This window comes from Malania oleifera, chromosome 8 (genome assembly GCF_029873635.1).
Source record: "Malania oleifera isolate guangnan ecotype guangnan chromosome 8, ASM2987363v1, whole genome shotgun sequence".
In the NCBI taxonomy this organism is placed as follows: domain Eukaryota; kingdom Viridiplantae; phylum Streptophyta; class Magnoliopsida; order Santalales; family Ximeniaceae; genus Malania; species Malania oleifera.
The window spans coordinates 23,715,191-23,787,279 of NC_080424.1; the positions used below are offsets into that span (position 1 = coordinate 23,715,191).

Sequence of the window (72,089 nt, forward strand, 5' to 3'; positions counted from 1 at the left end):
CTAAACCATGTAAAACTACACAAACGAATCAAACCAACAAGTTGGTCACTAGTTATAAAGTTGGATAAATATTAAGCACATTCGCACTTACATTGATCAACTTCAACATAAAGTGGAATTTTCACAGACCAACAACGACTTAATTAATTAAGGTCCTCCAAAATTACTCTACCTCAAACCACAAATTCAAGTCACCTTACTTTAATAATTGCTCCAAATTTGACATTAAAAATTCATTAAAAAATGGATATAATGAAAAAATTGGTATTAAAAAACTAATATCAATGAGTGAATGAACTAAACAAATAATTTTGCAGAGCATAAAATTATGAATCATGGTTTTACTAAAATTAGCTAGTGAACAAGTGAATATTCACCACCTATCTAAGGTCTTTCATTGCGGCAAGACTCCAATAAAATATATATTATTGAAATTTTAAATTAATATATGGGGCCATGTATTGGACATGCTCACTTACTGCCTGCATTAGTGATTTTTCTAGTTGAATAAAATGACAAATTGGTCTTATCTAGCCTTGAAAGTACAAAAACCAACAAAATAATCCATAGAAAGCTTAAAATAAACAAGTGATTTGATCACAAATACAATCACAAGAGAGCATATTTGGAAAAATAAAATTAAAAAAAAAAAAACCAACTAATTAGCAGTTTTGAACACAAACCTGAATAAAATAAAAGTTTTTATATGAGCCACAAAAAACAACAATAAAACACTATATAAATCAAAAAAAAAAAATTCCAAACCTTTAATATAATAATCTAGGAGAAATTTTTTTTAAAAAAATTATTAATTAAAATTATTAATCAATTAATTAGTTAAACATTATTAAATTAATGTATTAAATAAACATATAAAAAGAAATAATATGAAAAAAATAAAACTAATTATTAATTAATTAATTAAACATTATTGAAATAAATAAATAAATAAATAAATAAAAAGTAATAGTAAAAAATATTGAAATAAAGATATATATATATATATATATATATATATAAGGTTATTATATTATATAAGTTGAAGTATATATATATATATATATATATATATATAATATTAAAATAATATATATTAAATGTAATAGGATGCTGATCTCTACATCTCTCACAAACTTCCACTCTCCGTCTCCTCCTCTCTCTCTTCGATTTCGTCAACCTAACGAGCGTCGATCGGAAAATGAAAGGTGCCGTTGGATTCTTAGCTCCATCACCGACATTTCTACAAGAACGAATTTGTCGTGGGAGTGGCGTAGGCACCATTCCTGGGATAAGGCAACATTCCTTTAATTTCTCAATTTCTCATTAAATCTTCTGTTAAATTGACGATCAGGCACCACCACGGGGTCCTAGTCATGATCGTCGTCATTTTAACATGAGTAAATTTTTAATTGGGGTTTTCTTAACCTCACTCCAAAGTGAGAGTGGAATTGGAAATTTTGGTAAATTGGCCATATTTAAGGGTATAATTATTTATTTAAAATTTATGGGTCTAGAAAATATTAAAATAATATTTTATTTAGGATTAATTTAGTGAAATTATAATTTTTTATTCAGGAGTCGAGTGAGCGCCGCAGGTATTTTTCAAGATCCCTATTGGTGTAGTTCAAGAAACCAGGTAAGAGGAAATTATATGTTAAAGCAGATTTTATGAAATTAAAGGTAATAAATTAGGTTATAATATATGTGTTGAATGAGGTGTAATCCCAAGAGGGGGTGAATTGGGTATTTAAAAATTCTTTGACACTTATTTACCGCTTAAACCCTTCTTATATATTTACCAATGAATTCTTGTAACTCAATTACTTATGTATAAGGATATCCAACCTATGCATGCAATGTACACAATTTAAATGCAGTGCTGAAAATAAAGAGTAAAGAGAAGAGAGAAGACAAACACAGTTTTACGAGGTTCAACCAACTTGGCCTACGTCCTCGCCTTAAGCAACCACTCAAGGATTCTCCAAATCCCTGCAGCTTCCCTTACAATCCGCTGCTTGCAAGAGGCACAGCTCCCTCCTACTCTACTGCTTATAAGAGATACAACTCTCTCCTCACACACCGGTTCACACACCGAAACGTGTATACAATATAATCTAAAAAGTAACACTCAAAAATGCTTCTAACAAAAGCATGTGAGTACAAATCAAATTCCTAATACATTAACATATGATCTAACTTGAAGCTCATGAATGTATGAAAAACGATGCAGTCGTTTTAATGTATGATATGCTTCAACACACAAATCCCTATTTAACCAAAAACTCTCAAGTAAAGATATATTTAAAATGTTTTGGAGTATACTAAGGTTCTTGGTTCACTTTGCAAAAGGCACAAATATATTTGAAGTGAACTTGTTAACAAAAACTTTGTCTTGAATATTAAATCAATCAAAAACACAAAGTTTTTCTTTCAAGTATTCAATCACAAACTGAGTATATTATTTTTTAGAAATTATCCCTCAATAGAATATATAGTTATAACTACCAAGGATATTTAATCAAGCATTAATATATCTAAAATATAGATCATTTATCAAACGCATACTTGAATCAAAAACTTTCAATCAATCACACATCCTAAATCAAGTAATGATCTTGTTTAGAATAACTATATATATGTATAGGCACTTTGAAGATCAATCATTTAATCAAAATAAGTTTTTCAATAATAAGCTCTATGAACGATATATATGTATATTAATATACTCTTGAATCAAAAATCAATCAACCAAGCTAAACAAGCTTTCTCAAGTAATGATCTTTTCAAAAATCAATTTTTATACGAATATGCACGCTCAAGATCAAAACTTTTCTAATGATGTTCAAGAATACGTAATGAGATGAGAAGTTCTTAAGAATGATAACTTGAAAGATCAAACCTCAATCCTAGATTGAAGCACAGTTGAATGAATGAATGTCTTTTGATATTCGGAATAGATTTACCCAAAGACGATGAAAGTAGAATGAAGTGCAGACAATCAGCTCAAGTTTCTCTACAATCTTGCAATACGATGTGTCCTTCTCTTGTTGTGTGTCTTAGCCTTGTTCTAGGGTTTAGATATTCAATATATATAGTGTCTTACCCTTAGGATTGATCTCAGCCATTGGATCAATGAAATAACTCGCGAGTTCTTTTAATAAAAATCTGATTTTTAAACTTTCCCGTGACTTCAGGCAATCGAAGTGGGGTTTAGGCTCCTGAAGTGGCAAGTTCAGGCGCCTGAGGTCCTCAATTCAAGCGACTGAAGTGCCTCTGCCAGGTTCTGTGTTTCCCATTAATTCTTCATGCTACCGAACTTAATCTTCATGCAACCGAAGAAATTCTTTAGGTAACTGAAGTTGAGTTCAGCCTAGCGAAGTCCCCTTTTTCTATTATTCATTCCCAATTTAAAATTCTGTTTTGCTTCTTTTCTTGGGTCTTTTATAAAACATATTTTTCATGATTTAAAAACATTTCTAAGTCCATGAATGTCCCCTAAAGATATATATATATATATATATATATATATATATATATATATATATATATGAAATGCATGAATCCTAAAGTTTTTCTAAGTTATGTTGAGCCTCAAATTAAATCATATGAAAATGTAAGTACATGAGTTCTAAATACCCATTCCCAAGATGTTTTTGAACTTTGCCGCTTGCATCTTGATTCTTGTATTCTTGAGTTCCATGTATCTTACCAAGATTTGTTAGCTTTACTTGAAGGCTTACATGACTCGTTGTCTTTCCATGCATGTTTAATATAGTTCTTGTAGTTCCTATTCACAAGCTCTATGCACAGATCAAATACCAAGTGATTTTTCAGTATCAAAAACGGATGGGACTCGTAGAGTAAACAATATGTATGTTTTGGTGTGAATTATAAAATGCCAACCATGTAAAACTATTATCTCTGAGCCTAAGACCACTTATTTAGTTATCTATATGTAGAAATGAACTGATGAAAATGAAAAGTGATTTTTGAGGAATTATGTAAGAAATGAAATGTATTTTTACCATATAAATGTAAAATGTGGGTTAGCCTATTTTACAGGAATATGTATGAATTTTACTGTTAAATTGTGTGACATGAGATTCTATGCAAATATATTTAAATGTATGAGATGTAGGCTAAGTAAGTGAACTATTGAGAATAAAATATGTTATGGACTACATTGCTTGTGTATGCTAAATGCACCCATGTAAATGTAAAATAGCTGAAAAATAGCCATGTTAGCATATTCTAGCACACTTTTGTGTAGACTAACTGATGACACCTGAAATGAGCTGTAGACTAACTAATGATGTCTAAAGACTAGCTGTAGTGTGAAGGAAAGAAATGAAAATGCAATGTAATGGCAATGAAATGATAAAAGAATGAAATGACAAATGTGAACGATGTAATGTTGATGATTATATAAAGTAAAATGCAATGCAATGTTTAAGCTATGAATATGAACAAATGTGTATGATTGAATAATGACAGAAAGAATAATGTATTATGATATTAGAAGTATTTATATATATTAAACATGTTACATTTGGGCGGGGTGCACTCTTCGCCTGAGGGCTTGTTGAGTAAGGCGAGTGCACTAGTAGTTTCAGATGTGGTAGTAACTACATTACGTACTAGGGTAGAGGGAACCTACTTATATGGGCGAGTAGATTTCCCTATCCTTAGGGCCTTTGTCGGTAAGCTATTATTGAACGGTGTTAGTACAAGATCAATCTAACACTTGAGGGCTTACTAAGTAAAGTGAGTGCTTTGGTATGCTTTAGTAGTGACCTTAATATTACCTAAATATCAGAGCAGAGGGGTGCTACTTGTATGGGCAGGTAATCACCCCTATCCTTAGGTAATCTCGTGGGTTAAATCTTTGCATGTGATTGATTAGGTTAAGAGAATGATTTTAGTGTTATGTTGATGATTTGAAAAATGTTATTAAAATGATATTTATATACCTCATATTAGCCACACGCTGTTTTAATATATCGTTTCTTCCCTTACTGAGATGTGTTTCACCCAAATATGAATTTATCTTTTCAGGATTTCCTCGAGATCAAGCTTAGAAAGTTTCAGGTTTTATAGCATTTTTGGGAAATAGAAAGAGAAAAGGGTTTTTTTTAATGTTAATTTTGAGATGTATATTTTATATTTTATGTATTGAAGTCTTGAGATAGATATTATGAATGGTTGTGAAACATACTGGTATTATGAATACTGAATATTTTTGGGAGATATGTGTAAATATGGGAATACAGGTGGATGCATGGTTTATTATGGTGTGAAGATAGATTTAGAAAACTCTGGTATTATATTTATTGGAAGATTATAATTATGTTTTCCGCTGCGTACATGATATTAGAATGTAGATTATCAAGTAAATGAATGGATTAGTAGTACTCTAGTCCCACGTAAAGGGTCGAGGCATTACAGATGGTATCAGAGTAATATCTAGTCGGAAGTGTGATTAATTTCACATCGTCTGGATATGGAAATATTAGAGTGTTAGGTTAGGAATGATTTATAACAGAGTATAGGATTGAGTTGCGATAAGGATAGGAATAGGTAGATTAAGATACCATTAGGAATTCTGAATTGTATTTCGTAAGCTTGGGGGCAGAAATCCCTTGATAGTCTTTTGTGTTTTTCTGAAGAAGTAGCTAGCTTTAGAAAATCATGGTAAATCCATCGATGGTGATGTTTCTGAGCAGAGAAATTAGAACTTGGAATTTGAACTCGAAGGTTAGGTTGGTTAATGTATTAAATAAACAAATAAAAAGAAATAATATAAAAAAATAAAACAAATTATTAATTAATTGCATCTCTCACAAACTTCCACTCTCCATCTCACTTCTCCGTCCTCCTCCTCTCTCTCTTCGATTTCGTCGGTCTAACGAGCATCGATCGAAAAACAAAAGGTGTCGTTGAATTCCTAACTCTGCTACCAACATTTCTACTGGAGCGGATTTGTTATGGGAGTGGCGTAGGCACCATTCCAGGGGTAAGGCAACATTCCCCTAATTTTTCAGTTTCTCATTAAATTTGCTGTTAAATCGACGATCAAGCACAACCACAGAGTCCTAGTCGTGATCGTCGTCATTTTGACATGAGTAATTGGGGTTTTCTTGGCCTCACTTCAAAGTGAGAGTGGGATTTGAAAATTTTGGTAAATTGATTATATTTAAGGGTATAAATATTTATATGAAATTTATAGGCCTAGAAAATATTAAAATAATATTTTATTTAGGTTTAATTTAATGAAATTAGGATTTTTGATTTAGGACTCGGGTGAGCGCTGCATGTATTTTTCAGGGTCCCTATTGGCGTAGTTCAAGAAAATAGGTAAGGGGACATTATAGATTAAAGTAGATTTTATGAAATTAAAGATAATAAATTATGTTATAATATATGTATGTTTTGGTGTGAATTATAAAATGTCAACCATGTAAAACTATGATTTTTGAGCTTAGGACCACTTATTTAGTTATGTATATGTGGAAATGAACAGATGAAAGTGAAAAGTGAATTCTGAAGAATTATGTAAGAAATGAAATGTATTTTTAGCATATAAATATTAAATGTGGGTTGGCCTATTTTACAGGAATATGTATGAATTTTACTATTAAATTGTGTGACATGAAATTATGTGCAAATATATGTTAAATGTATGAGATGTAGGCTAAGTAAGTGAAGTATTGAGAATAAAATATGTTATGGACTATGTTGCTTGTGTATGCTAAATGCAACCATGTAAATGCAAGACAACTGAAAGATAGTCATGTTAGCAGATTCTAGCACACTCTTGTGTAGACTAACTGATGACAGCTAAAAGGAGTTATAGACTAACTGATGATGCCTAAAGACTAGATTATTATTCACAGCTGAAATTTATACGTTTATCAAGAATGTTTAATATGTTTTAAATTACTGTGTGGCTTGAGAATGTAGATATAGTACAGAAACATGTTTTACAGTATTTTCAGAGTTATGTTATACAGAATATACGGAGAGTGAATATGTTTTATAACATTTTCAGAATACCACGATTATACAGTTTTACAGTATCATGACATATAGATTTACAGTTAATCTCAGAAACACAGTTGATATAAATATAGTATACTACAGCGTCATGGTTAATACTGTTATTACAAAATCATGGTAAAACTAATAGTTGTATATAAAGATGTATTATATAGTATTAGACCCTGATGGACCATTACAGATACAGTTTACAGAGCACGATACCGTTGCTATATACAGAATAGAGTGCAACCACCTATTTAGATAATATGTGGTAGGTAGGTCGATTGAGCCCATGTGTGGACAGACTCCCCATCCGATATGGGTTGAGGAGCGCTAATCAGACTGACAGAGTATAGTGGTTTATCCTGGTAGGCCAGTCAGTGATAGATCCCGCCTACGGGCCGCACAACCCTGTCATGAGGGATTAAATCATGACATACAGTTATCCATCCAAGAAAGTTTTCAGTTATTATTATGTATGTACAGTTTCACAGAAATAGGGAATATACTTATATATATATATATATATATATATATATATATATATATTAAAAGTATTTTGAATAGAAATCTAAAATACAGATGTGTTAAGCAAAATGTTAAAAGGTGGTGGGTTATATTACTTGTACTGTATTTATAGATTCAGTTATACATGATTACATGGAAACATATTTTCATAGTATTGTACTCAATTGTCAAACACTAGTAATAGCATATTTCGTCTTGCTGAGCGTCATCTCATCCCATTAAATTAATATTTTTTAGGTGATCCAGCCAGGCGAGCAGATCAGGCTCGCAAGTAGTGGGGTACTAGTGGGGCTTCAATACCGCCCTATCAGTAGAGTGAGTATTTTTGGGAGTATTTCTGTATAGCCCTAACCCAGTTAAGGGTATTTTGGAAAATAGTCATATATGTATAGCTTGGGAACATTGTAGCTCTCTGGTATTGTACATATTTATATATGGTGGTATTGTATTTCACGATTGGGAGGCAACCTAGGTAAGTCCTTCGGAACTATATACATATGAGAATTCCCTCACTACTAGGATATTCTTACGCTTCAGTTCTTCATTTGGTGCTTCCTTTATACTTGCTAGGTTCCCCTGACATCCATCCAAGAGTAACCTTTTTTCTTGAATAACAGACAATATTTGTGGTGGGGAACGCACGCACGACCCAACAAATTTGTACTCATGCTCCACAGGAGGTTTGAATACTACCTCTTTCTTGTAATAGTCTATACTAGCATAGTTGGAGGCCAACCAGTCCATCCCCAGAGTTACAGCAAATCCATGCATATCAAATACTATTAAATTTGTAGGTAGCATCCTTCCCCAAATACTAATTGGATAATCTTTAAGTACCTTTCTACATACCACAAAGGTTCCCGTCGATGTGACCATAGATAATGGGTGAGTTCCTACCCCCACATATTATAATATATTCTAGAGATATAAATGAATAAGTTGTTCTAGAATTAAATAAGACTATTTCTTGCTTCGAAAATATAAACATGTTACCTATCACCACGTTACCAGCATTTTTTGCCTCTCCCGAGGTAAGAGAATAAACACGCGCTTGGGCGGTGCTCCTCTGATAACTACCTCGGGGTGCCCGATTGTTTCCCCAGTATTGATTAGGAGTGGGTGCATTATTTCGTTGCCTGCAACAGTCTCAAGTAATGTGGTCAGGCCTACCGCACTAATAACAGATAATACCACCAACCCGACACTCACTCCAATGCCTCTTATAACATCTAGAACAAGGTGGGCGTGACGACTCACCCTGATAAGCTCGATTCCCCACTACTCGCCTCTGGCCACCTTATCTCTATTTCCCTTCCATGCATCCTGACTTGTACTAGCCTGAAAACTTGGAGGCATGGGTCTCTTCCTCTGGTTCAATACCTTTGTAGTTTTTTTTGTAGGTCTTTCTCCAATATTGTTGCTCTATCCACTAACTCAGAGAAGTTCTAGACTTGAAATACCACCACCTGCTAGTAGATCCTCAGACTCAAACCTTTCTCAAAGCTCTGAGCCTTCTTAGATTCATGTGGAACCATATCCAAGGCAAATCGAGACAACACAATAAACTTAGCCGCATATTACCAAATGGTCAAGTTCCCCAAGGTTAAATTGGTAAATTCCTCCACCTTGGCATCTTTGGTGGAAGAGGGAAAGTATTGATCATAGAAGATTTCCTTAAAACAGTTCCATGTCAGGGTTTCTGGTTTTGGCCTTTTTTCTTCGACTAACTTCATGGAAATCAACCAACGTTTGGCCTCCCCCAGTCATTTTAAAAACGGCATACAGAAACTTCTGCTCGTCTACGCAGCGAAGACTTGCCAATAACTCCTCGATCTCCTAAATCCAGTCCTCCACAATGATTGGATCAGCTCCTCCCATTAAAGTTGGGGAGTTTATGCGGGTGAATTGCTCAACAATGTAACCCTGGTCAGGGGGCGAGCAATTCTTTCCCCTAAAATTCTGTATAATCTCTACCATAACCCGCTGGGTTTGCCCACGTAGCAATGAAGTAGAATCGCCACCTTCTTCATTGAAAGCCCCCAAATTTTTACTTCCTCCAGCATCCACGTTCTTATCTCTAGGATCCATCCTGAAGATAGGACAAACAACTAATTTAGAATCCTAATGCCGTAACATGATCGATACAAATATTTCACTAGGAATTTATAAATTACTCAACACACTATACAAGATTACATAGACTTTCCTTCGGGGACTTCTTCCCAAAAAGCAATCAACTTCACATTCAAGTTCAAATTTTACATTTCAGTCTCTCTGCCCCAAAACAAAATCATCGATGGTTTTATGTGGCTTTTCTAAAACCGTCGATTGCTTTAGAAAAATCACAGAAATCCTTTGATGGATTTATGCTTCCAGACTGCGAGACAAAAGTCCAAAATTCCAATTTCCTATACCTAATCAACCTTACAACACCTAGTCTACCCATTCCTACCCTCATCATAACCTATACTCTAGTAAAAATCATCCATACAGTCTACAGAACCTATTAACCTAGGCTCTATCTGATACCACAATTGTGACGCCCCAAACCCAAAACTGGGGTCCAAAGTGCCACATAGGAATAAATACACTCTCTGATACCATAACTAATATGCCCCGAACCCAGTGGGGTCTAGGGTAGGACTTCCCAAAAATCAACTCAATGCAAACAACAAAAATAATTTAAACTCAAATACTATACTAGAGTACTAAACCACCACAAACATATAGGTATCTCCAAGTAACAATATTACAACCCAAGGAGTAAAAATAAAACATATGTATAATTCAGTATCTTATAAACACTTACTATAAACTATAATATCTAACCCCTTCCCAAAGCTCGTAGCTTGACTACCTGCAGGTCCTGAAAAGTTAAAATATTTATTGGAGTGAGACACCTCTCAACAAGATAAAATAGATTATTATCAGTTTGTGACAAAAATGAGTTTTTATGTAAGCAAAAATACATCCATTAATTTAACTTTGAATAAAAATGGTATTTGTAAAATGTAACTCACACCTATATAGTAAAAATACTTATTTTCCTTCAGTTAATAACTTCGGCTCAATAATAGCCTCAATTACATAAATCTACAACTTTGTATAAAAGAACCTCTCATTATGGACTAACGACATGTTTAACCCCCATGATGGGTTGTGCAATCCAAAGACTGGACTTAACCTTGGCTAGCCTACCACCGAGTTAAGTCAAAATACATCGTCTGTAAATATGATTTGCCTACTGCAACTTGGTCCGGACTCTAGGAGGGTACACAACCCTTCTCTGGTCAAATAGAGTTTTCATCCACCAACTCTCTCAAAACTAGTGTGGTTGCACTGATTCTTGTCTGTAGCCACGATACCGAGTTTCTACTGGTCCATCAAGGTTCTTAAAACATATAATGCAATATACATAATATAAAAGATAGTATGATCTCAATTCTCAACATGGAGTTCACAACAGTACCTTTCCACAATTTTTCCAACATCCACATGATCAGTATTAAACCGTCAATTTCACAATATCCACAATATTACCAATCATTCAAGAAAGCAGTATAATATCACAACTTTCATCATATAATACCATATAAATTCCAACAAATTTAAGTATAAAATAAAAACAAATTAGTCTCATGCCACATAATTTGAATGTTAATAATTATAATTTCATAAATTTCCTAGGAAATTCTTATAAATATAAACATGCAGGTATGATCAATTTCACCTATTAATTTAATTCCAGTACATTCCCAAAAAACTGATTTAATCAAATCACTGCAGTTTAATTTAACTCAAATATATTCTCAAAAATCCGATTTGATCAAATCCTTATAATTTAATTTAACCTAGGCATATGGAAATAATTAAAATAAAAATAATCAATTTAAATCAGACATATTTTAAAATTAAGTCTGACATAATCTATTCCTATTACCTTAGCTCTGGAGTGGTGCCTACAACGTCCAAACGACGAAATCTCTCTGGCTAAAACGTTGAGGACCGGAGCTAGGACCCAAAAATGATGTTTGTTTTTCAATTTGACCGAGAAATGTAGGAGAAATGAAGGGAGAGAAAAAGAGAGAGAGAGAGAGAGAATTGAAGGTAACCACTAACATATATATATATATATATATATATTATAATACTATATTATTATATTATATTATTTAATTAATAATTATTAATAATTAATTAATTAATTATAATTTAATTTAATTTTTTTATTTTTTATTTTTTTTTAGGATCACTATAGTTATGACTCCGGTTGGCAACAAAAGCTGGTAATCTTGGACTAGAGATGAGTTAAAGGAAAGATTGGGGAGATGGAGAGGGAATATGGTGAGGGAGATGGTGAAGGACGATGGAGAGGGGAGATGAAGAGATGATGCATAGTGCCATCATTCGAATTGGGTTTGGGGGAAATAGGGCTTGGAAATGAAAAAATGACGTTGTTTTAAACTCGCTAGATTAAAAACTTTTAGTGGCAAATAAATCTTATCGTAAAAAGCCTCTACACTCATCGCTAACTACCCCTCAAACCACAAAAATGAGATACATTTCCCACTTAATCTTTAGCGACGACATTACAAATAGTCATCACTAAAGGAAAACTTGCCAATCTCCAAATTGAGCTTGATCTTATCTTCATTCACAACATCATCCTAAGCTTCATCATTATCAAGGTTTAAATCCTTGTTCAAACACGTGCTATGATATTCTTCATATTTAACCAAATAATAATCCTTCTCCTCCATACTGTCATCCACCACTATCGAATCTTCGTGATGTTGGTTGATGGTGTACTCAATATTTTTGTCTTCTTCTATGCAAGTCGACCAATACATTAATCATTTGCATGATCTTCATAGTCGATAGTCTCTGGGAAAAGATTGTGCTGCCTTCCCATGCTGCCTAGTCTGGCTGAAATCATTATGAATGATACGACCATATGGCCATTGTGCTATAGAATTCTCCCCTCCACATCCTTTTACAAAAGAATATGTTGGTTGAATCCATCATTGCAACTATAGGCAATGGTTCAACCATGCCCATAGGAGAACCATGGGCAAATAGCAACAGATGCTTCCATGCAAGGTGTTCCTATTATCAATTTTGAACTGCCAAACATATCTCTTTGCATGCTCTCCATCTAAGATCTCATCTCAATTTTTAAATCACCTGGAAAATTTTTCATTGTAGCTGTCACCTAATGAGAAGTGTGACTTACCACTCAAAACACTTTCAATGGCTAATTGTTGTTGAATCAATTGCCAAGTTGGCATTGATAAGTCTGATTGGCTTCCGCAACATAATGGTCTTAACTTACACCTTTAGTAACTGATGGTATATATAAAGGATCTCACATGAACATGCCAAAAAGATATTTTTTAAGAACCTAAACCGTAATATGTGGATTAAATATTCGAAAGAAGGGTAAAGTGGTAATTTGAGCAAGCTTCGTCGATGAAGCCAGAGTTCATCGACGAAGTCCCTTTTATTCTCGGCGACGAAATTCAGTGTCTCATCGACGAAGAGATCCCAAGGGTTTTTGGAAAATTTGGAACCTCGGGCTTGTCGACGAGGCCACCATCTCATCGACAAAGGTAATGGCGAACTTGTTGATGATGAAGCCAATTTGTCAACGAATCTACCCAAGTCAAAGGGTTATAAATATCCAAATGAGTTGCTTCCAAGGTAAGTTAGCTTAATATCTTATCTCTCTCTCTCTCTCTCTCTCTCTCTCTCTCTCTCTTGATTTCTTCGCCATTCATCGCCTGATTTATAAATTTGATGCTACTGCAAGGATCAGGGAAGGATTCTTTATGTTTCTAGTGGATCAGAATCTTATTTCGAGTAGTTTCGGGTTTCAGGCCAAAAACGAGGTAAGGCTCGATTTTCCTTTTTGATTTGAAATATGTGTAGTAGTATGAGTTGTAAGCAAGTATTGTATTGTGATTTATAGGTTTTGGAGTCTCGATTCGTAGTTTTAGGGACCTTAGAGTTCATAGTTGGAATTCGGGTTAAGGTAAGGGGATTCAGTTTATATCAGTTACTTTTTGAAATCGAGACCAGTAAGCTTGTAGGCTACGATCGTATGTATGTTTTGGTAACTTATTTGGGGAAATCTATCAGGTAAAATACAGGATTTTTGAGTTGCAATTTTTGGAAAAATTGGGGATTTTAGGTATCATCTCTGCTTTGTTTGGAAAACCGTTTGTTTTGTTTAAACTGTATTATTGAGATGACTGTTATCCATATTTATATAAAATTGTATACTTGAATTGGAAAATGATATGATTTTTCATAAACCAAATAAGTTTGGAAAGTATGGTTGTATGTAATTGTTTCAGGTATTTTTTAAAATAGTTATGTGAGGGCTAATTACTATATGTTGATGAGTATAGAAGCATGAGTTTCAAAATGATTCCAGGTTTTGTGAAATCGGCTAGTGGCGCCTAATTACCGTACGCCGAAATAGCTATGTGGTGGCAAATTACCGTACGCTACACTATGTATTGGTGTCAAAATCGTGGGTGAGAGTGTCTGACTCTATATTCGAGGGTGTGAAATATCACCAGTGTGTTTCGGCTGGTCACCAAGGGGTGTGAGCTACACTGTATTGGCAACGAAACCATTGTGAAGCTTCGAGTTTCATAGAGTAGTTGTGTATTAGTGTGAGCTACACCGTATTGCCAACATAATCACTGTGAAGCTTCGAGTTGCATAGAGTAGTTGCGTTCTAGTGTGATGACACTGACTGTATGTTTGGGTATCGTATGTACTGGAATGGATTTGTCAAAATACTGGAACTGTATGGAACTGTATGGAAATATTTTCGAACTGTATCGTATTGTATGGTGTTATGTTTTACGTAAAATAACACTGGTATGCCACACACTGATATAACCTGCTTTCTTCCTTACTGAGAAGTGTCTCACCTCGAATATAGGTATAAATGTTTTTAGGTCCTTTAAGTAGCCATAATTAGCATCCTTGCATTTGGAAGCAGGGGTGTCGTTAGCTGCTGTTAGTGCTTGTTTAGGTACGAATTTTTGTAACCAGGTTGTCGTGATGGTTTTTGTAGACACCTGATGTATGTTTTGTGACTATGGGAATGTATATCCTAACTTTGTATAGACTCTGGTATGGTATTTTACATGTATAGAAAGATCATATTCCGCTGTGTATTTGATGAGTATGGATGCATACGTGTTTTTATATAGGCCCACGGGGTCGAACCCTCTTATTGTATTGTATCATGTATGTTTTAGTTGATACAGAGACAGGTTAGGTTACTATATTCACATCTGGGACCCATTTGCAGGTTCAGGGCGTGACAACTTGGTATCAGAGCTAACCAGGTTGCTAGGTCTTGTAGACTTGGTTAGGTTTATTTACGTGTACATACCAGAGTATAGGATGTAGGGAATGGGTAGAGTAGGTCAAGGTTTGTGTTGTTTCTAGACAGGGACTCGTTGGCAGTGCTTTATGTTCTTCCTAGAATGACGATTTCAGAAAGATCATGGCCAACCATTGATGATTTTCATGCTGGTGTGGTAGGATATACTTAAGCCGGGAGCGTAGTAATAGTTGACATAATTAGTTCTAATGATTGTGTTAACTGTGTACGATATAGGAATTCTAATTGATTCCTATTGTTTTCAGAATGGAACCCAAGGATAATAACTTGGAGAGTGGCTCCAAGGAGATGATGAGCGATGAGTCTCCTTCTATGTCTCATGGTTTGGCAAGGTAGGTTATTCGAGAGATCAAGCGGAGTGTTAGGAGACGCGAATGCTCTCTTACTAATGCAGGGTGTACCATCGAGAGGTTCACATGCATGCACCCTCCGACATTTATGGGAGGACCCAATTTGATTGTGGCAGAGGACTGGGTCGAGAAGACCGAGAGGATTTTGGAAGTCCTCCACTACACTGATAGGCAAGAGGTCTTGTACACTACCTTCTAGAAAACTGGGGAGGCAGGGCATTGGTGGACTGCGGTGAGTTTGCTTGAGAGGCAAAGAGCTGGTCCATCTGGTACAACGTGTGGCCACCTCAAGGAAGCATTTTTCGAGAGATACTTCCCAGTTTCCACTTAGGATGCAAAGGCCAATGAGTTCTCGGGCCTGACGCAGGGAACTTTAACGACGTAGAGGTATGCCGCTCTATTTGTCGAGTTATCTCGGTTTGCGCCATACTTGGTCCCAAATGAGTACGAGAAGGCTCAGAGGTTCGAGAGGGGTTTGAGGAAAGACATCCGTCATCTTGTGGGGATGCTGCAAATCCGTAAGATTTCTGTCTTGGTGGATAAAGCCACCATAATTAAGATCGATCTTCTAGGGGATAAGGTGGTGCAGGAATAGAGGAAGAGGCAAGTTTTTTCTGGTTCTCAGTCTGGTCCTCGGAAGGGACAGTGGAAGAAGAAGAAGAAGAAGAAGAAGAACTATAGTTCAGGCTATCAGCAGTTTACTGAGCGGCAGAGTTCTTTGAGGATCCATCCTCCGCCCCGTGCGCCAAATGCCATGAAAGGCACAATGGGGAGTGTCAACCATTCTGAGGTAATTGTTACAACTGTGGCAAGCTAGGCCACATGTCATGGAGTTGTCAGGCACTGAGGAGAGATACGCCTACATAGAGCCAGAACCGTGGAAGTAATCAGATGCCTCAGGGAAGCTACCAGGAAACCACGGCTCCGACAAGGATATGTTCACTGACTCCAGCAGATATGGAACATGCTGGGAACGTGGTGACAGGTACCATGTCTTTGCTTTCGAATTCAGCAATCATTTTATTTGATTCGGGGGCAACCCATTCGTTCATATCTGCTAGTTTTTGAAGTTGTGTGGGGTTAAAACCCAAATGATGGATGAGAGGTTGTCTGTGACTATGCCGACTAGGAGTGTGACAATCTATAGTAAGATGTTAGGAGACTGCCTAGTGATTATTCAAGAGAGACTGCTACCTGCAAATCTTGTAGTATATGACATGTTTGGTTTTGACATCATACTGGGAATGGATTGGTTATTCTCTAGTTTTGCGGTGATTGATTGTTGTAGGAAAGTAGTAGTGTTTAGACCTCCTGGGGAGCAAGAATACGAGTTTGTAGGATCGTGTGTGCATTCGACCCCACAGGTTCTATTAGCATTACAGGCAAGGAGGCTACTCTTGGATGGATGTCAAGGGTACCTAGCTTGCGTGAAGGAACCGTCGCAGGATGAGTTAAGACTCGAGGATATTCGTGATATGACGTGCTAATAAAATAAAATCTTTTTACCCTATTTTAATATCCAACAATAACCTAAACAGCGGAAGGCTGATCATATAAAATACATCCACATATAATATAATATCAAAGTGTCAAATCATCCCATAATATACAAACATCGTTGTTCTCTAAAAACTACCCTTACTAATTCCAAGGGTTTACAAAAACATGTCACTCAAAAATGATACTCACTCTCGCAAAGGGCATTACAACAACCCCTCCACCTGTGAGCGTGCTTCGCTTGCCTAACTAGTTCACATGACAAAAAACAATTCAACATTGGGATGAGCCGACATTCAGTAAGATGAAACATGCTATTATTAGTGTGTGACCACTGAGCTATAGTTTGGTAAAATAATCTGATTTAGGAATAGTACGAATAATTGAATTTGAAAATGATGATATTACATAACGTATAATAAAACCATTAACTATATAACTTAACATGTCAATCTGTATGAAACTACTTTTCATATTAATACTACTATTTCTGAAAAGATCTACTTATACTTATAATATCTAAGAAAATTTCCCTAGATGGTTGTATGTCATGATTTAACCCCTCATGATAGGGTTGTGCGGCCCGAAGGCGGGACCTATCCTGGTTGGCCGACTAGGGTAAGTCAACTGAACTCCAACAGTCTAATCGGTCCCCTCAATCCATATCTGATGGAGAGCCTATCCCGACGTGGGCACGATCGACCTCATACCACTTACTATCTGAGTAAAGTGGTTGCACTCTAAACTGAATATATGTAGCTACGGTACCGTACTCTGCTATCTGATCCATCAAGGTCTGATACTATATAGGTAACTGATATCTGTAATATACTATTTTTACCGTGGTTTCTAAAATAACCATAATCCCATGAATTTATCTGAAATTCTAAATAAACTAACTGAAAATCTATTTTCTATATAACTGAACTGCTATCTGAACATCTGTATATTGGGGCATTATGGTACTGATAAACATGTTATTCTAGAATTACTCAAAATGCATATTTCTGAGTATACTGTTCACTGAAAAATTCGTCATTCTATATCATGCAAATATCATGGTATTCACAAATTCTATAAATATAGTACGGTTTCTGTTATCGACTCAAACCACACAAATACATACTAATATTATCAAGTTCTCGAAACTGTAATATATATACATAACCTGAATAATAATTTGATAAAAATATATAATTCATGCTAAAATCATAAAAAAGTTTCCTAACTTAGCATGTTTCCCTTACCTGACTACTAGAAAGCCCCTATGGTATACTCGTCTAACACCCGCGGGGCTTCCCACTCAACACCTTGAAAGCAATATTCACCATAATAGAATACCATTATTTCTTAAGCTACTTCATTTCTTACAATTGACAGAAGGTCAAAAACTGACTAAAAGACCTTACCCTGATTATGGGAAGAAATCCAACTCGATTCCACCGACGATCTGCTCTAGTAAACTTAGAAAGAACTTCGCTAAAAGTGTCATGGTGGCCTCAGATAGTCGATCCGCCAACTGACAGGGCCAAAATCGAAGAGAGATGGAGGAGAGGTCATAGGAGAGAGAGAGAGAGAGAGAGAGAGGAAGTTGCGTCGATATTTTTGCGATTAAACTGAGTTTAGGGCTATTTATATTGCGGGATTCATGGACGAGCCACGTCACCTCTTTAACGAGTCTTGTAGAAAGTTAGTCGATGAATCTGCACCCTCGTCGACGAATTTTAGATTTCCAAAAAATCCTCTCTCGGTATCTTCTCGTCGACAAGACAGGACCTTATCGACAAGGTCATGAAGAACCCTCATTGATGAAACCCTTGTGTTTGTCGATGAGGCATGTTCCTATTTCCCTTTCTCTTTATTATTTAAATAACATTATTCTTCTGGTTGTTACAATTCGAGTAGTCAATGATTTTTCATATGTGTTTCCTGATTATTTACCCGGTTTACCTCCGGATCGTGAGGTGGAGTTTGGGATAGATTTGCTATCTGGTAAGACACCGATCTCTAAGGCTCCGTACGAGATGGCTCCAGCAAAACTTTGAGAGTTGAAGGAGCAGTTGTAGGAACTACTGGACCAGGGTTTTATTCGATCGAGTGTTTTGCCCTGGGGAGCTCCAGTTTTGTTTGTGAAGAAGAAAGATGGGTCGATGCGTATATGCATTGATTACCATGATATTAATAAGGTGACTATGAAGAACCATCACTTGTTGCCTCGCATAGATGATCTCTTTGACCAGTTGCAGGGAACACAGGCCTTTTCGAAGATCAACCTATGATTAGGGCATCATCAGGTGAGGGTTAGGTCTGAGGATGTAGCGAAGACCTCTTTCCGAACTAGATTCTGCCACTATGAGTTCTTGGTTATGCCATTTGGTTTGACCAATGCACCGACAATGTTCATGGATCTGATGAACTGGGTGTTCCATGAGTACCTGGATCAGTTCGTAGTGGTGTTCATCAATGACATTCTAGTATAGTCGAGGAGTCCAAAAGAGCATGAAAATCATCTAAGGTTGGTACTACAGATTCTGCGAGAAAGGAAGTTGTACGCCAAGCTGAAGAAGTGTGAATTCTGGTTGAATCAAGACGCATTCTTAGGCCATATGGTGTTTAATGGCGATAACTCAGTTGATCCTAACAAGATTAAAGTTGTGGTTGACTGGTCAAGACTGAAGAGTGTGCAGGAGGTTCAGAGTTTTCTGGGACTGGCGGGTTACTATCGTCAGTTCGTAGAGGGTTTCTCTAAATTGTCTGGACCTCTGACACAATTGACCAGGAAGGGGGTGAGGTTTGACTGGACTAGTGATTGCGAGCATTGCTTTCTTGAGTTGAAGCACCAATTGGTTATTGCTCCAGGATTGACCATTCCTTTGGGGTATGGTGGTTTTGTGATCTATAGCGACAAGTCCCTAAAGGGTTTGAGGTGTGTGCTTATGCAACAGGGTAAGTTAGTAGCTTATGCTTCTCGACAACTTAAGGAGTATGAGAAGAATTACCCTAGGCATGATCTGGAATTGGCCGCTATAGTTTATGCATTGAAGATCTGGCGACACTACCTGTACGATGTTCAGTGTGAGATTTTCACTGACCACAAAAGCCTCAGGTACTTTTTCATGCAGAAGGAGTTGAATATGAAGCAGAGGCGGTGGCTAGAGTTGATCAAGGACTATGATTACACGATTAGTTATCACTCAGGGAAGGCTAATGTGGTAGTAGATGCGTTAAGTCGATAGTCAAAGCATGTAGCAGTATCTGCAGTGGTAGCTCAGCATCATGTCAAACAATATCTGGAAAGCCTTGGCATGGAGTTGGTGTCTCGTGATCATCAGGCTTTCATTGTTAGCTTAGTGATCCATCTGGCTTTGTTTAAGTGTATTAAAGCCACTCAGGCTAGTGATGTGGAGTTAGCTGAGATTATGGAGAAAGTGCAGCAGGGGTTGGCTATGGATTTTAACATCTCTGATAGAGGTATGTTGAGGTTTGGGACCAGGCTGTGTGTTCCAAACGACGATGAGATCAGAAGAACAATTCTAGAGGAAGTGCATCGTTCTTTGTATACAGTACATCCAGGTAGTATGAAGATGTATCGGGATTTGAGCGAGTCTTTTTGGTGGAGTGGTATAAAGAGGGAGATTGCCCGGTTTGTGGAGTAGTGTCTGACGTGTCAGCAGGTGAAAGTTGAGTATCAGAGGCCGGCTGGGCCATTGCAGCCTTTGCCTATTCTGGTGTGGAAATAGGAGCACATTTCCATGAACTTCGTTATCAAATTGCCGCTAGTGCTTCACGGGCAGAATGCTATTTGGGTAATCATGGACATGTTGACAAAATCTGCTCATTTTGTACCAATGAAGGTTAGCTACCCTTTAAGTAGGCTAGCGAACCTATATGTGCATGAGATAGTAAGAATGCACGGATACCCGTGTCCATTGTTTCAGATCGAGATCCGAGGCTTACTTCTCGATTCTAGAAGAGCTTGCAGGAAGCACTGGGGACGAAGCTTACTTTTAGTACGGCGTTCCACTCCCAGACTGATGGACAGTTGGAGAGGATGATACAGATCTTGGAGGATATGTTACGGGCTTGTGTATTAGACTTCGGTTTTAGTTGGATTCAGTTTCTTCCATTGGAGGAGTTTACCTATAACAATAGCTTCCAAGCTAGTATCGGGATGGCACCATTCGAGGTTCTGTATGGTCAGAGGTATCGATCTCCTTTGTATTGGGATGAGGTTGGTGAACATCAGGTTTTAGGACCTGAACTCGTGTAGCAGGTGTCTAAGAAGGTGGGTTTGATCCGGGCGAGGATTAGATCGGCTCAGAGTCGGCAGAAGAGTTATGCAGATGTTCGCCGCCGTGAGTTGGAGTTCGAGGTGGGGGGTAAGGTATTCCTTAGAATCGCTCCGATGAAAGGAATGATGAGATTCGAGAAGAAAGGAAAGCTGAGCCCGAGGTATATCAGACCCTTAGATATTCTTGAACGAGTGGGTCCAGTAGCCTACCAGATTGCACTTCCCCCTACGCTCTTGAGGATCCATGATGTATTTCATGTATCCATGTTGAGGAGGTACGTGTCAGATCCATACCATGTTATTAGTTATAAGTCTTTGGAACTTGGGGATGCTTTGGAGTATGAGGAAGTACCAGTTCAGCTTTTGGACCAAAAAGTTCAAAAGTTGCGTACCAAGGAAATACCATTAGTAAAGGTATTATGGCGAAATCACGCGGTTGAGGAAGCTTCTTGGGAACTAGAGGCAGAAATACGCTGGAAGTATCTACAGTTGTTCTGAGTACTAGTTGGATAGCAGGGTTGGTATGGGTATGTATGTATGTATATAATACTCTATTATCGTATGAGTAGTGTGTGGTTAGTCTCTGGGAGAGTTCCATTGTATTATAAGCTCCCGAGGTCGTGTATGTATGTAATCACGGTATTCCTCTTCCATAAGTGAGTGAATGTATGTATGTATGTATGTATCATAATGGGGCTGTGTATAAATGGCTTCTGGTTCTTCTTAAAGTGTGTATGCATCTTAACGGGGTTGCGTACAAATGGTTGCCGGATCATCTTAGAGTGTGTATGTATTTGGTAGTATGAATGTGTTCATAATGAGAGATTGCAAATTTTGAGGACAAAATTTTTGTAAGGAGGGGAGGTTGTAAGAACTTGAACTGTAATATGTGGATTAAATAATCGAAAGAAGGGTAAAGTGGTCATTTGGGTAAGCTTCATCAACGAAGCCAAAGTTCGTCGATGAAGTCGCTTTTGTTCTTGGCGACGAAATTCAGTATCTCGTCAACGAGGAGATCCTGAGGGATTTTAGAAAATCTGGAACCTCGGGCTCATCGACGAGGCCACCGTCTCATCGATGAAGGTAATGGTAGACTCGTCGACAAGGACGCCAATTCATCGATAAATCCACCCAAGTCAAAGGGTTATAAATATCCAAATGAGTTACCTGCAAGCTAAGATAGCTTAATATCTTCTCTCTCTCTCTCTCTCTCTCTCTCTCTCTCTTGATTTCTTCGCTGTCCGTCGCCTGATTCATAAATTTGACGTTACCCCGAGGATCAGGGAAGGATTCTCTACGTTTCTAGTAGATCAAAATCTCGTTTCAAGCAGTTTTAGGTTTCGAGCCAAAATCGAGGTAAGGCTCGGTTTTCCTTTTTGATTTGAAATATGTGTAGTAGTATGAGTTGTAAGCAAGTATTTTACTGTGATTTATAGGTTTTGGAGTCTCGATTCGTAGTTTTGGGGACCGTAGAGTTCAACAAGCTACGATCATAAGTATGTTTTGGTAACTTATTTGGGAAAATATATCTGGTAAAATACAAGATTTTCGGGTTACAATTTTCAGGAAAATTAGGGATTTCAGGTATCATCTCTGCTTTGTTTGGAAAACCGTTTGTTTTGTTTAAACTGTATTATTGAGATGAATGTTATCCACATTTATATAAAACTGTATACATGAATTGGAAAATGATATTATTTGACATTAACCAAATAAGTGTGGAATCTATGGTTGTATATAATTGTTCCAAGTATTTTATAAAACAGCTATGCAACGGCTAATTATCGAATGCTAATAAGTATAAAAGCATGAGTTTCAAAATGATTCTAGGTTTTGTGAAATCTGCTAGTGGCAGCTAATTACCGTACGTTGAAACAGTTATGTGGCGGCTAATTACCGTACATCGCGTCTGTATCGATGTCAAAACCGTGGGCGAGAGTGTCCGATTCTACATTCGAGGGTGTGAAATATCACCCGTGTCTTCCGAATGGTCACCGAGGGGTGTGAGTTACACTGTATTGGCAATGTAATCGCTTTGAAGCTTCGAGTTTCATAGAGTAGCTGCGTATTAGTGTGAGCTACATCGTATTGGCAACGTAATCACTGTGAAGTTTCGAGTTTCATAGAATAGTTGCGTATTAGTGTAAGGACACTGACCGTATGTTTGGGTATCGTATGTACTGTAATGGATTTGTGAAAATACTGGAACTGTATGAAAATGTTTTCGAACTGTATCGTATTGTATGGTGTTTTGTTTTACGTAAAATAACACTGGTATGCCACACACTGATATAACCTGTTTTCTTCCTTACTGAGATGTGTCTCACCCCGAATGTACATACAAATGTTTTTCAGGTCCTTTAGGTAGCCGTAATTAGAATCCTAGAATTTGGAAGCAGGGATGTCGTTAGCTGCTATTAGTGCCTGTTTAGGTACAAATTTTTGTAACCGGGTTGTCGTGATGGTTTTTGTAGACCCCCGGGGTATGTTTTGTAACTATGGGAATGTATATCCTAGCCTTGTATAGACTCTAATATAATATTATACATGTATAGAAAGATCATATTCCGCTATGTATTTGATGAGTATGAATGTATACGTGTTATTATATAGGGCATCCATATACCCAACAGGGTCGGACCCTCTTATTGTATTGTATCATGTATGTTTTAGTTGATACAGAGACATGTTAGGTTACTATATTCATACCTGGAACCCATTTGCGAGTTTGGGATGTGACATATTTGATTAAAGATCAAGCGCCTTTTAAATGATGGTTTGAATTTAGATAGACAGATGGTTAATTAATTGGTTGTAAATGGACTCGTTGTGTCAACTCTCATCAAAAGTGCAAAGATAATAATAGAATATAGAAATCATAGAAGGATGGTGGAAAGAGGGAGGTAAAAAACTTGGATTAGCATAGGGGAAAACTTGGAGATAGGAGTGGATAGATTAAGATAGAAGGAGAGAGAAATAAAGAAAAAAGAGAATAAAAAGCACTAGAGCCTATTTTGAAACTGGGTTATTACATTATATATTTTGAATTGATTTGGATCAAGAATCCCTTACAATAACCATTACACGTATTTATGCCCTGTTGGATGAAACCTAAGGAGCCATTTGGTATCATTGTTAAAAATTAGAGAAATAAAAACTAAAAACTAGAAACAAAAACTAAAAACGAGAAATCAACAACTTGTTTCGTTAACATTTATAAAACGACTACAAATTTAAAACTTAATTAAAAAATGCTCATTTTCAAATAAGACAATTTATAAAATATGTTTAAAATAATAAAATTACAAATAATATATATTAAAAAATTACTATAATAAAAATGAAATTTATTAAGACCATTTTACTTATTTGTTTTAGTTTCAAATTTTACTTTACAATAAAAAATTTATTGGACATGACAATTGAAAAATAGTGAAAGTTTTTTGTAATTGACTTTATTATTGCTTTTGAAAATTTATGTATATATTTTTTATTATATTTAAATTCATATAACCATTTAATTTTGATTTTAATTTAAAATTTATAAAATAAATACTTTAATTAAAAAAAAAATATTTCTAGATATTAAAATTTCTAGCAACAAGTTGCGAAAATAACCAAAAACTAGAAAATCTAATTTCTAGTTTTCGGTAAATAGCTACAAACCGGTAATAAAAAATAGAAAACTGACAACATAAACAAATGTGTTTTTATAATATGTTTTTTCACTGTGGAGAGACAGAAACGGACAAAAGAAAATAGAAAATAGAAAACAATAACCATACCAAGCAGACCCTGAATTAATTTTACAATAACAAGTACAAATTTTTCAAAGCTCAAAGCGTTTCTTAGAAGGATGAAAGTAGCTATTCTAGCAGTCATTTGTTGGGAAATTTGGAAGGAGAGTAACGGAAGAATCTTCAAGGAAACTATTCTACCGTCACGAAGGTGTATGATAAATGTTTATAAAATTTGTACTTTTGAACTAGATCCAACTCTTTGTCATCTCATCTAGACTGGGAAGAGTTTTCTTGTATTTTATATGATTTGGGAGGGTGACTAAGTTCATCCCTTCCCCTTTGTGTTGTTTTCTCTTTCGTTCGGGATGATTGAAGCTTCTTGCTTATCGCTCCTTTAATAAATTTACCTTTAAAAAAAATAAAAAGTACAAATTTTAAATAATAAATCCTAGTACCAAAGATAGTTTATTAAATATTTTAAAAATATAATCATAAATTGGGATAATTTTATGTGACCATTGTCGCCTAGTGAATCAGTGTTTTCTGTTGCCAGGGTGATACGCCATTTGATCCCTTGGAAGAGATTTGCATCTTGCCTAGAGTATTTAATTTACGCATCATTTAGGTGATTCGCCACCTAGTCACTTGATTGACTAGGAAACACCCTTGCTTAGGGGGGTTCCTTTTCATGACGATCATGTACCATTACATTCCAAAAAGCTACGCAAGGATAACATAGTCAATATTATTTAATTATTTTTTATATTTTTATTAAATTTACCAACAACCAATTTTATAATTCATCCAAAAATGAAACCAATATCCAAAAATAAAAATGCACAACAAAGCAAAAATACTGGCACCCAATGTCACGCACTGAAGTCGACTAGACTTGTTTTGGGGTCCTTTTCTTTACTTTAATGTAGTTCCTTTGTGGAACTAGATAGGGTCCAAACATAGAAATTCTTAACCTTATTCACCTTCATTTTGGGTGGTGGATATTTGTTGAATGCACAAGGGTAACAGACAGCCAGCCAGCCACTCATATGTGGTTGTGCCAGACCAAGCAGCCACGCCGGCCCCCAACACTCCTGTGCCGACGCCGACCGGAAGAACCCGCCTTAAGCCGGAGCAATGTGGCCATGTCCATCGCCTGCTCGCAGGAAAATTCGCATGACAGTAGAAGAATTAGTATGTATACCAAGTGGGTTCATTTTGTGTCGCCTTCTCTGCTGCTATTGTCTGAGTCTGCCATGACTCAATAGTACGGATTGATGTCTTATTCTCTTCAAGTAGTATTTTTATATTTGAAACTCACAGTTTACAATTTATAAGTCATTATATTAATATTTAAATTTATTAAAATATCATAGTACTCACACTTAAAGACCACCTTAAATTTGCTCCATCTTACAAAAGCTTTTTACCTTAAGCCCTCTCTGTCTCTCTCTCTCCCTATCAAAATAACGTCATTGCTTTCTCTCACGTAATGCGTTCCATTGAGTGGGGTCTTGTCCCTCCTCACCGCTCGTCGAGACGGGTTCCACTCCTATTTAATCCTCTTAACACCACGGCAAAATTCCTTGCCTTCTTTGAGTGCGAGTTCCTCAAATCCCTAATTCAGCCCGTCTCTACCTAGCTAGCTACCTGCCTACCTAGGTCTAGCAGAGAACCTGGTCCGCTTCTTTTTCTCTACTTTTCTTGTCTCCATCCCCATCCCCATCCCCTGTTCTCTCCAATGGCAACCTCCGTCGAGAACCGCCAGTTCACCCGCCTTGAGCAGAACCTCCCCGGCGCCGTCCGCGGCTTCAAACCAGGTCCCAACCACCTGTCCGACTCCCCGGTTCGCGGCTGTAGTTTCCCCGTAATAAAACCGGCCGTGATGATGAAGGACCTGGACTACTCGTCCAGCGAAGACGACGAGGGCGGCGGGATTGAGGATTGGAAGGATTTGATAGAGAGGGGGAACCTAGAACTGGAGCCGTCGATCTTGGACCCGAGGGACGAAGGGACGGCGGATAACTGGGTGGAGCGGAACCCTTCCATGGTCCGCCTCACCGGGAAGCACCCCTTCAACTCGGAAGCTCCCCTGAGTCGACTCATGCACCACGGCTTCATCACCCCCGTCCCCCTCCACTACGTTCGCAATCACGGCCACGTCCCCAAAGCCACCTGGGCTGACTGGACCGTGGAGGTCTCCGGACTCGTCACCCGACCCGCCCGATTCTCCATGGACCAACTCATTTCCGAGTTCCCCGCCCGCGAGTTTCCCGCCACACTCGTTTGCGCCGGTACTGCTACTCACTCCTCCCCCAAAAGCTTAATAATTTAAGTAGAAATATATATATAAATTATGATTTTTTTACAGTAATTAAAAAAATGAATAATCCTTAAAATTTAGGGAACCGGAGGAAAGAGCAGAACATGGTGAAGCAGACAGTTGGGTTCAACTGGGGTGCGGCAGGGGTGTCGACTTCGGTGTGGCGCGGAGTACCGTTACGGTGCGTCCTCAAGAGATGCGGGATCATGAGCCGTCGGAAGGGGGCTCTGAACGTGTGCTTCGAAGGGGCGGAGGATCTGCCGGGGGGAGGGGGAGGTGGGTCCAAGTACGGAACCAGCATCAGGAAGGAGATCGCCATGGATCCGTCGCGAGACATCATACTGGCGTACATGCAGAACGGTGCGTCGCTGACACCAGATCACGGCTTCCCCGTGCGTATTATCATCCCGGGGTTCATCGGGGGGCGCATGGTAAAATGGCTGAAGCGCATCGTAGTAACTACCCAAGAGTCCGACAATTATTACCACTACAAAGACAACAGGGTCCTTCCCTCCCACGTCGACGCCATGCTAGCCAACGCCGAGGGTATACTGCCCCCGCGCCCACGTGTTATATTTTTATTTTTATTTATTTATTTTTCTCAATATATCAGGAGATATGTTAATGTGAAGTAATGTCACGGTTTGGGGTTGTGATCGCAGCATGGTGGTATAAGCCGGAGCACATCATCAACGAGCTGAACATAAACTCGGTGATCACGACGCCGAGTCACCAGGAGATCTTGCTGATCAACTCTAGGACGACTCAGACGCCGTATACGTTGCGGGGCTACGCGTATTCCGGTGAGTTTGGAATCTTGGTAAAACAAAATTAATAAATTATTTATTTATTTTTTAAAAATGTGCGACTATATATTTAATTAAAAAGAAAATATTTTGTAATGGGCGTGGGTTTACATATACCAACAAATATTCGGACCAGCTGCCGTCGATTTGTGGGCTTTCCCACAAAGTGACAAGCTGACACGTGGGGGTGATGTTCAACAAAATACATCTCGTCCTGTTGGCTGCTCTACATGCGTAAGTCGCGGTGTTGTTTTTGAGCCCCGAAAGGCCAAAAGGTTTTTGCCTACTACGGCTTGCTCTAAGTGATTTAAAAATCTCAACATCACGGACGAAAACATTTCACTGTGTAGAATTGATGTCGCACCGCGAGGTCCAAACAATTTATTGGTAGTTCGAATTTCCATGTCATAATATATATATATATATATATATATATAAATTAAGGTGAGTGGTATAGAATGGTTAGTTTTTACTTTTAAAATTTTTAATAATTATAAAAATAATGACTCATTTTGTAATTTCTCAAATTTTTATAAAAAAATAAAAAATGATTAAAAATATTTTCAATTTTCTTATAAATTTTAAAAAATTAATAATTTGTCATCTTTTTATCGTTTAAAAATTAAAAATCATTTTTTTTTACAAATAAACAGTATTAAAATTACTTTTTCAAATTAAAATTTTGTAGAATTGAAATATTTGTTCACATTAATCACTCCTTTTTCTTTGTCTGGTTTCTTCCACAAGTTGCTATACATGGTGGATCGTTTAATAATTTGAAAAGAATTTTAATTTAAAACTATAAAAATAATAACTATTTTTAAAAAATAAATAACATAGAGTAGGGAAAGGACATGTTTGAAATTTAAGAAATATTAGATAAATAAAAAAAATTAAAATAATGAAAAGTTTACCAAGTTAGTCAATACAAATTCAATTTGATAAATTATTACTATTTAATTTTTAAAAAAATTATAATCATATAAGAAAAATTTTTTATCTTTAGTAATATTGATATAAAGAAAAAATATATATTAAGAAATGACCGAGTCTCCTTAATTATATTTCTCTTTTTTCCTTTACTTAAAAAAAAAATCCTTGGTTCAGACATACCAAAAGGAAAAGGGTTTTCAAATTTCTGGAAATATGGTTTTAATATTGTGTTTTAATTAATTTTGATGAAAAATATGAGAGGTGATTTAATTGGAATGATAACGCGTAGATAATCTATAGGAGGAGGGAAGAAAGTTACACGTGTGGAGGTGACGATGGACGGGGGCGAGACGTGGCACGTGTGCAGGGTGCAGCACCCAGAGACACCGAACAAGTGTGGAAGATATTGGTGTTGGTGCTTCTGGTCGCTGGAGGTGGAGGCGCTGCTCCTGCTTGGTGCCAAGGAGATTGCAGTTCGGGCGTGGGACGAGACCCTTAACACCCAACCGGAGAAGCTCATTTGGAATGTCATGGTATGCCTCCACCACCCCCAAATCCTATCCAACCACACATTATATATACTAGCCATGGGTGTCTATTTTTTAAAAATTTTTAAAGAAAATAATAAAAAATTGAATAATATAAATGCATTTTGGGATAATTGCAGATAATTTTACGAGTCTTTGAAATAATTATAAGTAGTTATAGGGATAAATTTGACACAATTATAAAAGTATTTTAAAAAAATTGTGAGTAGTTAAAAGTATATTTTGAAATAATCATTGATAGTTCTAGGAATTATTGAGGATTGAATTATTGTCTTAATTTTAGGAATATTATATATATACTTTCTATTTATTTATTTTTAAATTAGCATATAATTGATATGTAATTATTACACACAATACTCAATTCATTATAAATAAATCATACTCACCGCTTTACAAGTGAGATGGTTTTCAAACCTAGTCATGATATCAGAGTCAAAACGGTCTAGCTACCCTAATTTCTTAGGCACCGCTGCCACAACCCATCTGTCTTCCAACCATAATCTCTTTCCCTTCTACACTCCTAACGCCGCACGGCCTCCCTAGCCCCTCTCTCTCTCTCTCTCTCTCTCTCTCTCTCTCTCTCTCTCTCTCTCTCTCTCTCTCTCTCACATTGTCCCCCCCCAAATCGACCCTAATCTCTTTCCATTATACACTCCTAGCGCCGCATGGCCTCCCTAGCCCTTATTGCATGTTCTCGTGCACATGAGCCGTGATTCCTTCATGTTCTTCCCCTCCTCTATTTCTTATTGCAATCCTAGCTTTTCTAGCCACTTCACGAATTTGATTCCCTCACGTTCTGAGTACCTTTCCGAGTAGACCCGCACAACCCTCCCGGAGCCCCTTCGCCCCTTCATTCAATATTGACTTGGCACGCCCCTGGCGCAGGACCTTGCCAATCCTGCCTCTCTGTCCATAGATCTTCCCGGCATCACCAAAATCCACGGCCAGCGCACAATCAATGTTGTGGTCTGTGCCGCTTGTTGTGTTGCTATTGTCACTACCCCTTCCTATAGCCGACTTATCACTCATGGATGCTGACCCCTCCTCCACTCTTCTCCCTTTCAACACCTTAATCCACATGGTCACTATCAAACTCTCCTCCTCCAACTATCTCCTCGGGAAGAGTCAATTGCTCCCTATTTTAGAGAGCCAAGAACTAATCGGCCATGTGGATGGCTCTCCTGAGCCCCAACCTTGTTTTGACCCTGCGGACTCTCAAACACTAAACCTCAAACATGTAGCCTAGAAAAATATAGACAAATATCTCCTTAACCTTCTATTGTCCTCCCTCACTAAGGAGGCCATGGTTGAAGTCGTGGGTCTATCCACTGCACGCGAGATCTGGGTTACATTAAAGAACACCTTCATCCATCGTTCCAAAGCTCGTGAAATCCATCTTAAGGATGATTTGCAACTGATGAAACGTGACACCAGATTTGTTTCGGAGTATACCCGAGCCTTAAAAGCCCTCTATGCTAAACTCCATGTGATCGGCCGACCCGTTGATAACACGGACAAGGTACAATGGTTCCTCCAAGGTCTTGGCTTGGAATTCACGAGTTTTTCCATGACACAAATGGCTCTCACCCCCGTTACCTTGTTTTGCTAACTTGTGCCCAAAGTTGAGAGTTTTGAGTTCTTTTAAAAATCATTGGAACCTACTGCTCTGCCTACTGCAACGTTCACTGCTACCCATCACCACCCTCCAATGACAAACTAGAGATCCAATTCCTCCGCAAGGTCAAATTGGTGGCTATGGACGCAGACAAGGGTGCTCCTCCTCTAGGTGTCGTCCCTCGTGTTGCCAAATATACCGCATGGATGGTCACTATACGGATTGATGCAGCAAACGATATGATTGCCAAGGTTATACCTCTAAAGCTTAGCTTGCCAAAGCCCTTACCTCATCATGTTCCATCTCCAGTTATGAGGGTTCTGATAAGTACTTAGATACAGGACCTTCGGCCCGCATGACTCCAACTCAATCCAACTTAGATCAGTCCAATTCTTATATGGGTAAGGATTGTGTTATTGTCAAAAATGGTGCGTCACTACCCATCACTTGCACTAGTAAAATTTATCCTTCCCCTTATTTTCACATGTTAGATGTTTTGGTTGTTTCTCACCTCACTGAAAATATGTTGTCCATTAGTAAATTAACATCTGATTTTCCATTATCTATTACATTTACTAATAACTCTTTTACTGTTCAGAATCGCCAAATGGGAAGGGTGGTGGCAATCGGTAAACAAGATGGCAGCTTATGTGTGCTAGAATGCGAAAATTCAGCCTTTGTTTCTATTCTTCAAAATAAATCTCTACATGCTTCGTATGATTTATGGCATGCTCGCTTTGGACATATGAATCACTCTATTATTTCTCTTTTGAATATATATATAAAAAAAAAAGGACAGTTTTATCTTACATCTTTATTGACATCTCCTTTATTATGTAGTACATGTTAAATTGCGATGAATCACCGGTTTCCTAATACTCGTAATGAACATCGATCATCCAAAGTTTTAGATCTCATTCATTGTGACATATGGGGTCCTCCTATAAAGTCAAATTTGGGTTTTGCGTACTATGTTTTATTTGTTGATGATTTGTCCCGTTTCACTTGGGTTTCTTTTATTGAAATTAAAATCTGACTTCTATGATACTCTTCCTCAATTTCAAAAAGTTGTGGAAAATCAATATTTTGCCCATATAAAAATATTTCAAAGTGACGGTGGTGCAAAGTTCACTAGCAACTACTTTAAAGCACACCTCCGTACATCTGGCATTCATCATCAACTCTCTTATTCATATACACTCACCCAAAATGGTCACGTCGAAAGAAAATACTATCATGCAACTGAGACAGATCTAGCCCTCATTTTCTATTCTCACACTCCTACTCACTTTTAAGTTGACGCTTTTAGCTCTACTACTTACATCACAACTGTTTGCCCACACTACTTCTCGTAGGTAAGTACCCCTTTGAACTTCCATAATGTTCCTTTCCTAATTATGCAAACTTTCATCCCTTTGGTTGTTGTATTTATCCTTGCTTACGTGATTGCATGACTAATAAATTTTCCCCTCGTAGTCTTCCTTGCATTTTTATGGGTTACAGTTCATCCTACAAAGGGTTTGGTTGTCTTGATCTCGCCACTTCTAGACTTTATATCACTCGACATGCCCAATTTGATAAGAACCACTTCCCCTTCCAACATGCTTCACAGGCCCAAACCATGTCCTCCCTCCATATCTCCAAATTTTTGGAACCTAGTCTTCCACATACAAACATACCCCTACCTTCTCGTGCACCACCTTCTCGACACATTCCTTAATCTGGATCCAACCTAGGTATTATTTGTCCTGATCCAGTGGATGAGTCCTTGCAGGCAGCTAGTTCTCATGCAGGTACGTATCTGCCGCACTCGGCCCTTCGTCTAGCTTCTCATGAGCCCAACCCTGAGTTAGCTATCATTGCTCGCACTCCTATTGCAGCTATCCCATTAATTGGGATCCCATCTTATGCTCACACGAGCCAAAGCTGGTATTTTTAAGACTTGCCACCTTGCGCATCTCGGCCTTGTGAAATCCTCTAGCCCTTCTTTTTGCTCTTCTTGCTTCCATTAAGCCAAAAGGATTCAAATCAACTACTAAGAATCCTGCTTGGTTTGCTGCCATAAACGACGAAGTTCAAACCCTACAAACTAATCATACATGGGTTTTGGTTCCTTGACCCGCCAACACCAATATTGTGGGTTCCAAATGGGTTTTTCGGACCAAATACTTGCCTGATGGATCTATCGAGCGTCTTAAAGCTCGTCTTGTTGCCAAGGGCTACACTCTAGCTAGTACCTGGCCTTAACTACATTGACAACTTTAGTTCTATAATCAAGGCTACCACTGTTCGTGTTGTTCTTTCTCTTGTTGTAACAAACAAATGGCCCCTTCGCCAACTTGATGTCAAAAATGCATTCTTCAATAGCTTTCTCACTGAACATGTTTATATGGAGCAACCCCCTGGGTATATTGACCCTCGCTTTCCTAATCATGTAAAGCCCCTCGCGCTTGGTTTCAGCGTTTTAGCTCCTTTCTCACTTACCTTGATTTTTATTGTAGTCGTGCAGACACATCATTTTTTTTTTTTTCATAAGTAGTCTAACATAATATATTTGCTTCTCTATGTTGATGACATCATTATAACAGGCAACAACTCTAAGCATCTTGACAATTTTACTTGCAAGCATAATTCTGAGTTCGCTACCAAGGATTTGGATTCCCTCAGTTACTTCCTTGGTCTTGAAGCTACCTCCACCATTGATGGTCTTAATATCAGTTAGTTAAAATATGCACAAGACATTCTTACACATGCTCACTTACTTGACAGCAAACCAATCCACACCATAATAGTTATTTTCCAGCACCTCTCCGCTGATGGTCCTCAGTTTTCGAATCCCACACTTTACGGATCTCTTGTTGGTGATCTTCAATATTTGACTATCATGCGTACGTTGTTATATTGCTCATGTTGTCAACTCTGTCAATCAATTTCTCCACTCTCTGACTAAAGATCATTTCCTTGCTGTCAAATGTATTCTTCGCTATATTAAGGGCACACTGCATTTTGGTTTCACTTTTCATCCCTCTGTTGCCCCTAGTGTTTTAGTTTCTTACTCTGATGCAGACTGGGCAGGATGCCCAAATACTCGTCGTTCTACCTTTAGTTATTGTATTTATCTTGGCAACAATTTTGTGTCTCTAGGAATGCAAAGAAACAACCTACTGTTTCTCGCTCTAGTTGTGAATTTGAGTATCGTGCCTTAACTATCGTTGTTGTCAAAATTCTCTGGCTCACGCATCGCAGCGGTCTCTTCTACTTTGTGACAACAAGAGTGCGATCTTCTCGAGTTCCAATCCTATTTCTTACAAGCGGTCCAAGCATGTTGAGCTAGATTACCACTTTCTTCGTGAACTTGTTCTTGCTAGCAAATTTTGCACCCAATATGTGCCCTCTCATTTGCAAGTTGCCGACATCTTCACTGAAAGTGTGTCACTACCTCTCTTTGAATTCTTCCGATCCAAGCTTCACATCTGTTCCAATCTAACGCTTAGCTTATAGGGGGGGTGTTGAGGATCATGTTGAGGATCCTCTGCCTTAATTCTAGGAGCATATTTTGTATATACTTTCCATTTATTTGTTCTTAAATTAGTATGTAATTGATATGTAATTATTACACACAATCCTCAATTCATTATAAATAAACCATACTCACCACTTTACAAGTGTGGTGGTTTTCAAACCATGTCAGGATAAATTTTACATTTTTGAAAGAAGACACTAAATAAAGGAATCCCCTTTATAATAGTATAGATATACAAAAATGATTGACTTCCCAAATTATGTCTCATGGAGTATTCAATTCGAGCACACCCACAACTCTTGGAGTAAACCTCATCCTTAGGTGTGAAATACGGATGAGCAAGAAAATTGAAAAATTAAACCAAACCACAATATCGAACCAAAGCAAATTGAAAAATCGATTAAACATTTTTTACGTTAGATTTCGATTCAAAATTTTTAATTTTTTCAACTATCGATTCGATTTTGTTTCAATCAATTGAATAACCATAATTAACCGAACGGAATCGATATAGTATAAATAAATATATAAAATACATATTATTTATAATGTTATATAAAATTTTAATAATTTAAATGTGGAAAGTTATATTAATTTAGTATTCAAGCTTCCTGGTCAACTGACTTTTCTGAATTGAATTGATAGCTCCTTTGATGCCCTCCTATGTTGTCCACGTACCTACCACGCACAGGGCCCGCTAGCTAACTTCTATTACTTCTTTAATTAATATTGATTTGATTCTTTGACAAATAACACTAATTCCATTGCCTCATTTGTCTCCAAACGTTACCATTAATTAATTAATTGTTATTTAAAATGTTTGCATACTTGTAATTTGTTTTTTAAAAGAATTATGCTACAATTGATTATGCCTTTCAAAACATGGAATTTAGGCTTTTAATTTTAATTTATATAGAAGTGAATAAAATATAATATACAAGTATCTAAAAATTTATCCAAATCCGCAATCCAATACTTGAAATATGTATTGTTAAATACAATTTAAGATTGTCTATAAATTTGAAATTTTGATTTGAATTCGTAGAGATTTAGATAAAATAATATTTTTTATTGTCTCTCTGTCTAAATCTACACATTCAAATCTAATATAAGAACTCTAACCTCCCTCAACTCTACTTACGATTATTATGTTTAGATACTTCAATCATACACACACATATGGTTTAGTGAATTGCATTGGTTATAGAGTTGATGTACTTCACGTTCCTTGTTAACATCAAGGAGTTTTAGGTGCAAACTAGTACCGACTTTACCCAAAACTTTAAATCCTTAGATCTTGAATTATTCCATTTACACAAGTCTATAATCCACATGTGATAGATTACAATTTTACACTGTAATAGATCCTTGCATGTTGAGAAACAGAGTTGTTTAGGATGCATGAATTGACAATGGCACTAACAAGGCTCAAAGATATCATGCATGGGGATAGAGGGACAAGTTTTGACGTTTACATGTTAATTATTATCTTAGTTATCATTTTATTACTAAGATTATGGATGCTAATCATTTGTATATATCCAGGGGATGATGAACAACTGCTGGTTCCGGGTGAAGACAAACTTGTGCAAACCCCATGAGGGTGAAATCGGAATCCTGTTCGAGCACCCTACTCTGCCGGCGAACCAGCCCGGCGGGTGGATGGCCAAGCAAAAGCAGCTCGAGAAATCCTCCGACACATTGAGGAAGAGCTCTTCCTCATCTTTCATGAACAAGTCGTCCTCAAAGACTTTCCCAATGGCCGAGGTTAACAAACACCGCTCCCCGGAGTCGACATGGATCGTCGTCCGCGGCCACGTCTACGACTGCACTCGCTTCCTCAAAGATCACCCCGGCGGCTCCGACAGTATCCTCATCAACGCCGGTACCGACTGCACCGAAGAGTTCGACGCCATCCACTCCGACAAAGCCAATCAACTCCTCGAGGATTTCCTAATCGGCGAGTTGATAACAGCGCCGGCACCACCATCTCCCATCAGAGAGGCGGCGCCTCTGCCGGCATCGCTTACCGGAAGACTTGCGCTGCTGCCAGGGAAAAAAATCCCATGCAAGCTCGTGTCCAAGACGTCAATCTCTCCCGACGTTCGCCGGTTCCGGTTCGCGTTGCCCTCCGAAGATCAGGTCCTGGGCTTGCCAGTAGGGAAGCACATATTCCTCTGCGCCACCATTGACGACAAGCTGTGCATGAGAGCTTACACGCCAACCAACTTTGTGGACGAAGTGGGGTTCTTCGATCTGGTCGTAAAGATTTACTTCCGTGGCGTGAATCCCAAGTTCCCCGCCGGCGGGCTAATGTCGCAGCACCTGGAATCTCTCCCGCTGGGCTCCGTGCTGGAGGTGAAGGGTCCTCTGGGCCACATAGAGTACGCCGGCCGTGGCAACTTCGTCGTCGACGGGAAACAAAAGTTCGCCAAGAGGGTGGCCATGATCACCGGCGGAACCGGGATCACGCCCATCTATCAGGTGATTCAAGCCGTTCTGAGGGACCCGAACGACGAGACGGAGATGTACGTGGTGTACGCGAATCGCAGCGAGGATGATATATTGCTGAGAGAAGAACTCGATGGTTGGGCGGAGAAGCATGATGAGAAGTTGAAGGTGTGGTATGTGGTCGGAGAGACGATGAGGGAAGGATGGAAATACAGCGTAGGGTTTGTTACGGAGAGTATTCTGCGGGAGCACATCCCGGAAGCGTCGAGCGACACCTTGGCTTTGGCTTGCGGGCCACCTCCAATGATTCAGTTTGCGGTGAAACCCAACTTGGAGAAGATGAACTATGATATAAAGGATTCGTTGCTGATATTTTAATTTGCAGCGAGCTAAGGAAGATGCTAATGGTCAGAGCTTTTCGAATTTCGGCGTTGGAGGTCTTGGTCGGATTGTAATGGGAAAATGTTTCTCATAATTATCTCCGAAGAAAAGGTCGGACGTTGGCCTCCATGTGTGTGCTTTGTTGCAAGAGTGCATGAAAAATTAATCTTCTTTTCCATTGTGAGTTCAACATGTTGAAACTTCTTAACTTGCATTGGACTTTTCTGGAATCTTTCAGTGCTCAGCTGACAGCTTGGAACTCCTCAAGGCTAAGAGGAGCTTCGAAGCGTTTGAGAGATGTTATCCCAACCGCTATTTTTTCGGAGATTATTGGAGATTATTGGAGATAAAATTCAACACGATGGTGAGAGCACACAAGCATGCCGAAAGTAATGTTTGTTAGTGATACTTCAAGCCAGCTGATTTGTTTGTTAGCATTGTGATATTACTTTTGATTTTCAAGTAACTTATGTATAGGAGAAGGTTATGGATAGTTTGCATATAAATCCTATACTTTGTGCACACTTTATTGTATCTTAAATGAAAACATTTTATTTATGCAATTCTTATGAATTTTCTTTATGTGGTATCAGAGCTAAGGACTCACGTCTAACCGATCCTTTCCAAGATAACTTCCTCCCCAAATTCCTCAACTTCAAATGCTTTCGGGTCCAATCTTCCCACCTTCAACCCATCTTCCTCCATTAACCTCACTAAACTCACACGTCTAAATTAAAAGTCACCATGTTACCTACCTCAAAGACCAGAAGGTCTTCGCCTATATAGATGGCACCATCCAGTTGTATGCTAAAACCATCACTGCCTCTGATGGCTCTAAAATCCCCAACCCGTCCTCTGATGTTTGGGAAACCCAGGACAATCTTATCCTTAGCTGCATCAATTCTTCTCTTTCGGATAAGGTACTGGCCAACTACACTCAGATGAGTGTAGCAACTCAAAATAGGACAGAAGTTTAGAAAAAAAAAAATGCGAAAAAGGTGCAGGAAAACATCTTTTGGTATGAAGTTAGTCGACCGCCTACATAGTTGATCGATCACTTGCACTGTAATTTATCCTATATGTGTCATCTTTGACACTTTTCACATCCTTCTTTATGCACATTTGAAAAACAATAATATGGCATAAATTGCAACATGAAAGCACATAAAAAAAACATGGAAGATCACATAAAAAACCAAGTGCATGCCTCTAAGGATCATGCAAAAACAGATGGGTTAGACACTGACCTTGTGATGAAATAGAACTTTGAAGATCAAGTGAGGTCCCCTCTCTCTTAAGAACACTCCCCGAAAAACATTTCAAAGAATGAAGAAATGAAAGTTTCATTGTTATTTTCTTTCAAAGTAAAATCCTCTTAGAAATCCATTTTTTTTCTTAGGCTCGATTTGGAATTTGGAAAATTTTAGGGAAAGAAAAGAAAAATATTAAGGAATTTATATTTTCATATTTGGTTATCAAAGAAAGTAAAAAACAGAATAAAAATATACACTACAAAAAATAAGGTTATTAGTAAATGATCAAAATCATCATTAGTAATCACAAAACTGTCACTAATAGTATTAGTGATGGTTTTATAAGTATTAGTGATGATTTTGAATTAATCGTCATAACTGCGGTTACTAATAATTATTAGTAATGAATTTTAAAAGTGTCATTAATAATAGAGTATTAATGACGGATTATAACTGTTACTAAAACCCTAACACCGTCACTATAAATTCTACATTAGTTTGACTCAAAATCGTCACTAATAGTAGAGTAGTAGTGACGAATTTCAAAACCGTCACTAATATTCTACTATTAGTGACGGCTCTAAAACCTTCACTAATACTTAAAAAATGGACAATTATCTGTGACATTCTTGTAAAAATCTATAATTACATTTTTGCATACATAACATTAAACCATAATTACTACAAAATTCATAAATTATTCAAAATTCTAATTCTAATTCTAATTCAAAAACAAATACAAATATAATATACAAATTCAATTAAAATACAGAAATTCCAGTTGTTTAGATAACAAAAAATACAAAAAATTCAAAATTTAAATTCAAATACATTATACAAATTCAAATTAAAATACAGAAATTTCATCCCTTTAGATTACAAAAAAAAAAATCAAAATCTACATGTAACTTTAGTGCATGGCATCAGCTTGTGATAGCTGCAAACCCTAAAAATTAAGAATTATAAAAAAAAAAAAAAAAATTTAGTATACGATTTTTGAACATATATGTATACTTACTATGAGTATCAATGATTTGATAGAAAAATAATCGGACATTTGAACATAGTTAAAAAAAAAATGATACAATTTTAAATAGTTAAGTTTTATCAGTTTAGAAAAATTTTGGTAACATTTCGTCTATAAATAGAATATTTTCCATAAAGATATGCTCCAAACTTGGGTGTTTATAATAAATAGTTCACAATAATTCAACTAGTAATGAATTTTATGAGTCCACAAGAGTTTCATATAATAAGTATTAAATAATGTAATGTGTTCATGCATCCCACAAATAATCTATATAGGAATATAGTTCTATGAAAATGGAATGTGATGTTCATGATTTACATGACTTGCTTATGACTCAAAAATAACTATAATAATCAAATAATGCAAATGAGTCCATGATTGATAGAATTTTCACTTAACATATGTAAAAGTAAATTAAGAGATGAAGTTCAAAAGTCATTTGAAATTCACCCATCCTTTCAAAAATGTTTTAACATTCCGCACATTATAATCATTCTCACAAATATGGTATATACCAAATTTATTAACAAAATTTTAATTTTACACATTATTAAAATTATTTTTTTCTTAATTTTTAGTCATATTAAAATAAATATTACTTTTGATAGTATTTAATATAGAAGGAAAATTCCTTTCTTTTCCCAAGCAAAATTCTTAATCTAAATGGAGTCTTGGAAAACTTTTACCTTACTATCACTTGGACATGCCTTGAAGTGTCTCACAAGATGTCCTTTTATAGGCGTCCTATATAGTGAAGGGAAACATCTTTGAATTTGAATATTTTCAATTTATATATTAAAAATTCAAATTCAATTAATTAACTAACAAAAACTATCAACTACTAATTACTATTTAACGTGGCCCTTTGATACCACCTGTCAACTACTAATTACTATTTTTAGTAGTTGACAGGTGGCATCGAAGGGCCACGTGACAAGCCCAAGACACCTAAAAATGTCAAAAATTGGTGAGGCCGGTCAACCGCTTATAGTGGCTAATTGACTGCCCATGTTTGGCACTAACGATCAAATTTGGAGGGAAGGTTGGTAGACCGCCTTAAGTAAATTTTCTTCTTCTTTTAATTTTTATTTAATCTTTTCATATACTCGAATTACTCTCGATTTTGGAAGGTAAAAATGACTATTGATAGTTTTTTCAATTTCTTATATTATGGTACTAAGTAGTTTTGTTGGGGAGTTCTATTAGATGTTGGAAAATGGATAACTCCATTGAACCATGCATGCATCAAAGTGATTGATGAGGTGAATGGAGTTCTTTTTTAAAAATAATAATAATAATAATAATAATAAACACGCTCAAGTGTATGTTTGATAGTGTTTTTTATTATTTGATTTTTCAACTACCAAGTCAAATTGTCTTTTTTTGTACTTTTTTTTTAATTTCCTCTACCCTAATCATTAGTGAGATTACAGTTTTATATCATTGAAGTATGAAAGTGACGGTGATGATTGCTCTAATAGTTTAAAAAAAAAAAAAATTGGTTCAAAAATAATGTTTTAGATGGATATAATGGTGGAACATTAAATTTTTGTTAATAAAATTTGATTTTAGATAGTATAAACCTTTTAGAGAATATGGCATTGATTTTATTTATTTTGAATTATTAATGAAATTTTATTTTAGGTTCATCTATTTTTTAGTGGCTTTGATTTTCAATTCTTAAATTTGTTGAGCAATGTTCCACATGTTTGAGTTTTTATGATTAAGAATTTTGACATTAATTTTCGAATGTCCTTAAGAAACTATTCATTGAATGAACTTTTTTTTTTTTTATAATTTAAGTTTTAAACTACTATTACAACTGAAGTAATCATTTCAATTACAGTTGTGAAAGAAATAATTTATGAAACAATAAATAAATTAATAGATAGTTTGAAATCCTCATAAATAAAATTATTAGGAATTTAAAACCTCCCCATAAATTCCTAATTTAATTTTTGTAACCACTAATAATAAATGAATTAATATCTTTGTAACTACTAATAACAATTGAATTATTAGTATCATTGAAGTAGTGTGTTCATTTCATTTTAAAAAGTTTTTCTTATTTTGGTTTAGCAAATATTTTTGTAAAAACTGTACCTTTAATTTAGTTATGATTAAATATCAAATAATTAAACTAAATTACAAATTTATGGGTGACTTTAAAATAATAATTATAAATAAATTTATGTTCCTATGAATGAATTTTTTTTTTTAAATCTAATAAGTATGGTACACATAAACTTATATTGATGGTTACAAAATATTTATATTCATATGATTAGCGGTTATAGAAAATGTTGATTCAAATATCATTAATTGCTACAATAGATAAATTACTAATATATTTTACAGTTTCAAAATAGTAATAATTTTATTTAAGGATCTGTTATAAAATATTAGTGGCTTATTAAACTATATATTTGTAACAGCCGTCAATAAAATACAACATACTAAATAAAATGGTCGACCCAAACCCATAGGTGATGGGGACACCTGTCATACACAGCGAAAAACCTACGCAACAGTAAACATAAAAAAAATTCATACATCCATCCACAAAACATAATACCAGAGCTTTTAGAACATTACAATACTGTACTTCTGTACATATCCATATACATCAAAATATCTCTAGGGTCTCACAAAATAACTCTAACCCTAATACAAAATCTTACCCTTCTCACAGGTAATCTCACTAACTCAACGGTGGCCTTGACCCGCCGATCTCTCAGGGGCTCTTGAAAAATTAATTAATGTTGGGGGTGAGACACTTTCTCAGTAAGGGAAAGTAAACTAAATACAGTTGTATGGTAACATGAATATTTAATGCAATTATACATATACTGTTCATTTCATAAGTCAAAAAACAGTCGTCATATCATACTAAATAATTATACATTTGCATATATGCTAATAACTCATAACGTATATAAACATCTGCTATAACTGTAATACTGAAAAGATACCCACGATGAATAGCTAGCTAATGTCATGTATTACCCCCCATGACAGGTTGTGTAGCCCGAAGGCGGGACCCGACAATGGCTGGCCGACCACTGCCGAATCAAATATGTCTGTAAGTACGATGGGCCCGCCACACCCTGGTCCGGACTGCCAGGTGGATGTCCACACTCTACTTAAAGCCACATCGACTATCCATCTCTCATCCCCTTGTGGGACGGTTAGCACTAATCTGACGTAGATATCTGATCTACCATATAGCTATGGTACCGAACCCTGAACTGAACTAAACTAACATCCTGATTGTAATAACATATAATACATGAACATAAATAACATCATCACAGCCTCGTGCCAAAAACATAGATACGGCCTCGCGCCGAAATCATACATATGGCCTCGTGCCAAAATCATAGTAAATATAGTCTCGCGCCAATAACATAAATACGGCCTCGTGCCGGTAGCATAAATACATGGCATTGTGCCAAAAACATATAAATACGGCCTTGTGCCAATAACATAAATATGGCCTCACGCCAGATACGTTTCAGGTATTTACATTTTGAAAATAACTTATTTATCATATATTCGTCAACTCAATACAACATAACCCATTTTTCAAAATACCTGAAAATGTGTTTTACTCATAAGAGCATTTATATCATATCCCATTTCATGTAAAATAATATTCATGTCATACATGCTCTATTAAAAGTCATACTTCATATTTCAAAATCATGTTTTTCTTAACATCTCATACATACATATACATTTTAAGCATCATAGTAGTATTTCCCTAATCGTACATTTCATTCATAATAAACGAATATATCGTATGCTTTTCTGAAAATAAATCTACTCATAATCAATAATAGTTTGCATGGAAAAGAAATGCTTTAGTTTACTCCCTTACTTGGTTACTGAGAAAGCCCCTAGAATATCCTAGCCTAACCCCCGTAAGATTTCCTGATAAATATCCTGAAACTGAAAATTCCCAGTATTAAACATCAATATTTTCATGCGTACATCAATTCCTATAACTATCACAAAGTCTAATTTGGCTTAAAAAGTCTTACCTCAACCCAGGGATGATTTCCAACTTTGTTTTCACGATGATCCGCTCCGGCAAATTCGCAGAAAACTTCGCCAGGAGCGTCGTGGTAGCCTCAGATCTTCGATCCGGCGACTGGCGGGGCCAAAATTGAAGAGAGAGAGAGTGAGAGAGCCGAAGAGGAGAGAGAGGAGCGTGAAAAATGAATAAAAAATCGGATTTTTGATATTTATAGACAGCAGAATTTGTCGACGAGCCCAACCTTCGTCGACAAGTTCTTCACAAATTTCGTCGACAAAATCCACTCCTCGTCGACGAAATTCAGTCAGCTCCGAAACCCCTCTCAGTATTTCTTCCTCGACGAAGCTCTGTGTTGATCGACGAAATCCTTTAAGCCTTCGTCGACGAAACCCTGTGTTCATCGACGAAGTTTGGCCGCTTCCTTCTTTATTTTTGTTTCCATTCCCCTTTCTTTTATCATTTAAATTCCATTTTTAATTCGGGTCGTTACAATATTTATTATATAGTTTAAAACTAAAAAAAATAGTTTTAAAAAACCATCCTAACACCTAATGTTTCCACCAAATTGGTCTAAAAAAAATGTTTGAAATATATGAAAAATATTATCCAAATTATGAAGCATGTATCTAAAATTATGTGTTGTGACTTAACAAAAGAAATTGAATTTTTTTATTATTTTACAATCTTATAATTTAAACTCCGGTTGTGATGCACTTAATGTCCTAATTTTTTTCACACATAGCTGATCCCTATTGAATATTTACAGGGGCGTCTCCTACGAGCGATGCATTGCACTCATATCACCCAAGTAATGAAAAGTCAGCGAGGGTGGGCTAGGTTGTCACCCCGAAGTGACGCACCGTGTCGAAGCCTAGGTATGGTGTCAAATATGCGAGGGTTCCTGCATCATTCTAGACGTGGGCAGGTAAAGAAGTTAGTTCAAAAAACTATGACTAGATTAGCAACTTGGAATATACGGACACTTACGGGTAAAAGCATAAAAATTATGAACACAATGATTAGAAGAAGAATTAATATAATTTGCCTTAAAAAAACTAAGTGGGTGGGGGAGAAAGCTAGATAAATTGATAAATCATGGTTTAAACTTTGGTACAGTACTAGAAAAGAAAAACATAAGAATGAAGTAAGAATTATTATAGACAAAAACTTAAAAGATAGCGTTGTTGATGTAAATAGAGTATGGGATAGAATTATAAAAATCATAATGGTATTAGGGCAAGAGATAGTAAATATTGTTAGTGCTTATGCTCCTAAAGTCGGCTTAGTAAAAAATTATAAGAGACAATTTTGGTAAGATAAGGATAGTGTTATACAAGACATACCAAGGATTGAGAAAATATTTATAGGAGGAAATCTAAATGAACACGTTGGAAGAGATAATTAAAATTATGAGAGGATACATAGAGGATATGGATATGGAGACAAAAATGAGTCTAGGTAAATGATCTTAGACTTTGTTATGTCATATGATTTTAGTTTAATAAATACTTACTTTAAGACGAGAGAAGAACACTTAATAACCTTCAAAATAGGAAAAAATAGAAGTCAAATAATTTCTTTTTTTCAACTAAGAGGGTAGATCATTTATCATGTGAGGATTGTAAAGTTATTCTACCTGAAAGCCTAGCCAAATAACATAGTCTTAGTGTTATATATATATATATATATATATATATATATATATATATATATATATATATATATATATATTTAAAAATGGAAGAAAATTGATAAAATAAACTAGTATAAGAGAACTAGGTGGTGGAACCTAAAAGAAGAAAATATAATAAAATTTAAAGATAAAATGATCAAAGAAGCGAATTAGACTATAAAGGATGAGACATATTCAAATACTCTTTGGAATAGATTAACTTGCTCTAGTAAAAAGATAGGAAAAAAGATTTAGGTAAATCAAGGGGAAGAGTCTCAAATAGCAAAGAAAGTTGGTGGTGAAAGATAAAGATGTACAAAAAGTCATAAAGATAAAAAGAATTTGATATAAAACGTGGCAAAAATGTAGAAACAGAGATAACTTTGAAAAGTATAAGGAGGTGAGAAAAGATTAAAAAAGAGTCATTAGTGAAGCTAAATACAGATCATTTAATAGTTTGTATGATAAATTAGATACAAAAGAAGAGGAAAGAGATATATTTAAACTTGTTAAAGCTAGAGAAATGAAGAGTAGTGGCTTTGGAAATGTAAAATGTATAAAAAGTGAAGATAATATTGTCTTGGTTAAGGATGAAGACATTAAAGAAAGATGACAAAGTTACTGTAGTAAGTTGTTTAATGAAAACCAAATTAAAGGCTTAAACTTAGAATTGTCAAATGAGGAAAAAAAAAACTAAAAATATGAGATTTATTCACAAAATTAGAGTTAAAAAAGTTAATTTTGCACTAAAAAGGATGAAAAATGGGAAAGCTATAGGATCAGGTTACATCCAATTGAAGTTTGGAAATGCTTAGGTGATAACGAAATTATATGGTTAACTAATTTATTTAATACAATTATAAAAACTAAGAAAATGTCAGATGAATGGAGGAAAAACACTTTAATATATAAAAATAAAAGAAGTATTAAAAATTATAATAACTATCATGGAATTAAACTTATGAGAAAGGGTAGTTGAACAAAGATTAAGGTCAGAAACGTAGGTCTTAGAAAATCAATTTGATTTTATACATAAGAAATTGTATAGTTTTGGTGTTTTCCCAATAGGGGGTGAATTGGAAATTAAAAATTTCTCCCCTAGGTTCAACTAGTTCAGCAACAATGTATTCATGACCTAGGGTCTGTCTATACAATTCCAAATGCACGGATAAATAAGACATGTGGAAATTAAATCATGCGTAGCATTCACAATATAACATACACGTGCGGTAAATAAATTACAAAAATAAAATAAAATGCACACACGATATATTATCAGGGTTCGGCCAATTGTGTCTACGTCCCTGCCTTGGCTACACCAACACAAAGATTCCACTACGGCTCATTTAAACGGGTGGAGCGGTACCTAATACAACACGCCTTACCAAGGTGGCACATCTAGCTTTCCTAACCGGGTCTAAGCCAATCTGAGACTATTCAACAGAGCTAGTCTCCCTCTTCAGGCCCACACCTGAAATACAACAAATATTAAAATTTACGTACACGAAAATATGCTTCTTACACTAAGCAAATATTTACCAATAAGTTCAACCAAATAATGCACTCACATATGATAGAATATTAAGCTCAAGTGAGATTTTGTTAACTAATGTGTTAACTCTCAATAAGATGTATATCAATGTGTGTATGTGAGAGTGAAACTTTTTGATATCAAACTAATATGCTTCTTGTGTGCACAATCAAATAGTTTCTATAACCCTTAAGCAAATATCATAAAATATTTTTCAAATGTAAAGCACAATAGGTAATAGGGTTTTAAGCTTGCTAAAGGTATTTTCTTCAAAGCACAAATCAAGCTTATGAATCTTGCAATGAGGATGCAAGATCTTAAGCTAAGTAATAGGTTTTCCCAATCAAATATTTATGAATGAAATATTATGGGAAAAACCCTAAGCAACTCTCCAAAAATCAATGCACAATCAAATATGAATAAGAGAGTGTGAGCTTGTATAATAAGTATGTAAAAACAATCTCACTCAAAATAAATAGCTAATGAATATAAAAAGTGGATTTTGGCAATGGATTTGAAGAGATATGGGAGTATAAATGATTTTTGGCCAATAAAATTTTCAAAGAATTTTGACTAATCTAAAACCCTAATCTTGTCTTAATTTTGCAAATAAAGTTGTATTTATAGGCATAGGCAAAAATATGACCATTGGGGACTCAATGGGAGTTATTAAAACTGTTTTAAAACGAGTTTAGGAAATTAACCCAATTTTAATCCCAATTTACCTCAGTACAAATTAATTCAACTAGAGAGTTTCGAGTGGCTAAACTTTAGTTCGGTCGCCTGAATAGACTCAGCCCAAAAAATTCCTTTTAAATGGTTCGGGTGCTCGAATTCAAATTTGATTGGCTGAACCAAAGTAAAAAACAATGGCGCGCGGTTCGGGTGCCTGGTGCAAAGTTCGGTTAACCAAACTGACAAGTTTGGTCACCCAAGGCCTGATTTGAACTATGAGAATCAGCAAACGGAGTTGGTAAGAAGTCCCTTTCTAAGGGTTCGGTCGCCCAAGGACGATGCGTTCATTCTTGGTTCGGTAGCCCGAACCTCAAGTCAAATTGCTAACTTTCCAGCAGTTCGGGCTTCCGAGGAGTTTTGAACTTTTGGGGTTCGATCGCTCAACCTCACTCATTTTATGCTTATTATGTTCAATTCAATTTCTTTTTACTCACCTGATTATGAATGATATTTGTGCATAAGTGTTGGCTCCTAAGGTCTTACTAGGGTCAAGACTATTTTAATTTAACCTAAAAAACCTAACATCGGTCGATCGAAATGCCCTAATGATATTCGGTTCCCTATGGTCAGTCTATGGTCATGTTGAGCATTCATCCCTCTCATGCATGCAGATACAGTTATTATAGACCATATTAAAATATTACAGACTCGAGATAAACATAACATGAATTACAATACAAAATAAATCTTTTGGGTCTTCAGTCTTCAATACTTCATGTGCCATCAAATGATGAAACTAATATGAACCTGCACACAAACTTGATAGACATTAAATACAAAGAGTATTTGTCATTATCAAAGTTATCACACCCCGAACCCGAAAATGGGACCCAGGGGTGAAAATGTAACCTAATGTGTCCCTGTATCATACAAATCAACCACAGATACAATACCAAGGATGAGGGTCCGACCCCGTGGGGTTTCCAGGCACCCTAAACACATCCAAACACCATCATATACGCAGCGGAAAAAGGTCATTCTATATACACATATGCAGCACCATACCAGAGTCTATACAAGAGTAGAACACGGGCTCTATCAAAACGTACAAACGGGTGCTCAAATACATCTCAAAATGGCAACCCACCAAAATACAGTCCTAGCACTTACCCAAGCGCTAACTGCAGTACACCGGCCACTACACTCCCTACACCAAGATGCTAGATCCGGTTACTCGAAGGACTTGTAAAAATGTACGTACAGGTGAGACACCTCTCAGTAAGGAAGAACACAAGTTATATTGGTGTGTGGCATTTGAGTGTTATCACGATGCAACATACACGCAGTTAAATGAAGTCTAGTACTAATTTACACAGTGCATACACGCACATATACACATAATCAGCAATCCTAGTGCCGTCACACCCTTCGGCCCGAAGCCTGCCCGTGACATACGGCGATGGCTTGTAGCCAACCCGCGAACACCGCGCCACCGGCACATGGCAAGTCCCCGACTCCCATGGCATCGCACCGGTGCTAACTAGTGGATCCACACCCTTCGACCTGATCTTTCAGTATAGGCTCACGCCCCCGGATATAGAGCCGAACACTTTTGCCTACGTGGCAGGTGATAAACACGCGCCCTCGAATATAGAGTCGGACACTCTCTGTACCTGGAAAAATTCAGAACCCCGTTCTTACTAACATTTCAACAGTCACATACACATGCATGTTCATATTACCAAACAAACCACACTCATTTGGTAATCTAAATCATGGTTTTCCAAACAGATTCAATTTAAACAAGTCAAGGCATGACCATCCCAATAACACAGTATAAATCACCATATACGTTCGATTCTCAATAAAACCAAGGATGCAGCCCGTCGCCCCCTTTTTCCCAAAACTATAATAATAAAAAAACTCATAGTTTTCCCCGTTAGATCCCCACAAATGAGTAGCCAAAACACACACAAGACCGTGAACCACAGTTTCACCGAGTCCGATTTCAAAAATAACCAATATAAACACAGTTCCCCTTACCTTTTCCCCGAATAGTAAATCCCGAACTCCAAGGCCCCTAAATAGTGAACCGAGTTCCAAAACCTACAAATCACAGTACAGAATTTACTCACAAGATTGTTTCCTACAAAACTACAGGATTAGAATTGAAACTGAGTCTTACCTCGATTTTATGCCGAAACCTAAAAATCTTTGAAACGGGATTCTGATCCGTAGAACTTGTAGAGAATCCTTCCACAATCCTCGTGGTAACTTCAGATTCACGATTCCAGCAACGATCGGTGAAGAAATCTAGAGAGAGGAAGTGTAGGGAGAGTTCTAGAGAGAGAGAGAGTGAGAGATTTGAGTTTTCTTAGTAGTTAAGTAATGAAAAATCGCAAACTCATTTATACAATCGAATACATATACACATACATACCCTCACTTATGGTGGAGGAATACCGTGGTTACATATACAACTGTCTCAGGAGTTCACAATATACACACTCCCAACGACTAACCACCTACCCCAACCCATAGTAGGACATGCACAAGTGCTCAAAACAACTGTGGATACTTCCGGTATATTTTCGTTTCCAGTTACCAAGAAGCTTCCTCAACCTCGTGGTTTCGTCGTAATACCTTCACTAACGGTATCTCTTTGGTACGAAGCTTTTGAACTTTACGGTCCAGAACCTGAACAGGTATCTCCTCATATGCTAAAGTATCCCCAATTTCCAACTCATCATAACTGATAACATGTGATGGATCCACTACATACCTCCTCAATATGGATACATGAAACACATCGTAGACCCTCGAAAGTGCTGGAGGTAATGAAATCTAGTAGGCTACCGGACCCACTCGCTCAAGTACCTCGAATGGTTCGATATACCTCGGGCTCAGCTTGCCCTTCCTCCTAAATCTCATCACCCCTTTCATCGGAGCAATACGCAGAAATACCTTACCTCCCATTTCGAACTCTAACTCACGGCGGCGAACATCTGCGTAACTCTTCTACCGACTCTGAGCTGATCTAATCCTCTCCCGGATCAAACCCACCTTCTCAAACGCCTCCTACACAAGTTCAGGTCCTAACACCTGACGTTCACCAACCTTATCCCAACACAAAGGAGATCGACACCTTCGACCATACAATGCCTCGAACGGTGCCATCCCGATACTAGACTAGAAGTTGTTATTATAAGCGAACTATACAAGTGGCATAAACTGTATCCAATTACCACCAAAGTCTAACATACAAGCTCTCAACATATCTTCCAAAATCTATACCATCATCTCCGATTGTCCATCAGTATGGGGGTGGAACGTTGTACTGAAAGTAAGTTTCATCCCCAATGCCTCCTATAAACTCATCCAGAATCGAGAAGTAAACCTCGGATCCCGATTCGATACTATGGACACCGGTACTCCGTGCATTCTCACAATCTTATGCACATACAAGTCTGCTAGCTAACTCAAAGGATATCCAACTTTCGTCGGTATGAAATGAGCAGATTTCATCAATCTATCCACGATCACCCAAATAGCACTCTGCCCGTGAAGTACTAACGGCAATCCGGTCACAACATCCATGAAAATATGCTCCCATTTCCACACTGGAATAGGCAAAGGATGCAACAGCCCTGCCGGCCTCTGATGTTCAGCTTTCACTTGCTGACACGTCAGACACTGCTCCACGAACTGAGCAATTTGCCTCTTCATACTAGACCACTAGAAGGTCTCGCGCAAGTCTCAATACATCTTTGTACTACCAAGATGTACTGTATACATAGAATTATGCGCCTCCTCTAGAATTGTCCTTCTAATCTCATCATCGTTCGGAACACATAGTCTGGTCCCAAACCTCAACACACCTCCCTCAGAGATGTTAAACTCTGTAGCCAGTCCTTGTTGTACTTTTTCCATAATCTCTGCCAATTCTGCATCACTAGTCGGCGCGGCTTTTATACGCTCAAATTAGGTCGGTTGGATCACCAAGCTAGCAATGAAAGCCTGATGATCACCAAACACTAACTCCACACCAAGGCTTCCCAGGTCTCATCTGATATGATGCTGAGCTACAACCGTAGGTCCCTACTTCCGACTCAACGCATCAGCCACCACATCAGCCTTCCCCGGGTGATAACTGATCGTGCAATCGTAGTCCTTAATCAACTCTAGTCACTGTCTCTGTCTTATATTCAACTCCTTTTGCGTGAAGAAATACTTAAGGCTCTTATGATCAGTGAAGATCTCACACTGCACACCATACAAATAGTGTCGCCAGATCTTTAGTGCATACACAACAGCAGCCAATTCCAAATCGTGCGTAGGGTAGTTCTTCTCATATTCCTTCAGTTGCCGAGAAGCATAAGCGACTACCTTACCCTGCTACATTAGCACACATCCCAAACCTTTCAGAGACGCGTCACTATATATCACAAACCCACCATCCCCCGAAGGAACGGTCAACACTAGAGCAGTAACCAGCCGGTGCTTCAACTTTTAAAAGCATTGCTCGCAATCACTGGTCCACTCAAACTGAACTTCCTTCCTATCAACCGTGTTAGAGGTCCAGACAGTTTAAAGAAACCCTCTATGAACCGACGATAATAACCCGCCAGTCCTAGAAAACTCTAAACCCCCTGCACACTCTTCAATCTTGCCCAGTCGACCACAGCTTCAATATTGTTAGGATCAACTGTTATACCGTCACCAGTAAGCACATGGCCTAAGAATGCTATCTGACTCAACCAGAATTCACACTTCTTTAGTTTAGCATACAGCTTCTTCTCCAGAAAAATCTATAATACTACCCTCAAATGATCCTCATGCTCTTCCAAACTCCCCAAGTATACCAGAATATCGTCAATGAATACCACCATGAATCGATCCAGGTACTCATGGAAAACCCTGTTCATTAGATCTATTAACACTGCCGGAGCATTCGTCAACCCAAATGACATGACCAAGAACTCGTAGTGGCCATATCTGGTTCGGAAAGCAGTCTTCACTACATCCTCCGCTTTAACCCTCACCTGATGATATCCTAACCGCAAGTCAATCTTCAAAAAGACTGGCGTTTCCTGCAACTAGTCAAAGAGATCATTTATACAAGGTAAATGATCGCGATTTTTCACAGTTACCTTGTTAATCTCACGGTAATCAATGCACATCCGCATTGACCCGTCCTTCTTCTTCACAAACAATACTGGAGCTCCTCAAGGCGAAACACTAGGTCGAATGAAACCTCTATCCAGTAATTCTTACAACTGCTCCTTCAACTCTTGAAATTCTTCTGGAGCCATCCGGTATATAGCTTTAGAGATCGGTGCCTTGCCAGGCAGCAACACTATCATAAACTCCACCTCACGATTCGGAGGTAAACAAGGTAAATCATCTGAAAACACATCCGAAACTCACTGACTACCCGACTGTCCTCGAGTCTTAACTCATTCTGTGACGGTTCCTGCACACAAGTTAGGTACCCCTGACATCCGTTCAAGAGTAGCCTCCTCACCTGTAGTACCGACAGAATTTGTGGCTCTAGACGCATACACGATCCCATGAATTCGTAATCCTACTCCCTAGGAGGTTTGAAAACTACCACCTTCCTACGACAATCGATCACAGCATAACTGGAGAACAACCAATCCATCCCCAGAATGACATCGAACCCTGACATGTCATATACAATAAGATTTACCAGTAGCAACTTTCCTTGAATTTCCACTAGACAGTCTACCAGCATATTCTCATAGAAAGATACACTCCCAGATGATGTAGTAATAGATAACACCTCATTCATGACTTGGGTTTCAGCCCCACACCGTCCAACAAAACTCACAGATACAAAAGAATGGGTTGCACCCGAATCAAATAAAACAGAAGCCTTATTCGAAAGCAATAATAATGTACCTATCATCACGTTCCCTGCATGCTTAGCGTCTACTGGAGTAAGAGAATATACTCTGGTCGGAGCTGTATTTGTCTAAACGGTTTCCCAAGGTATCTGATTGCTCCCTTAGTTCCCACTGAATGCAGGCACATCACGCTTTGGTGCAAGACAATCACGAGCCATGTGACCAGGCCGACCATAGTTATATCAGTTACCTTCAAAAGACCAACACTCACCCTCGTGCCATCTGAAGCATCTAGAACAACAACCACTAGTCTGGCTCCCCTAAGAATCCCGACGCTCAGTATTTTGGCGGTAGCCTGAGCCTTGGTTCCTCTTCTTCCACGATCCCTGACAAGATCCTGTTTGAGAACTAGAAGGTACTGTCCTCTTCCTCAATTCCTGATCCACCTCATCCTCTCGGATACTGGTCTCAATCACTGTGGCTTTATCCACCAATACCGAGAACTCGCGAATTTGAAGCATACCCACTAGTCTGCGGATATCCTTCCTCAAACCCTTCTTGAACCTCTGAGTCTTCTCATACTCGCTCGAGATCAAATATGGTGCAAAGCGGGACAACTCTATGTATCGCGCCGCATACCCCTGCACCGTCATACTGCCCTGAGTCAGAGCAGAAAACTCATATGCCTTTACATCACATATAGAAGCCGGGAAGTATCTGTCGAAGAACACCTCCTTGAAATGGCTCTTGGTCACCTCCTCTAAACCGGCTCTCTACTTCTCCAACAGACTCACCGCAGTCTGCCATCGACTTGCCTCCCCCGACAGCTGGAAAGTAGCATAAAGGACTCGTTGCCTATCCGTGTAGTGCAGGACTTCCAGAATCCTCTCAGCCTTCTCCATCCAGTCCTCTACTATCGTTGGGTTCGGTCGTCTAGAAAACGTCGGAGGATGCATGCGTGTGAACCTCTCAATGGTGCACCCCGCAGAAACAGGAGAACGCTCGCGTCTCTTCACACTCCGCCCGATCTCCCATAACACCTGCATTCTCAAACCTCGAGACACAAAAGGAGACTCATCACTCGCAATCTCCTCGGAGCCACTTCCCAGGTCATTCTCCTTGGGCTCCATTCTACAGCACAATAGGAATATATCAGTATCCCTATGACACATACAGTTAACATCATGATCTACACTAATCGTGTTAACTATTCCCTGCCAAGTCTAGGTCTGTCCTATTAGACCGACACGAAAGTCACCAATGATCTGCCCTGCTTTTACTAGAATCGTCAACCTAGGAAAAATACGGAATACCGTCAACAAATCTCGGTCTAGCAACCGAACAACCCTCAACCAACTTTACCCATAACCACATCCTATACTCTGGTATGTACTCACAACTAAGTCTAACCAAGTCTATAAGATCTAGCAACCTGGTTAGCTCTGATACCAAGTTGTCACACCCCAAACTCGAAAATGGGACCTAGGGGTGAAAATGTAACCTAACATGTCCCTGTGTCATACAAATCAACCACACATACAATACCAAGGATGAGGGTTCGACCCCGTGGGGTTCCCAGGCACCCTAAACACATTCAAATACCATCATATACGCAACGAAAAAAGGTCATTCTATATATACATATGTAGTACCATACTAGAGTCTATACAAAAGCAGAACACGGGCTCTATCAAAACATACAAACAAGTGCCCAAATAAATCTCAAAATGGCAACCCACCAAAATACAGTCCTAACACTTACCCAAGCGCAAACCGCAGTACACCGGCCACTACGCTCCCTACACCAGGACGCTAGTTCCGGTTACTCGAAAGACCTGTAAAAATGTACGTACAGCAGGGGTGAGACACCTCTCAGTAAGGAAGAACACATGTTATATTGGTGTGTGGCATTTGAGTGTTATCACGATGCAACATACACGCAGTTAAATGCAGTTGAGTACTAATTTACACAGTGCATACACGCACACATAAACATGATCAGCAATCCTAGTGTCGTCACACCCTTCGGCCCGAAGCCTGCCCATGACATACGGCGTTGGCCCGTAGCCAACCTGCGAACATAGCGCCACCGGCAAATGGCTAGTCCCCGACTCCCATGGCATCGTACTGGCGCTAACTAGTGGATCCACACCCTTCGGCCTGATCTTTCGGTATAGGCTCATGCCCCCGGATATAGAGCCGGACACTTTTGCCTATGTGGCAGGTGATAAACACACGCCCTCGGATATAGAGTTGGACACTCTCTGCACCTGGAACAATTCGAAACCCCGTTCCTATTAGCATTTCAACAGTCACACACACATGCATGCTCATATAACCAAAAAAACTACACTCATTTGGTAATCTAAATCATGGTTTTCCAAAAAAATACAATTTAAACAAGTCAAGGCACAACCATCCCTATAACACAGTATAAATCACCATATACGTTCGGTTTTCAACAAAACCAGGGATGCAGCCCGTCGCCCCCTTTTTCCCAAAACTGTAATAATGAAAAACCCATTGTTTTCCCCATTAGATCCCCCCAAATGAGTAGCCAAAACACACACACGACCATGAACCACAGTTTCATCGAGTCCGATTTCAAAAATAACCAATATAAACACAGTTCTCCTTACCTTTTCCCCGAATAGCATATCCAGAACTCCAAGACCCCTAAACAGAGAATCGAGTTCCAAAACCTACAAATCACAGTACTAAATATACTCACAAGACTGTTTCCTACAAAACTATCGGATCATAATTGAAAACCAAGTATTACCTCAATTTTACGCCGAAACCTGAAAATCTCTGAAACGGGATTCCGATCTATAGAACTTGTAGAGAATCCTTGCATGATCCTCGTGGTAACTTCAGATTCACGATTCCAACAACGATCGGCGAAGAAATCTAGAGAGAGGAAGTGTAGGGAGAGTTCTAGAGAAAGAGAGAGATTTGAATTTTCTTAGTAGTTAAGCAATGAAAAATGATATTTATAGCCCTTTGACTCGGGCGAACTCGTCGACGAGATGGTGTCCTCATCAACGAGGCTCTATAGTCCTCTCGTTAACGAGACTGTGGATTCGTCAACGAATCCTGATATCCCCAGTTTCCCGAAACTCCTCGGCTTGTCCTCATCGACGAGTCTCTGAACTTTGTCGACGAGACTTACATGGACTTCAAAAGAAAAACTCTGACTTCGTGGATGAAAAATGCCAAATTCCCAATTTGCCCCTCTCTTATTTATTTAAACCTAATTATCATAGTTCGGGTTCTTACAAAAACCAAGATATGACCAATAAGGTCAACAGAGATCTACCATAGAAGCTATATTATCTTTTAAGAATATTAATGGAAAAGTTTAGGGAAAAGGAAGAAGGACTTACATATTGTATTTATTGACCTTGAGAAAGCATATGATAGGATACCTATGAAAGTTCTATGGTGGGTTTTAGAAAATACAATAAAAAAAAAAAAAAAAAAAGGTGTATGTAGTAGGTATACTGATGTCATTAAGGATATATACGATGGAGTAATGACTAGTATAAGGATTATAGATGGAGAAACGAGAGAATTTCCAATAAACATAGGTGTACATCAAGAATCTACTTGGGGCCCTTATCTTTTTGCTTTAGTGATGGACCAACTGACTAAAAGTATTTAAAAGGAGGTTCTATGGTGTATGTTGTTTGTAGATAATATTCTATTAATTGATGAAACTAGAGACGGAGTACAGGTTGAGTTAGAATTATGGTGAGAAACTCTCGAATCTAGAGGCTTTAGGATAAGTAGAAACAAGACAAAATATATGAAATGTAATTTTAGTAATGGTAGGAGGAATATTGGAAACAAAGTTAAACTTGATGATGAAGAAATGAATAGCACTTGTAAATTTCGATACCTTAGATCTATTATGCTAGTTGAAGTAGAAATTAAAGATGATGTAATGTATAGATTTAAAGCAGGTTGGGTAAAATGGAGAAGTGCTTCAAGTATGCTTTGTGATGGTAAAATATCTTTAAAATTAGTGAAATTTTATAAGACAATTATAAGACCAGCTATGATGTATGGATCAAAATGTTAGGCGACGAAGAAACACAATTTCCAAAAAGTAAAAGTTGTTGAGATGAGAATGCTTAGATGGATGAGTGGTATAACATTAAAAGATAAATTTAGAATGAACATATTCGCAGTAAGTTAGATGTAGCTCTTATAGAAGATAAGATAAGGGAGGGACGACTCGGATGGTATGAACATGTACACTTACAACGTAGGCCACATAATGCACCAGTGAGGATGAGTGAGTTTGTTATTGTGGGGGGCAGTAGAAGTGTAATAACACGGAAAAAAAATTAATTAAAATTATTAATTAATTAATTGGTTAAACATTATTAAATTAGTGTATTAAATAAACAAGTAAAAAGAAATAGTATGAGAAAAAAATAAAAAAAAATAAAAAAAATATATATGAAATAAAATGAAATTAGATTAATTATTAATTAGTTAATTAATTGAATATTATTTGATTGAATTAATAAATTAATTAAACGTTATTTAAATATATTAATTAAGTAAATTATATAATAGGTATATATATATATATATAAGGATATGGTATATATATAGTTAAAGTAATAAGTATATATATAATATATATATATAATATAAAATAATATAAAGATAGAATTAAGTGAATTGGATTTCAATTTGAAATCCAATTCAATGTTTAATCTTACCTGCTAGTTCACGCACCTCCATTGTTCTGTCTCTGCAAGCTACTGTCGCCTCTCCGTCTCCGCCTCTCTCTCTTCCCTCATTTCTTGACGAGTTTATGGTGGATCGAAAAATGGAAGGTGTCGTTGGGTTCCTAACTCTGCCACCGACATTTCTACTGGAGCAAATTTGTTGTGGGAGCGACATAGGCACCACTCTTGGGGAAAGGTGATTTTTTTTCAATTTCTCAATTTCTGGTTAAATCTACTGTTGAATCGACGATCAGGCACCACCACAGGATCCTAATCATCGTTGTCGTCATTTTGGCGTAGGTAATTTTTTAATTGGGATTTTCTAGACCCTACTCCAAAGCGAGAGTGAGATTTAGGAAATTTGGCAATTTGGCTAAATTTAAGGGTATATTTATTTATTTAGGAATTATAGTCCTAGGAAATATTTAAATAATATTTTATTCAAGAATAATTTATTGGAACTAGGAATTTAATTTCAGGGTCCGGGTGAGCGCCGCAGGTATTTTTCAGAGTCCCTGTTGGTGTAGTTCAAGAAACCAGGTAAGGGGAAAAATATATATTAAATCATAATTTTTATGAATTTAATGAAAAAATAAATTGTGTTTTATGTACGTGTATATGTTTCGGTATGGGCAAAATGCCAACTGTTTAAATTATATTTCTTTCGAATTTAGGGTTGTTTATTAGATATGTATATGCGAAAATGAATTGATGAAAGTGGAAAAATAGTTTCAGGATAATTAAGTAAGAAATGAAAGGTATTTTCAGTATATAAACACTAAATGTTGGTTGGCTTATTTTACAGGTAGTGTATGAATTTTATTGCTAAATTGTGTGGCATGAGAATCTGTGCAAATTATATGTTAAATGTATGAGATGCAGGCTAAGTAAGTAAAACAATGAGAATAAAATATGATATGGACAATGTTGCCTGTGTATGTTAAATGCAACCATGTAAATGTAAGACAACTGAAAGAGAGCCATGTTAGCAGATCTAGCACACTTCTGTGTAGACTAACTGATGACAGCTAAAAGGAACTGTGTTAACAGATTTAACACGTTTTTACGTAGACTAACTGATGATGGTTAAAGACCAGCTGTAGTACGAAATAATAAAATGAAATGTTATGCAATGAAATGACGATGAAATGGCAATGAAATGAAATGACAAATGTAAATGATGTAAATGGGAAAGAGTCACTTAAAGTGAAGCAAAATGCAAAGTTAAGTTATGAACAGGAATAAATGTGCATGAATGTATAATGACAAAAAAAAATGATGTATTATGATAATAGAAGTATGTATGTACGTAGAACATGTTACGATTGGGCGAGACGTACCTGCCTGAGGGCTTGCTGAGTAAGGCGAGTACACTAGTAGCTTCAGATGTGACAGTAGCTACATAACGCACTAGGGCAGAGGGAACCTACTTGTATGGGCGGGTAGAATTCCCAATACTTAGGGCCTTTACCGGTAAACTATTATTGAATGCGTGAGTACGAAATCAATCTAACACTTGAGGGCTTACTAAGTAAGGTGAGTGCCCTGGTATGCTTAAATTGTGACATTCGGGTTGCTAAATGTATCAGAGTAGAAGAGTGCTACTTGTATAGGCGGGTAATCACCCCTATCCTCGGGTAATCTCGTGGGTTAAACATTTGCATGTGTTTGTTTAGGATCAGAAAATGACTTTCAATATTATGTTAATGATTTGCAAATATTATAAAATGATATGTATAATCTCATGATGGTCACACGCTGAGTTTAATATATTGTTTCTTCCCTTACTGAGATGTGTCTCACCCGAATATGAAATTATCTTTTTCAGGATTTCCTCGAGATCGAGCTTAAAGAACTCAAGATTTTATAGCATTTTTGGTAAATAGAAAGAGAAAATGGTACATTTTTATGTTAATTTTGATGTGTATATTTCATGTTTTATAATTTATATTTTAAGTTTTATAAGATATGGAAGGTTGTGAAACATACTAGTATTAGTGGGTAATGTTTTGGAGACATGTATATATTTGAATACTGGTGGAAGATTAATTTATTATGGTTGGTAATTAGAATTAGTAAACTCTGGTATTATGTTATATGGAGATTATGGTTATGTTTTCCGCTGCGTATATGTATCAGGGATTTTATCCAGTATAACGAGCCGGATTTGGGTTTAAGGGTTCGGGGCGTTACAAGAAGGTATAGGATAGACCTAAAATAACTTGTAAGGAGATAGTGAGTAAGGTTAATATCCTTGAATTTGTCAAAAGAAATGGTCCATAATCGCATAAATTGATAGAAAATGATTCATATAACTAACCTCACCTAATGAGACTTAAGGTTTGATTTTGTTGCTGCTATTGTTGTTGTTCTTCTTCTTCTTCTTGTTAATCTTATAATTTAATGAATTTTTTTAAGAACTATTATTAAAATCATACTATGTGCAAAATACAATGCCTTTACTTATAGTGTACCACTATAATTAAAATATATATCCAAAATCTTGAAAAAATTAAAGTGAAAAGCAAGAATTTTTTTTTTTTGAATGCATGTGTAAAAAACTACTTAATTTATAATTACAAAATTTAGGAGATACAAGAACCTCAAAGTATGCCTAGAAACTTTTACAAAAGATGAAAACAAAATGACATGGTTAGTCACTAATTTATGAAACAATTCAATTAATAATGATAATGACAATGACAATGAAATATAAAATTATTATTTGAAAAGAATTTTGAATTATGGCTTGTTCATTAAATTAGATGATAGAGAATAGTCATCCAGGCAACTTGCAGACGTCTCCAAAAACACTGGTTGGGAAAGAAGAAAGTCAACTTGCATTATTTTGCATGCGCACTCTCCGCCGTCCGATTGATTGACAATCAATTCCCCTCCTTAAAGAGAAAACAAAACAGCTAAAATTAATTAGTAATCTATTACTCAAAGATATAATTAAGCTACAATTAAGACTGGTAGTCAATCATAATCACGGCCATGTAAAAAATGATACAATATACAATGTGTCAATCACAAGAGTTTTAGTGTCCGAAATATTTTGAACACTTAACTAAATCATTTGAGTAGATTCATTCCGATTCCCTCCACTTAAATAATTAAATTAAATTAAAATAAAAGTTTACAACTTTAAAGACCTAAATCTTATCAACTATCAAGGAAGTCTTGATTTTACTAATGGAGTAATCCTTGTGGGATGCAATATTATATGGAAAGGAAAATATTTTTTATTTTGTTTATTTCTTCAATGAATTATAAAATGTGTAGCTTCTTTTTTTAATTTTTTGAGATTCATACAAAAAGATACAAAATAAAGATTAGTTTAGTCAAGAAAATAATTTTTTATTTTTTTAATTCTGAATTTTAAAATAAATATAAAAAATATAACTTTTTTTTTTATTTCCTGAGAAGTCTCCAAGGTAATAATTCTCAATTTTAAAATTAAAAAAATGACTTCTTTTCCAATTTTCCAAAAGGCTGCTAGGTAATCTTGGGGTGGAGTCTGGGGTTTGGATTTGCATTTATGTGGATCAGGAAGAAACTCAATGCATAATCATCCACACTGATTATGAAAAGCCCAAGGTTTGAATTTCATGTCCCCATTCGCAAAGAGAGAAATCGAGAATCTAGAAATAATTTAAAAAAAAAAAAAGGTATTTTTCAATTTTTATAATTTAGAAAATAAAAAAGTACATTTTTTTAATTATTTAGAAAATTAGAAATGAAAAAACAAAACCTTTTCCACAAGCAAATAGTGCCAAAATTTTCATTGTTAATTTATTTTATATAAATATTGTAAAAAAAAACAGGGGTAATAAATTTTTTTTTTACAACTTAACAGCTTTCACTTTTTATAATATTGTTTTTCAATCACATGATTGTCAATTTTTGCAAATAAATTTTGCTTAAAAATATATATTTAATGTAACAACCCAACCCTCTACGTGGACCCGAAGTGCTATTAATTCATTTATTTACTTGATAATTCATATTCTAATATCATATACGCAGCGAAAAATATAAATATAATCTTCACAAATACAATACCAGAGTTTACTATTTTTATCTATAATCCAAAATAACTATTCATCACCTGTATTCTCATATATACACATATCTCCAAAAACATTCGGTATTCACAAACACCAGTGTATTTCACAACCATTCATATCTCAGAAGATTTAAAACTTAAAACATAAAATATATCTTACATACAACCCAAAATATTAGGTAAGTATATACTCTTTCTTTTTTATATCCCAAAAATACTACAAACACCTCGAATTCTCTAAACTCGATCTCGTGGAGGTCCTGAAAAAGATAAATTCATATTCGAGTGAGACACATCTTGTAACATCCTCAAAATTTCTCCATTTTCTTTTTATAATATCTATATCCATACCTAAGCAGCGGAAACACAAATCATATAACCATATATATATATACTATACAATACCAAAATCCAGTACATACTGACCATAGTCATACAAAATAAATCCCTCCAGCATCATCTACCCCAAAAATACAAAATTATATCAAAAACTCACCCTAAAATCAAGGTAATCAAGTAAACTCACTATCTGCGAGCCTAATCTGCTCGCCTAGTTGGCTCACCTGAAAAAAAATAATAATAATAAAGTAATGGGGTGAAACGACGCTCAGTAAGTGGAAATATGTTATTACGAGTGTGTGGCGACCGAGTCGTAAAACTATAATAATAGTATGTGAAATTGCATGATCTGGTAAATCTGTAAAAATACATATATCACATGTATAGTACTTTAAAATATATGTATCATCTGAACTTTCTATCATTCATACTGCTAATATCATACTATATACAGTAAAAGCTGTAAAACTGTATACATATACATAATTGTGCTCTTTCCATGGGATTCTGTTTGTCATGATTTGACCCCTTATGACGGGGTTGTGCAGTCCGTAGGCGGGACTTAACCTTGTTGGCCCTCTAGGTAAGTCATCATACTCTACACTACCTCAGTACGGTCAAACTGCATCCACTCCTAAGCTCGGGACTGACTGTTACCTCGCCTAATCGGCCCCCTCAACTTAGCGTTCTGGGGAGCTGCATCCTCTCCGAGCACGGTTAGACGATACCCACACACTATTTGAGATATGTGGTTACACTCTATTTGTATATACCAACGGTTTCGTGCTTTGTAAACTATATCTGTCTGTAATATTTCCACAGAGATCTGATACTATATAAGTTTATATATATATATATATATATATATATATATATTTGTTGTTCTCATCATGTTTCCAAAATAACCATAACGCTATAATTTTGTACTGTAACTATTGTAATATTTGAGTAACTGTAGCATCTTGATGCGATAACTATATTATTCGTCTTTATAAATTGTTCGTATAATCTATCTGTATAAACTGTGTGTTATGGCATTTGGAAAAACATGGCATTATGTAAATACTATAATATACTGAACTAAATAAAATCTATATAAATATGTCTGTTAAATATCTGTGAATATTTGTATATATATATATATATACATACTATATAACATGATATGCTGAAACATTGTATAAATTCTACACCAGGTAAATATCTACTCAGGTCACACAAACATTAAAACTCTTATTCTATAAAAACTATATAATAAACTAATATATATATATATATATATATATATATATATGAAATCTTTGTTAACATTCTTAAAACTCCTAGCATAGCATATTTCCCTTACCTTAAATCTAAAAAGCCTCTCACTGAACTCTAGCCCTACACCCGTAGGGTTCTCCACTCAACACCCTGAAAATAACATCCCCACAACAAAACATTAGTATTTTCTTACCTATAACATTCCTTATAACTACAAAGAAGACATAATCTGAATAAAATACCTTACCCTGGATTTGGGATGAATTCCAAACCAACTTCTCCCACGATCAGCTCCTGCAAACTTGCAGAGAATTTCGCCAAGAGCATCGTGGTGGCCTCGAATTATCGATCTGGCGAGGAACGGGACCATGATAGAAGGGAGAAGGAGGGAGAGGCGTTTTAAAGAGAGAGTGAGAGAGAGTGATTGCTGCGCCAAATTCTACAATTTAATTTGGGTTTTCACTATTTATAGCCTTGGATTCATCAACGAGACACGTCATCTCGTCGATGAGTCTTTAAGGAATTTTTTCGACGAACTTCCTCCCTCGTCGACAAATTTCAGACTGCCCCAAAAACCTCTCTCGGTATTTTCTCGTCTACGAAACCTGGCCCCGTCGACGAGCTCCTCTTATATCCTTGTAGACGGATCCCCTGTGTTTGTCGATGAGATGCTGAAAATTCTTCGGGTTATTACATTCTCCCCTCCTTATAAAATTTCGTCCTCGAAATTTACTATTTGAGTTGAACACCATCTATACACTCCATCATTCCATAAAGGAAAAGGGTTTACTTAATTTATTACTTACCCTCACTTATGGCGGAGGAATACCGTGGTTATATTTTATGCTCTGGGAGATTACACAAATAAAATTAAAACTACTTACTATCTAAATAGTACATGTACCTGCAAAAGAAACATTACCTAACTATTTACATTATCTAATTACTCTTGGAACAAATGTGGATATTTCCTTTTAATTTCATCCTCGAGTTCCCATGAGGCTTCTTCCATAGCATGGTTCCTCCACAAAATCTTCACTAGTTGAATTTCTTTAGTACGCAGTTCTTGTGTCTTTCTATCTAAAATCTGTACTGGCATTTCTTCATAAGCTAGTAAATCCTTAAGTTCTATTTCTGCATAGCTGATTATGGGGGACGGATCTGGGACATATTTCCTTAACATAGCAACATGAAACATGTCATGAATTCGAGCCAAAGCTGGCGGCAAAGCTAGTCTATAGGCAACTGACCCTATTCTCTCTAGTATCTCAAAAGGGCCAATATACCTAGGGCTCAACTTGCCCTTCTTTCCAAACCTCATAACTCCTTTCAAAGCAGCTATCTTCAAAAATACTCGATCTCCCACATCAAACTCTAACTCTCGGCGGTGAGTATCTGCGTAGCTTTTCTGCCGACTCTGTGTTGTACTGATTCTTTCTTTAATTAGTTGGACCTTGTCACAAGCCTGTTGTACTATCTCCAGACCCAAAACTCGTCTTTCGCCTACCTTGTCCCAGAAGAGAGAAGAACGACATCTCTTGCCATATAATGACTTGTATGGAGCTATGCAAATACTAGCCTGGTAACTGTTATTGTAGGCAAACTCGACTAACAGCATAAACTAAGTCCAGCCACCTCCAAAGTCAAGCACACAAGCACGAAGCATATCTTCTAGTGTCTGAATTGTCCTCTCGGTCTGTCCATCTATCTGAGGATGGAAAGCAGTGCTAAATGCTATCTGTGTACCCATAGCCTCCTGAAAACTCGTCCAAAATTGTGAAGTGAACCGAGGATCTTGGTCTGAAACTATGGATATCGGTTCACCATGGACACGAACTATCTCTCGAATATATATCTCTGCCAATCTATTCATGGAGTAACTAACTTTAATCAGAATGAAATGAGCGGTCTTCGTCAGATGATCAACAACCACCCAAATTGCATTCAACCCCTGACGTATAGGTGGTAACCTCGTAACAAAATCCATCGAGACGTGATCCCATTTCCACTCTGGAATGAACAATGGCTGCAATTGTCATGCCGATCTCTAGTGCTCAGCTTTAACTTGCTGACACATCAAGCATTGCTAAACAAACTCGGCTATCTCCCTCTTCATTCCACTCCATCAGAAAAATTCTCGCAGATCCTTGTACATTTTAGTGCTACCTGGATGTATGGTGTATAGGGATCTGTGAACCTCCTCCAATATAGTCCTCCTGATCTCGGTATCTGCAGGAACACATAGCCTAGTATGGAATCGCAGGGCTCCATCATCTGATATGTTGAATTCCTCACCTAGACCATTTTGCACCCTAGTCATTACCTCTACTAACTCTGCATCATCACTTTAATCCTCTCGTACAGCGTAGCCTGAACTACTAGGCCGGCAACAATCGCCTGAGGACTATCTTCTACCAATTCTATGTTAAGTCTCTCTAAATCCATTAGAATCAAGTGCTGAATCTCCATGACTGCTAACACTGGACCCACTGATTTCCTACTCAGAGCATCTACCACTACATTCGCTTTTCCTAGGTGGTAACTAATCGTGCAATCATAGTCTTTAATAAGCTCTAACCACCTTCTTTGCCTCATATTCAACTCTTTTTGGGTAAAGAAATATTTCAGGCTCTTGTGATCCGTGAAAATCTTGCACTTTCCATCATATAGGTAATGCCTCCAAATCTTAAGAGCATACACCACCGTAGCAAGCTCTAAATCATGGACAAGATAATTCTTCTCATATTCTTTAAGCTGCCTAGACGCATATGCAATAACCCTATCGTGCTGCATCAACATGCATCCAAGACCCTTCAATGAGGCATCACTGTATATTACAAACCCGTCCTCCCCTGATGGAATAGCTAATACCAGAGCTAAAAATAACAGCCGCTTTAACTCTTGAAAACTCTGCTCACAGTCATTATTCCATTCAAATTTTACATTTTTCCTTGTGAGTCGCTTCAACGGACCTAATAAACTGGAGAATCCATCTATGAAGCGCCGGTAGTAGCCTATTAATCCCAGAAAACTCCTGACTTCTTGAATACTTCCCGGCCTTTCCCAACTTAGCACAACCTCTATCTTACTCAGATCAATTGATACTCCTGCTTCTGAGATCACATGGCTGAGAAAAGTAACATGCCTTAACCAGAACTCACATTTCTTGAATTTTGCATATAATTTCCTTTCCTTTAATACTTGTAACACCAGTCTCAAATGATGTTCGTGCTCCTCAAAACTTCTCGAATAGACCAGTATATCACCGATGAACACAACCACAAACTGATCTAAGTATTGATGGAAACCCTATTCATCAAATCCATGAATACTACTGGTGCGTTAGTCAATCCAAACGGCATCACCAAGAACTCGTAATGCCCATATCTAGTTCGAAATGCGGTCTTCGAAATGTCCTCTGCTCTAACTTTCACCTGATGGTAACTCGACCGCAGGTTAATTTTAGAGTAAACCTAGGTCCCCTGAAGCTGATCAAATAAATCATCGATCCTAGGGAGAAGATATTTATTCCAAAATGTCAGTTTGTTTATCTCCCTATAATCAATGCACAATCTCATGGTTCTATCTTTCCTTTTCATGAACAAAACTGGCGCACCCCAAGGCAACACACTGGTCCTGATGAAACCTTTATCCATCAATTCCTGTAACTATTCTTTCAATTCTTTTAATTCTACTGGGGCCATACGGTATAGTGCTTTCGATATTGGTGCAAATCCCGACAACAGATCGACAGTAAACTCAATCTCACGATCAGGCGGCAAATTGGGCAATTCTTCTGTAAATACATCTGGGAATTCCCTCACTATTGGTATGTCAGCTTGTCTCAATTCTTCTTTTAGAAATTCTTTTATGTATGCGACATACCCCTAGCAACCCCCCTGTAGCAGTCTCCTCACCTGAATAGCCAACACTAGCGGTGGTGAGGCACATACACTTGAACCCACAAATTTGTATTTCTACTCGCTCGGGGGTCTGAAAATAACTTCTTTTTGATAGTAATTTATACTGGTATGATGAGTAGCTAGCCAGTCCATACCCAATATTATATCAAATCCCTACATATCTAAAACCACTAGATCAGCCGATAATACCCTCTCCTTAATATTTACTGGAAAATTTTGAAGTATCCTCTTGCATCTCACCACAAACCCCATTGGCATACCCACAGACAGTTCTATATCTAATGGTTGTGTCTCTATTCCAACTATTTTTACATATCCCGCCGATATAAAGGAATGAGTGGTACCTGTATAAAAAAGAAAATAATAATTGTATATGATAAAGCAGTAAGGATACCTGTAACCACGTCTTCAGCTGTCTCGGCGTCTCCCGGCGCTAATGCATAAACCCTTGCCAGCGTGGTATTTCTCTGCTGGCCTTCGCGGGGTGCCTTATATCCTCCCCGAAATGGCCTAGGAGGCGGTACATAACCTGGTGTCATCTAACAGGATCGAGCCATATGACCGGGTCTCCCGCAGCGGTAGCAAACATTCTCTCCCAGCCGACATTCACCTAGGTGTCTCCGTCCACATCTGGTACAAATGGCGGGAGGCTGACCACCCTGAAATCCACTCTGCTCTATCATCTGTCTTTGACCTTCACCAAATCTACCTCCTCTCCAAGGGCCTCAGCTGGGACCACCCCTGAAAGCTCAAGGGTGCGGTCCTCTTCTTCTGATTCTGTGTCTCGATCTCTTTTGGCAAACTCTCCTCTACTATAATGGCCCTGTCAACTAACTCTGCAAAATCATGGATCCTCAGTACCACCACTTCCCTGTAAATATCTCACCTCAAATTCCTCTCGAACATTCTAGCCTTCTTTACTTCATCGAGAATGATATAGGGACAGAAACGCGAGAGGTCGATAAATCTCACAGCGTACTGCTGGACCGTCATCGACCCGTGGGACAGACTCAGAAACTCCTATACTCGAGCCTCTCTAACTGAGGCAGGATAGTATCTATAGAAGAATATATCCCTGAAATGGGCCCAGGTCATCAGCATTGGAGTCGTCCTCTACTCCTCCAATAGTCTAGTGGCCATCCATCATCTCTCAGTCTCCCCTGCCAGTCTATACGTAGCGTACAGAACTCTCTGCTCGTCCATACAGTGAAGTACTGTCATAATATTCTCTACCTCCTGCAACCAGTTTTTCGCCACTGCAAGGTAATTCGCTCCAGAAAAAGTTGGCGGATTCATCTTTATGAATTTCTCTATGGTGCATCCCTGAACTGGAGATGGACCTCCCTGCTCTCTAAAGCTCCGCACTATCTCAGTCATAACTTGCTGAGCCATACTACGTAACACAGCATCTGATTCTGCACCTCCTACATCAGAAGGCCTGGCACTATCGTCCCCACTAGCGTGAGCGCTACTGCCTCCTTGGTCCATCCTGTAAATATAGAAAACATCGTTTCAGAATCCTATTTCTCATACATACCTAACTTGTTTGCCTTACAAGGCTTAAAATCTTGTTATCGTGTTTTGATGCTAACAAACAAGTGAAATTTAATGTATTTGTGTGAGTAATGATATTTCAGGGCTCATATATGAGAAAGCAAGGTCAAAGTGCTCACAAGGATCAAATGAAGCTTAAAAGAGTCAAAGCATGGATTTAAAGATGATATATGAAACCTTGAAGAATATGAAGACATGAATGAGTTGTTGAAAGTCAAGGGATATTAAAGTCCAAAAAGCCAAAGAAAAGCAAAGTGAGAAAGCTCAAAGAATATGAAAGCTTGAAGAAAAGATTGAAACTTGAAGAAACAAAACATGAAGACTCAAGAACCTAGAATGAGAAAAGTTTTAGAAGTTTTCATATAAGTTCTTTAATGTTTAAAATATCGTTTGAAATATTTTGAAGCTCTTAAGTTAAATTAGACCTAGATACTTTTTAAAATACCTGGAAAATATTTTTATAAGGTCAAAAATTATTTTAAAAAGGTTAGAGTCATTTTTGGAATGAAAAGCATCAAAAAGAGTTTTTTCATTTGCTTTCAATTTTTATACAGCCACATTAAGGTGAGTTTTTCTCTATCAAAAACTCATTATTTTAAAACGTGGTCAACACTAAAGTTGTAGTATTTTCTCTTAGCTTTCATTTGACATCAAAAACACCTAATTTGGAGTCATACAGAAAACATTATGGTCAAAACACTGAAGCAGGGTCACTGCTGACAAAGTTGTAATCGGTATTGTTCCACTCGTCGACGGAACTGAACTAGTGAATCCTTTGGTGGTTTTCCAATGGCGAGAACGTAGGCTGGGTATAAGACGAACCTCGTAAAAATCTCCATCTCATTCTCTCTCTCCCTTACTCTTTATTTTCAGCATATTTAAATTGCGTGGATGGCTTAAATTTGAAAATCATATAAACTACATATATTTGGAAATCAAACAAACTTAAGGTTTAATTTTGATTTGGGTTGCAAAAATCGAAAGGGACTACGTAGGTTACACCATATCTTGCGGAAACCTTACGGGAGTACGTTACTTGGTTAACATCCCAAAGATAAATTTACCAAGAGTTTATTTGAGTTCTAAATATTTGGAAAGAGTGATTTGATTCATCTATACAGGGCTTTACATCAGCAAACATAAATTCTCATTCACTACAGGGCTTGGTTCAAATTTGGAAAATATAAACAAACAACCATCTTGAGTTGTTATATTACCAAAGTGCTGAATACTTTATATCTTGGTTTGGTTGTTTGTTGTTTAACTTGTACTTGGCAAATAAATTGATTGTTTGGCTTGAAGATATTGTTTAATTGATTGGTTGTTTAATTGTGTTATTGATTGGATAAAGGAACTAAGTTCTCGATTGATTAAAGAATTAAACAAACAAGTCAAGAATTGGTTAAAAGAAATAAAAGAAGTTTAAGGTATCTCAAAAGGAATTAAAAGAAATTTTTAAAAAGTCAATTCACCCCCCCTCTTAGGAAGCTATTCCTAATTTCATAACTTATTCCATCCCTCCTGATCCTAACCCTAAAATCCCAAAACCTAAATACATAACTTATCAATAGTTTACTATGGCTTTCTTGAAGTCGTCACCCCAGGAAAAACACAGAAATTACCATGAAAGTCTTGTAACTAGATCACAGAATAAAACCTCAAATTCTTTTCCTATATTCTAGTAATGTTTCCCGTTGCACTCTATAGTCTACGGAATCTAGCAACTTAAGCTCTGATACCAAAATGTAACATCCTCAAAATTTCTCCATTTTTTTTTATAATATCTATATATCCATACCTAAACAACGGAAACAAAAATCATATAACCATATATATATACTATACAATACCATAATCCAGTACATACAGATCATAGTTATACAAAATAAATCCCTCTAGCATCATCTACCCCAAAAATACAAAACTATGTCAAAAACTCACCCTAAAACCAAGGTAATCAAGTAAACTCCCTATCCGCGAGCCTAATTTGCTTGCCTAGCTGGCCCACCTGAAAAAAATTGATAAAGTAATGGGGTGAGACAACGCTTAGTAAGTGGAAATATGTTATTACGAGTGTGTGGTGACCGAGTCGTAAAATTATAATAATAGTATGTGAAATTGCATGATCTGGTAAATCTGTATAAATACATATATCACATGTATAGTAGCTTAAAATATATGTATCATCTGAACTTTCTATTATTCATACTGCTAATATCATACTATATACAACAAAAACTGTAAAACGGTATACATATACATAACTGTGCTCTTTCCTTGGGACTTTGTATGTCATGATTTGACCTCTCATGATAGGGTTGTACAGCCCGTAGGTGGGACTTAACCTAGTCGACCCTCCAGGTAAGTCATCATACTCTACACTACCTCAACCCGGCCAAACTACATCCACTCCTAAGCTCGAGACTGGCTGTTACCACGTCTAACCAGCCCCCTCAACCCAGCGTTTTGGGGAGCTGCATCCTCTCCGAGCACGGTTAGACGGTACCCACACACTAAATGAGATATGTGATTGCACTCTATCTGTATATAGCAACAGTACCGTGCTTTGTAAATTGTATCTGTCTGTAATATTTTCACAGGGATCTGATACTATATAATATATATATATATATATTTACTGTTCTCATCATGTTTTCAAAATAACTATAATGCTATAATTCT

At 37.0% G+C, this 72,089-nt stretch overlaps 1 protein-coding gene across 2 annotated transcripts; it reads left to right on the forward strand.

Annotated features, from left to right (window-relative positions):
* The first annotated feature begins 26,282 nt into the window (after nt 1–26,282).
* On the forward strand, nt 26,283–38,013 carry LOC131161797 (nitrate reductase [NADH]-like). 2 transcript variants are annotated; one of them, XR_009138618.1, is made up of 6 exons: nt 26,283–27,161; nt 27,272–27,736; nt 27,853–27,993; nt 29,230–29,462; nt 36,164–37,561; nt 37,689–38,013. XR_009138618.1 is itself a non-coding variant. In XM_058117769.1 (5 exons), exons 1-5 carry the CDS (start codon nt 26,609–26,611, stop codon nt 37,445–37,447), a joined length of 2,676 nt encoding a protein of 891 aa, XP_057973752.1. In that variant the 5' UTR covers nt 26,283–26,608; the 3' UTR covers nt 37,448–38,013. The 2 variants fall into 2 exon arrangements, 1 of the variants encoding a protein (XP_057973752.1); XM_058117769.1 differs by having other exon boundaries at nt 36,164–38,013.
* The last annotated feature ends 34,076 nt before the right edge of the window (nt 38,014–72,089 follow it).

Bases quoted from the DNA above. Each gene is read 5' to 3' on its own strand.
- LOC131161797 (XM_058117769.1), top strand. From the start codon at position 26,609: ATGGCAACCTCCGTCGAGAACCGCCAGTTCACCCGCCTTGAGCAGAAC. The intron at 27,162-27,271 runs GTACTGCTACTC...CTTAAAATTTAG, and splicing joins CGCCACACTCGTTTGCGCCG to GGAACCGGAGGAAAGAGCAG. The intron at 27,737-27,852 runs GTATACTGCCCC...TTGTGATCGCAG, and splicing joins CATGCTAGCCAACGCCGAGG to CATGGTGGTATAAGCCGGAG.